At 38.8% G+C, this 72089-nt stretch overlaps 1 protein-coding gene and 1 long non-coding RNA gene across 4 annotated transcripts; both read right to left on the reverse strand.

Annotated features, from left to right (window-relative positions):
- Positions 1-32877: 32877 nt before the first annotated feature.
- LOC104229115 (protein PIN-LIKES 5) lies at positions 32878-47207 on the reverse strand. Of its 3 annotated transcripts, none has more exons than XM_070155977.1 (11): positions 47024-47207; positions 42359-42624; positions 41872-41951; positions 41508-41632; positions 41106-41227; positions 40244-40465; positions 39323-39433; positions 39104-39204; positions 38744-38796; positions 37582-37767; positions 32878-32943 (listed from the first exon to the last, which is right to left on the reverse strand). In XM_070155977.1, the coding sequence occupies exons 2-11, from the start codon at positions 42491-42493 to the stop codon at positions 32915-32917; spliced, it is 1164 nt and encodes a 387-aa protein (XP_070012078.1). In that variant the 5' UTR covers positions 42494-42624; positions 47024-47207; the 3' UTR covers positions 32878-32914. The 3 variants fall into 3 exon arrangements, with proteins under 3 accessions (XP_070012078.1, XP_070012079.1, XP_009779996.1); XM_070155978.1 differs by lacking the exon at positions 32878-32943 and adding an exon at positions 32946-32968; XM_009781694.2 differs by lacking the exon at positions 32878-32943 and adding an exon at positions 37000-37437.
- LOC138876881 (uncharacterized) lies at positions 35264-35625 on the reverse strand. The gene is made up of 2 exons (XR_011402183.1): positions 35552-35625; positions 35264-35443 (listed from the first exon to the last, which is right to left on the reverse strand). It is a non-coding gene; the product is annotated as an uncharacterized lncRNA (long non-coding RNA).
- Positions 47208-72089: the final 24882 nt, after the last annotated feature.

Below are 72089 nucleotides of genomic sequence, written 5' to 3' on the forward strand. Positions count from 1 at the left end.
GGCGCTTGAGCCGTTATCCACCAATACTCGAGTTACCACCGAGTCTTCACATTTGACAGCTAGGTATAGAGCTTTGTTATGCTCCGTACCTTCCACCGGCAGGTCATCATCTGAGAATGTTACCCTGTTCACCTCGAAAATCTTGCTGGCAATGGTTTCCAGGTGGTTTACGGAAATCTCACTGGGTACATGGGCCTCGTTCAGTATCTTTAACAGGGCCCTGCGATGTTCCTCGGAATGGAGGAGTAATGACAATAGTGAGATCTGGGCAGGCGTTTTTCTCAGCTGCTCAACCACAGAATAGTCTTGTACTTTCATCTTCCTCAGGAAGTCTTCAGCCTCTTCTTCTGACACTGGCTTCTTGGTTGCCACTGGGTTGGTTTTTCTTAACTCCACCGGAGCAAAACATCGACCTGATCGAGTCAGCCCTTGCGCTTCACAACTGACTTCTTCCACCTGTTTTCCTTGGTACGTCACCACTGCTTTTTCATATTTCCAGGGCACAGCCCTGCTGTCAAGCATAGGCAGTTGGACCACCGGCTTTATGGTCACCCGTTCTCTACATACCCCTTTCAACATGACTGCCGGTGTGGGCAGGATCCCTGGTATTACCAATTTGCTTGGCTCGGGTTTGCTTGTTATGACGGACGGGTTCTTCCCCCATATTACTACCGGCTTGACGCCTTCTCCCTGCGACTGTACATTTGTTCCTCCACTGGTTAAGACTTCTTTTGGGGCAGCTTGGATCATCATCACTGTTTGTGAGGGTTTTCTTAATTCTCCTCCCTCACACACCAACTCAATCATGTGAGTTTCGTGGTGCGCTGGCAGTGGGTTTTGGTTGATGTTAGGAGCCTCCGGTGTCTGGACCTCGATCTTATTGGTGTCAATAAGATCCTGTATGGCATGCCTTAACTTCCAACACTTCTCGGTATCGTGCCCGAGCATCCCTGAACAGTATTCACAACTGATTGAACGATCCAAATTCTGAGGCGGGGGATTTGGTTCCCGAGTATGGACAGGACTAACCAAACCCAATTGCCGCAGCTTGTGGAACACAGCGGTGTAGGTTTCTCCCAGTTCGGTGAAGGTTCTTTGCTTCCGCAACCTGTCATTTCTGGCATCTGGATTTCCCCGGAAACCTGCCCCTGAAGGATTTCTATATGCCCTTGGTGGAGGGTAAGTGTTTTGTGGTGGTGCATATATGTTCTGGGGAGCCGGTGCGCGCCATTGTGGGCGAACCGGAGGCTGAGTGTATACCTGGGCTTGGTGTACGGAACAATGTGGTTCTCGAGGTGGATAGAAATTTTGTGGTGGGTTGTATGGGTAGTTTGACCTGTGAGGCCTGGGTTGGTTGTAATGTGGCCTGCCAGCCCTGGACCAACTGCCTGCCTCGATCGTGGCAACCTCTTCTTTCTTTCTTCTCAGCGCACCTCCCGTGCCGCTTTGAATAGCCTGGGTTGTGGCCTTAAGCGCCGAATAGTTCAAGATCTTGTCCGACCTCAAACCTTCTTCTATCATGACCCCTATTTTGACCACCTCGTTGAACGATTTTCCAACCGTTGTCACCAAGTGACCAAAGTAGGTTGGATCCAATGTCTGCAAAAAATAGTCCACCATCTCTCCCTCTCTCATGGGAGGATCGACTCTAGCTGCTTGTTCTCTCCAGCGGAACCCGAACTCGCGAAAACTTTCTCCGGGTTTCTTCCCAGTTCTCAATAACGTGAGACGGTCAGGGACTATCTCCAGATTGTACTGGAAATGACCTGCAAAAGCCTGCGCCAGGTCATCCCACGTGTACCACCTGCTGAAATCCTGCCTGGTATACCATTCCAGTGCAGATCCGCTCAGACTTTGGCCGAAATAAGCTATCAAAAGCTCATCCTTGCCTCCTGCCCCTCTCATTTTGCTACAGAATCCCCGCAAATGTGCCATGGGATCACCGTGCCCTTCATATAAATCAAACTTGGGCATCTTGAACCCAGCCGGGAGTTGGACATCTGGGAAAGGGCACAGATCTTTGTATGCCACGCTGACTTGATTGCCCAGCCCGTGCAAGTTCCTGAAGGATTGCTCCAGGCTTTTGAACTTTCTTAACACTTCATCCTGTTCAGGGGCCTTAACCGGCTTCTCAACCTCTGCCGGTATTTCCAAATGGGGATTGTAAGCCTGTGGTTCCGGTGCGTGGAATGTAGGCTCAGGGGGATAGTATTGTGTATCGTGAGCCTGAAACAATGGCTCACTGGTCGTTCGCTGCAAAGGGGCTGATGCAGGTCCCACAAAAATGGGAATATTGGGTGTTGGGAGAGGTTGATGGGGTGGTGGAGCTTGGGAATCATGAGGGCTTCTTTCTTGATGATAGAGGGGATTTGGGCGGCTTGTGGAAGGGCCAGAGTGAGGGTACTCCGGCACGTGTCCCAGTGTCTCAGGGCTCTTTTGCGTTTTGGCCAGGGCTAGCTGCATTGCATGCATCTCTAGTCCCATCCTTTCAATCTTTTCCATTGCCTCTTTTAGCAACTGGCTCATCGGCCTTTCTTCCTCATTACTATTCTCAGAAGTAGTCATGCTTGTTGCTACCGGTCCTTTGGATCTGGTTTGGTATGAATGTGTTGCCAGAATTCTTTAACAACTAACTGTCTGGTATCAGACAACAACAAACTTTGTTAGTGTTAGAGCTTAACAGATTTGATCATAACACATAGAGGATGCAATGCACCTAGGCAGTTAACCGTTTCTACATGCTTTGCTTCAAACCACATGCGTCATCCCGGTTTGTTCATTCGTCTCTTTTTAGAGTATTCTGCGAAACTCTGCGTTTTATTTTATTTACATTTTCTTTTATTTATTTATTAAAAGCGGTCGAATCTTATGGGGATTGCCTACGTATCACGTCCCCGCGTGAATCAGACCAGGCGTAGTTCTGCCTCAAAGCAAAGACACACAGTAATTCTTCTGGAGTCACTTAATTTCATTATCAAAATTTGCTATTACACAGTACTTAAAATAAAAATAGCAGAAGTACAGACTCCACGGTTTTAAACTTGGTTTGATGAAAAGAAAACAACATATGGAAAAAACAACCAAAGCCAAATAAACAGGACTTGACCAAAACTAATTCTCCCATTTAAGGGCCCGCGAGGCATCATTCGGCCTTTCCGCGGCTCTAGGTGTAAGGTCTCTTTGCAGGTTCTTCAACTCGTTCATAATCCGGCGGACGCAGCCCATGATGGAAACAAGGAGGGTCTTCCGAGGTGTTTGCTCACATGCCAAGCATTTCATGTAGATGTAATGCCCTATTTCATCAATCCTTGCTCGGATGTCATCTCTTTCACTGAGCAACTGCCTGATTTGTTGGTTTTTTAACCCCAGTGCCTGAGCATTGTCAGCAAGTTGATCCTGAAACAACTCCATTTGTCTTTCCATGCAGTCCATTGCATCGTAGCACTGTCTTCTGTCGGCCTGGGCGTCTCGTGCTTGTTTGACGATCCGATCATGTAGAGTGGAGCTCGTCTCCCTTAATATTCTGACGCTCATTTCATAATCCCTTATGACCTGTTGCAAATGCTGCTTCCGGGCCATTGCGTACTTTGCCCCTCTGACCTTCATCCTTGTTATGCAAGCTCTTGATTGTTCTAATTCTTCTTGGCCTTGGATGACCTGATTTCTCAAACTTGCTATCAATCTTTCATCAGAGCGACGCTTCTGTCGGTCAACGTTACTCTTACTGGCTTGGCGAAGGCGGGCCTTCAAGGTTTGGTTTTCTTGGGCTAACTTGTTTCTTTCAGCCTGCTCCGAGGCGACTTGTACATTGTTCTCAAATACAAGCCTTTCAACTTGTTGCTTTAGCTTCCCGATTTCGACCCGGTAACCTTTCTCCCTTTTTAACCATCCCCATTGCTCTTGTGAATCATTGGTGAAGTGTTGGACGTGGGCCCTTTTAGCAGGTCTTCGCCGAGTCTGAAACCTTCTTTCGAACCAAGCACCGTACTTTGGGTCTACCTCACCTTTAGCTAGCTCTCGTACCATGGTTTTGGGCTCCAAGAATCTACATTCATGCCACAGTTTTCTAATCTTCCCCTCGGGGAATATGACTCCCGGGCTCAATTCCAAGGCATGCTTGCTCAGATTTTCATCATTAGGGACTACTTGAAACCTGCCCAGTTGTCGTAATACCCGATGAGGGGCATATGGCTGGATGCTGCGAAGCCCCATTAAGAGAACATGACATTCTTCAGCCGACATGTAGATAACCTCAGTATCAGTCAACCAACCAAATGCCCATTCAATTTGGTCAGATGTTGTTGACCTTAGCCGTGTAAACCATTCTTCGACACCTTCAGGAAATCTGGCGCCTGTCATGCGCTTCTTGAATCCGCTGATACAGTTCCTCTCGGTCAACCCGTGGTTCATGTATCCTACTCGGTGATGGAGGTGTTCCTGCATCCATAGCTGAAGTAACAGGTTGCAACCTTGGAAGAACTTGCCTCCTTCTCGGCATATAGTCAGAGCCCGGTAGATTTCGGACAAAATCAAAGGAACCACAGTACTATTGGTTCTTTTGATTGCCACGTCGGCCATCCCTACCAGACCTATCTCTATCTTTTTATCCTTCCTTGGACAGACCATGACTCCCAAGAATGCTGTGATAAAAGCCAAAGTACGTCTTGCTTCCCATTTGTTTCTGTTCCCGCCGTGAGTTAGCCCAAGGTTCGGTTCCTCGAAACCCTGCGGGGTCCCGTACCGCTGATACAAGAAATGGAGATCACAACACCCTCTCGATAAATCGTCATGTTGTACCTTCCGACTAATGCTTAGTAGATCCAGAAACGCATGCGGGGACACTGGCCTTGGCGAAAGCAAATATTGCCCTCTTAACTTCTCATTCAGTCCCGCATATCCGGCAACTTCCTCAAGTGTCGGTGAAAGTTCAAAGTCAACAAAACGGAATACATTGCAGGTGGGGTCCCAAAATGGTATTAGAGCTTCAAGAATATCTGTCCTCGGCTCAACACCCAACAAATTTACAAAACCTCCCAATATTCTTCCTATTACCCCTTTGCTATCGGCTTCCAAGTCATTCCACCACATGTGGAGTTGTAGAGGGACCTCGCTGAGGGCTGAGAATGGTTCATTTTGCTCTGTGTTCATCCTGCACATTTATTAGGGTGACCTTTTAGGTGAAAACAAAAACCTTTATTTTGACTCTAACCAAAATCTTTGGACAAAAACAAAAAAATTTATTTATATACATGTGTATACATATATACATATATGCTTTATGGTATATTCATTTTTGGTAAAAATGGAAAAAGAGTTGGACCCGATGAGGGTTGCCTACGTATCTCACATCCGGTGAGAATCAAACCGACGTAGTTCGGGTGATAAACTAACTGGTCTGTTTATTTCTATTTTTTTTTATATATATATATATAATTTTTTTGTAAAAATTTCCCAACATTCAAAACCGGTCATCATGCATGTTTGAAGCAAATAAATGCACAAGCAGTGAGTAGGATGCATCAGGATGGCCCTTTTCTATTTCAGGTTGCTATTCCTAGACGGACCCAACCCCTGTGTTGAGTCCCCTAAGTCAAATGCACGTGATGCAAATAAACGCTCCTACTAGGGATCCGGCATGTGGCTTTGTTATACTAGGTTCAGAACCTGGGTGTTTGTTCTAGACCTGGCTTACCCGAGCGGACAGCTCGAGCCGAGGGGGGTAGCGTACCGGGAATACAGAAGCTTCACCGGCTTAGCAACTTGTCCGAACCTCGTTCTAAATTAGGATTTGACACTATACAGAAAAGAAGTCATACGAAGTACGCCCTTCTTCATGATTTAGAAGACTCAGAGAGAAGATGGATTTCGGCACAATTTATATACAGTTCACATAGTATCAAAGCGGTAAAAGCAACATTTAGCACATTAGGCTTAAAACATGTAAAAAAAAATCAGATAAAGCCAAATATAACAATTTATCTAAGCTCGAATTTCTAACCCTGAACCAGTGGTTCTGGGTAGATCCCCAGCAGAGTCGCCAGAGCTGTCACACCTCCTTTTTCCGCGCCCGCAGGCGCAGGGGGAGTTTTTCCAATTAAAGGACAATCGAAACGGGATTTGTTTATTTATTTCAGAGTCGCCACTTGGGAGATTTAGGGTGTCCCAAGTCACCAATTTTAATCCCGAATCGAGGAAAATAATGACTCTATATTACAGTCTGCATACCAGAAATCCGGATAAGGAATTCTGTTAACCCGGGAGAAGGTGTTAGGCATTCCCGAGTTCCGTGGTTCTAGCACGGTCGCTCAACTGTTATATTCGGCTTGTTTATCTGATGTTTAATACAATTATGAACCATGTGCAAATTTTATCTTTTAACCACTTTATTAATTATTATTATTAGGAATGTGAACGTCGCTTAAAACATGTCTTTGGACTGCGTCACATGAAATGCACCCACAATCCGGAACATATCTTATTTGACGTTTTGGGATTTGGATTTGGGTCGCATGAAATGCACACCCCAAGTTTTAAGAAAGTAAATTATTAAACACGCGCCTAAAAGACTATCGCGTTATTATTTTAGGAAGGGCCGTGAAATTTGCTAAACGGCCCGTCCCGGAATCTAAGTATTTAATATATACATTTAGAGGGCCCCGCAGATTCTACATTTTTGTTTGTCGAGGCTCGTCTCATTTTTATTTTTAAAGGATAAACCTATAATGACTATATTTCCTATTAAGTTCGTCTCTAAAATAAAAGAAAATCTCTTAATTATTTACATGCTTGCAGATTATTTACAGCAGGATCCGAAACGTTTTTACAGAATAAGGAAACATGACCATGCATACGGACAGCTGATCGAATATTATGGGCCCAAATCCAGCTCATGCGGGATGGGCCAGACCTGGGCCACTGTTTATCCGAGGCGGGTCTGTTTGGTCCGTTTTGACCTGGGCTCGACCTTCATAAGGTTGAGGGGCGCGGACTTGTGCTAATTGTGATAAGGGTGTGGCTTGATAATTATAACGAGGCAGTTTATCAAAAGAGAATGAAAATTAACTAAGGCGGATAGTTTTATTCTTTGACATGCATTAAAAGAGAACGCTAATTGCAAAACACAACTAATTTTTCAAGACATAGCCTAGTATACTGCCAATCCTTTTGTCTGTTAACCTAACCAACATATGATATTAAACCATACTACCTTTTTTGTATTCACTATATGAAAGGACCAAATCCAATACCCAAACAAGATTGTAAACCATTACACACTACATAATCATCTATATAGCAACTACATGTGGACATAGATGTCTTCAAATCTTCCCTTTTGTATTCATGCTCGACTTTCAAATTACATGGACAGTATTAGTTGTGTACCTGGTATAGAGGAACAAAAGAAGAAGGAAAAGGATCAGCTGAATAGTACACAGCAAACAACAGCACAGCAGATTCACAGCAACAACACAGCAACAACACAGCAACAACGATGATGAAGCTCAGCAAAGAGTCGAACAACAAATGGGCAATCCCAGTAAACAGAGTAGGAAATAACAGCCCAGAATGTTGAATGTAACAGCAACAGAAATCCAATGACCACAAGAAAACTTGGCAAACGATAGAAAAAGCAAAGCCACGAAGACAACCTGATCAAACTGGATTCTTACACAGTTTCTTCTAGGCAATACTCATTCACAATGTTCTGAAATTTATTCCTGTTTTTTCCTTTTCCAGTTTTCTTACTCACAGACTCTCTCAAGACTCGAAAATCAACTCCCTTTTCTAATGGAAGGTCTCCTCTTTTATAGCCTAACCTTAACACTTTACAGTCTGTTTTACAACTCAAAATTGCCCCCCCTGTTGCTTTTCCACTCACTTGTTTTAAATAACCAAGCTCCCATGAAATCCCTGACAGCCCCTCTCTCTTTTTGGTTGTTAAAGTGTACTGATCACTTGTTTATTTGTCTAAAGTATGGGCAGTAGGAATATAATCTGACAGCACATGCTGTCCAATTATTTTAATCCCTTAAAGCTAACCATACACATGCTGCCCACGGTCCAAACCAAATGGCATTGTGTTTAAAAACCAAAATCTGAATCTGCCATTATAACCTTTCCCCTAGATGTTCTTTTAATTTAATTTGAACAAAATCAACAGGCAATACAATTCAGTTCCTAATGAGACTCAAATACGATCACAGCAGAAATAAGCAATACGAATCAAGTTGTTACCATTAACGATTGAAACTAATTGACGACATATATCGACTCGACTATATTAATCGTAACACATAACAATCAATCGTTCATATAAACAACACGTATAGAGTCCCGAATGACCTCAGATAAATTTGTTCAAACACTGGGAACTTATATGAATTAAACTCGCTTGACGATTAATCTAATTGATGAACACGTATATCACAGGGTATATTCAGAACACAAACAGAAGACAATTGGCCAAATAAAAGGCCTTTAACAGAGATGGAAGAAATCCGAATGAAAAATAACAAAATAACAAACAAACACAAAGAAATATGCTGACAACTTATTTAGAAATAAAACAAAAGAAAGGAAAACTTACCGAAAATGTTTAAATCAAACAGACCCAAATCTGATTCAACTTCGAACTTTTGAGGCCGAACAAACTTTAATCAGGGTGTTCTCACATGAGAACACTTTGATTAAGGTCTATTAGACCTCAAACCCATGTCCAAACCGGCCGGATTCCCCATGTGCATGTGTTCTAAAGTCTGGATTTTCAGATATGGATTTTTGGGAGTTGTGGGTAGATTCGGACCAAACCAAGCTTGGTTTGGTCACGAGGACGGTCAGGGGGGTGTCTGGTATGAAGATGGGGTGGTTTGGCATAGATCGAGTTTTGTCTCGAATCTTCAAATCCAGATTCGAGACGATAGGAGGTGATTCGAGGTTCGTGGTTAGTGGATTCGTGTTCAGGGTGGTTGGATGCTTTAGGGGTGTGAAGGGGGTGGTCACCGGCGTTCGTGCCGCCGGGTTTTGGCGGAGGGGAAGCTAGGGCGGCTTGCTAGGGTTTGGGGTTTCAGCTTGGGGAAGGAGATGACTGAAGGGGGGGTTCGGATAGGGGGTGCGGGGTAAAGGGTCAAGTTTATATATGGAAGGGGAAGAGAGATTGGAGCCGTTAGATCAAGTGATCTGAACGGCTTAGATCTATTGGTGGGTAACAGGACGGGGTCGTTTGGTATGGGAACGGGGTCGTTTTGGTTTAGGTGAGGGGTTGGGTTAAACCGGCTAAATAGGTCGGGTCATGAGGGAACCAGGGACCGTTGGATCAATGAGGTTGGACGGCTCAGATTCAACTTGCCTGAAACGGCGTCGTTGAGGTGAGTTGGACAACCTGATCTGGACCGTTCCTTTGAATCAGATCAACGGCTTCAAATGGGGACGCCGATACGACGTCGTTTGAGTCCGTGCCTGGGCAGGCTGGGTTTGGACCGGGTCAGATCGTTGGTTTGGGCCTGTTTTTGTCTTATTTTTTGGGCCCAAATTGATTTCAACTTTCTTTTGTTTTCCAATTTAAAATAAAAATAAAAATAAAAATAATTAATAAAACAAATGAAATTAAAACAAATAACAATATGGCATTTCAACATAATTATCATACCAAGTAAGTTAAATCACAACCTAAAACGGACGATGCACATATATTTATATTTTTTGAATTTTCTCTTAACGCCACATATATTTTTTGTATTTTTGTTTGATAAGGACTAGATGCAAAATGGACAGACTCACAAACGACTAACAACACATGTCACGGAAAGATCGAAAAATTGTACAGCGAAATCATTTGTCACTATTTTTATTTTCTTTTGGAGCGATTGCTCGTAAAGCAAAAATCACGTGCTTACAAGGGGTGTGAAAGAAAATAAATAAGGCTCAAAAGGGGTAGCAAAGGATGAAAGTGTTTGGGTAGTGGAACAAAATGCCTTCGTCATTTCAACTTCGAACATGCCAAGTACAAAGTACAACTGAAGGTAATCTAGGAAATCATACATAGTACCTCTTAGCTGCATCAACATTGATAGCCATATCTACACATTTGCCTTCTATGTCTGTTAAATACAAAGCACCATTGGGCAAATTATTGTCACAACGAACGCCCCCTGCTAGTTTGGGGCGAACTTGCCTTTGGCTTCCACCTGATGAGGAAGGATGCATTTCAATACCATCTGGACCACTTCGAATTTCCGAGGACGCACCTTTTTGTTGTATGCTCTTGCCATTCTTTTCTGATACAATTGACCATGACATACTGCAGCCAATCGTTTCTCATCAATCAAACTCAACTGCTCTAACCGGGTTTTGACCCACTCATCATCATCAATTTCAGCTTCTATAACGATCCGAAGGGATGGAATCTCAACTTCTGCAGGTATAACTGCCTCAGTTCCATATACTAGAAAATAAGGAGTTGCACCTACTGAAGTGCGAACAGTAGTGCGATAACCTAGTAAGGCAAAAGGCAGATTTTCATGCCACTGCCTAGAACCTTGAACCATCTTACAAAGTATCTTCTTTATGTTCTTGTTGGAAGCCTCAATAGCTCCATTTTCCTTGGGGCAATACGGAGTGGAGTTCCGATGCATGATCTTGAACTGTTGGCATACCTCTTTCATCAAATGACTATTAAGATTAGCAGCACTGTCTGTGATTATCATCTTGGGAATCCCGAACCGACAAATGATGTTTGAATGAACAAAATCCACCACTGCCTTCTTGGTCACGGACTTGAAAATTACATCTTTGACCCACTTGGTAAAGTAATCAATGGCCACCAGAATAAACCTATGCCCGTTTGACGCTGTCGGCTCAATTGGTCCAATAACATCCATGCCCCAAACAACAAAGGGCCAAGGTGCAGACATTGTCATCTTTTAATGGCACTTCCCATGGCTCAAATTCACCTTTAATTTTACTAACTTTTTCTTATATTCTTGTTTCTATAATTGCTTTGGATGTTGTTGGGGATGTGGGAATCGGGGGGCCCATCCCATTAGTGATTAACATTTGCTCGCATGTTATAGGAATTGGGCTTGGTTTAAATACATAGAACACGACCCCGAGTTGAATTTCTTTTAGTTTTTGTCTTATTACTTATTCTCATTTTGAGCATGTTAGGCCGACTACATTAGGTAGGCAAGCTTAGGACTTCTGATAATTGCGAGGCGAGAGGTCGCTTCCCTTAGTTAAATTTATCCGGGGAATGTCCCGAAGGATTTGTATATATTTTATTCAGGGGTATGCCCCGAAGTGAATGTAAATGGAGGTCAAAAGTAGAAACTTGTAGTATTTTTATATTATTTTCATTTTTCTTTTTCTTTTATTTAGGTGGAGATGACATCGAACCTCTTATGTGTTTATTTTCCTTTTTTTGTGTTTTCTACCTCAATTGAATATTTTAAAAGCCAACTAGAAGAAGTACGCAACCGTACTAGTTACGGGACTTGGGGAGTGCCTAACACCTTCTCCCCGAGTCAAATGAGCCCCCTTGCCCGAATCTCTGGTGCAGACTTAGTTTTGGAGTCTCAAGTATTTTGAAAGGAAAAATTATTTTTAGAAAAAAAAAAATGGTGACCTGACACAGCGAAATCAAATGTCAGGTGACGACTCTGAGTTATTCCTTCTGAACACATTTGGTCACTTTTTAATTAAAAATCTCTTTTCAAGCTTTACTAAATCTTTTTATTAATTTAAGAGAGTTTAGTGAGGTTGTAAAAAAAAGGGGTGCGACATCTCTGGCGACTCTGCTGGGGAGTTGCAGGTTCGAGCTAGTACTTGATGTTGTTGGCTTTTTAGGATTTTTGATTGAGGTTTTTATGTGTTTTATTTGCTTTATTTGATTTTTATTTTGTTTATGTCGTTTTATTTGCTAGTTGCTTATTTGTTTACATTTTTTCCCTTATGTGTTACTGCTTTATAAATTGTCATCATTTGCATAACCCCGAGTCTTCTTTCTGCAACAAGTTTTCTGGAGTACGTTTGAGTGTACACGGCCTTTTTGTGAGTCACCCGTGTCTTTAGGGGGTGGCGTGGGAGCGTGGAGTGGGCGGACAGCTAGAGTAGCCGTCATCGACCACGTGCCGCCCCAAATTGCCTTGTCTAGTGAACCCCAACCGTAGGTCAGCCTTTAGGTCATACTTATGTGCATCATATCATTCAAACCTTGCAGGGTTCGGTCCCGGGCACCGTGTCCCGTTGTAGGAGGCCTACCCAAATTATGTCAAAATGGGCTTATGGCCCAAAAAGAAATCATCCCTATGTGCTACATGTTGCATCTCTTTAGGTGTAAAAGAGTCATTTGGCGGACCAAGGATATTTGAGGGTGAAATATAAAATAAAGTAGGTGATTTTACACTTTCCCATTATTTTCTAAAAATGAAAAAGAAAATCCAAAAAGTTTTACACTTTTCCATTATTTTCCAAAAAGACAAAAAAAATTGAAAATAGAAAATCCAAAATGATTTTACACTTTCCCCATTATTTTCCATAAAATGAAATAGAAAATCCAAAAAAAAAATATTTTACACTTGTCCATTATTTTCCAAAAAAAAATCAAAACAAAATTCAAAAAAAAGGAGAAAAAGAAAATTCAAAAAGATTTTACATCTTTTATCATTTTCCAAAAAATTCAAAAAAAAAGGAGAAAAAGAAAATTCAAAAAGATTTTACATTTTCCACCATTTTCAAAAGGACAAAAAATGGTTTTCCCAAATTAGTTGCATTTTGTTTTTGAGCTTTCCTCCATGTTCGATCTTCCCGAACTACGCGAATCTGATTCTCGTCTTTCGGGAGGGGATACGTAGGTAACCCACATAGGGTCCAGTCTTCCTAGTGTCTTAGGTTCTTGGCTTTGCGGGGTCTTAGCCATATCTTGTATTTCTAGCCACTTTCGGCCACATCGGCCATTCTTGCAAATTGGGGTCATTTTCGCAAAGATGGTTCAATAACCCATTAGGATCTTGATTCCACAACCAGATGTCATATTATTGTAAGGTCCGTCCTTTTCAAGTTTGCATCTTTAGCCACTTTTGGCCATATCGGTTGCTTTTTGTAAAACGGGTCATTTCTGCAAATTAGTTTTTTGGCCATGATTATTAAGAGTTAGAATTCATATAAGCTTTACTGAGGTATTCCCATGTCTTTGAGGTCACCTTTCTTGAGTTTGCATCTTTAGCCACTTTTGGCCCTTCAGGCCATTTTGCAGAAATAGCCCAACCGTCCCCTAGGAAATGTCGTGGTGTCACATAATGTCTTGAGTCATTAACCATGTTTTTCCCATTCAGGTATGGATCCACTCACCAATGCTAGAATATCAATGGTGGTCAAAGTCCCTAGAAGGCTAGTAAAATGATGGAACATGTTCACATTATTGGAGCAACATGATTTGATGGGTAAATTAGGGACTCTTATTTCTTTGATGAACATCGCTCCCCGTACCGACCTTGTAGAAGCAATGTTGACTTTTTGGGACCCACAGGGAATGGTATTCAAGTTTGGGGATCTTGATATGACACCCACCTTAGCTGAGATAGCCGGGTTAACCCCCCTGCCATACCTAGACAAGGATTTGATTTACACAAGGGCTCATTCAAGCACCAAGTTCCTTAAGATCATAGGGATGGATTTGGAAACTCACATGGGATGTCTAGATCAATCTTGGGTACCTTTGGACTTTTTATTCGAGAGGTTTGCTCGTCCTACGGGGTATGAGACCTTCGTAGATGAGTTTTCCAAATCATATGATTCTTGGAAGAAGAGAAGTCCTATGGTCTTCACTATTACATTATTGGGTCTCCTGGTATTTCCTTTGGAGGATAGACATATTAGCACGCGTCTGGGGTCAATAGCCTTTGCACTCTTTCATGATAAACACAGTAGTAAGGTCACCGTGGTTCCGACAATTTTGGCAGAGATCTATCGTGCTTTGACCAGAATTCGAGAAGGTGGGAGGTTCTTTGAGTGAAGCAACTTGTTGCTACAGCTGTGGATGATGGAACACTTACATCCCGCCACCATGTTTGAAAAAGATGTGATTGACCGTTGTCTGAGAGATCGAGTGAAGTGCATCGAGCATATGATGATGTTTGATAAGTTTGCCTTACCACTCGGAGTTCAGGATTGGGTTGATTATTTAGGATCCTTGACTGAAGAGAAGATTTTGTGGTCATACCTATGGATTGATTTGGACGTGATCTTAGCAGGATCTCGTGTGCAAGACTTCTTGGTACTGATTGGACTTTGGTGTACTAGACCATATACCCCTGCTAGAGTGATGCGTCAGTTAGGGAGGCGGCAAGAAGTCCCCTACATTCCTAATTCTCATGACTTCATTAGGGAATTTGACACTATGCCGCATAAGGAGGTCGACATCCAAACCTATTGGCGTCATGCAATGAAGATGGGTAGGGATACTTTAGCTGCTGACCCACATTCACCTGGGTATACCCATGAGTACTTCATATGGCTACAATCTACTCAGCGAGGGGTTAGCAGACGATTGCCCCGACGTGTTAGAGGAGTATTTGACGAGGAGGCCACCTCACAGATATTGCTTAGACAGTTGATGGATCGATTTACCCAGGCAGAGAAGGCCCATGCAGCAGAAAGGGTTGGGGTTCGAGCTACACTTCAGTCACTGAGATCACAATTGGCAGGGTTGGTAGAGAACATAGGACAGCACCGTGAGTACCTTACTAGAGTCAGCCTTCCAGATGCAGGCGCGCATTCCAGGATTCTCATTCCCAGCTTCGAGGTGTCCTTGCAGGGTATAATACAGAGCTTAGATTCGACAGGATTGACAGGGCCATCCGGATCTTCATCGGACCCATCCCAGCCAGGACCGTCGCATTCAGGAGCAGTTTGAGGAGTCATTCTATTTAGATGTTTTGAGATTGCCTTATGTTGTCCTTTACTTTCGTGTCTTGTCTAGGAGTACTGAGTCCTTTAGGTAGTGTCAGAGCCTTTCATAGTGTAGTCGAGTCTGTCATGTTTCTCATTATCATACTTCCCATTGTATTTTAATATCGAAACGTTTTTAAATGAAAAATCCCCAAAAAAGATTTTATTTTTAGTTTATTTTCCATCACTTTTCCAGAACTACGCTTGGTCTGATTTATGAGGGACATTATACGTAGGCAACCTACATCGGGTTCGATCAAATCATTTTTGGTTCAAAAAAAAAGAGAAAAAAGAAGAAAAGAGAGGGAGAGAGAGAGAGAGAGAGATAAAAGAGAAAAAAAGTGATAAGAGGTGTTGGAAAATAAAGAGAAGGAAGGATCAAAATGAGCAAATCAGGATGATGCCATATGACCCTACGACCCTCAAAGCCATTTTAGAACCGTTAATTGTTGCTAGGTGCATTGCACATAATGTGATATTATCACATGATAAATGTCCTAACGCTAACATGGTGGTTTTGTGTTGTTGTCCTCTGTTATCTTTATTTAAATTCAGGAAGGTGGTTAGTTTGTTGGCATACTAGCAAGTCATCCATACAACACCCGATCAAAGCGTAAAATAGTCATCGCTAGCAAGGAAGCAGACACTGGAGTTGTAGACCTGCCAAGGGAGATAGTTGAGTCGGAATCGGAACTGCAAGAGGAGGTCCGAAGGTTGAAGCATCATATGGCGGAAATGTATCAGGCCTGGATTAAGGGACACCCTCCACCCTCGTTCCCCACCAACTACACAGAAAACCCTACTTCCATTCCACCACTCTCTCAATCCCAGATGCCCAATACCATTGATCTTTCCCCACAACATGCACTCGGCTTTACCTCTTACCACAACTACCCCGACACTTCAGCCCAAACTGTTCATGCTCCGCTAGCCAAAACAATCTCATACCCTACTCTGATATCTGCTCCTATTTTTGTACCCCCTTCACAAGCTACCCTCCACCAATCCTCTAGTGAGCTCGCATTCCCCGCTCCAGATGCCCACTACTATGCACCGAAGCCCACCTTCAAAGTCCCAGATCCTTACTCTTACACTCCCCAATTTGAGCCTCATGTTGAAATTGACAAACCACCCAAGAACGCAGAGCAAAAAGAGATGTTTAGGAAGGTACAGAGTCTGGAGCAATCATTGAGAAATATGCAAGGGTTAGGATATCAGGTGAGTGTGGCCTATAAGGATTTGTGTTTGTTCCCCGATATCCAACTGCCTCCCGAGTTCAAGATGACCAAGTTTGACTTGTATGATGGCCATGAGGATACTGTAGCTCATCTGAGGGGTTATTGCAGTAAAATGAGAGGCGCTGGGGGAAAAGACGAATTACTAATGACATACTTCAGCCAAAGTCTGAGTGGAGCAGCTTTAGAATGGTACACCCGCCAGGACGCTAGCAGGTGGTACACCTGGGACGATATGGCTCAGGCCTTCGCCCGATACTTTCAGTACAATATAGACATTGTTCCAGACCGCCTATCTCTGACCAAGGTGGAAAATAAACCCAGTGAAAGCTTTAGAAAATATGGGTTCCGATGGAGGGAGCAAGCTGCACGAGTCAATCCTCCGATGGAAGAAGACGAGATGGTTAAATACTTTCTTCAAGCCCTGGAGCCCACTTATTATGGCCACTTGATCTCAGCCATTGGTAAGTCTTTCAATAATGTGGTGAAGATGGGAGAAATGGTGGAAGAGGGGCTCAAGTCGAGTAAGATCATGAGCTATTCTGCTATAAAAGCAACCACCCAGGCAATCCAGAGTGGTACCAGAAGTTAGCTAGGCAAGAAGAAGAAGGAAGATGCCGCTATGGTTGTCTCCGGATCATGGCATGGCCAGAGGGGTTCACCTCATCAATACACCCATCCTCAACCCCGACCTCAAACCTACGCCCAAGCTCCATATAATCCACCTCAACATTACTTTTCCCCGCAAAACCCCCAATACTCAGCCATGCCATCCCAATACCTTGTTCACTATGCACAGTCATATGCTCAACCCCCTCCTTACCCGCAATGGCGTGCTCCAGCTCCGCAGAATATCTACCCAGCCCTACAAAATACCTATCCACCCCCACAACCCTATCAAAACCCCACTGGTTCAAATTTTTGATCAAGGCTAGAGTATAAGAGAGAGAGGCAGCAGCGGAAACAAGCTTTTACCCCGCTTGGAGAATCCTATGCTAATTTGTTTCAAAGGTTATGGCAGTTGGATGTATTGAGGCCGATTGAGTCAAAGATACCAAATCCCCCTCCAAAGAACCTCGATTATTCCCTAAGATGCGCCTATTGTTCTGATGCTCTAGGGCATGACATAGAGAAGTGTTGGCATTTGAAACGGGCAATCCAGGAGCTCATTGATACAAACAAAATTGTAGCCCAAAGCCCAGATATGCCAAACATCAACCAAAACCCTTTGCCAGCCTATACAGAGACACACATGATTGAAATAGTTCAGAAGGATGGGGAGCCCAAGAAGTCTTCTAAGTCCGTCATGATGATTCGGGCCAGTGAAAGCAATTTGGTCAAAGCTCCAGACTCTACCAAAGCAACGCCCTTGACAGTTGAAGGGGTGACATAAAAGCCGAGATCACTCAATTTGAAACCACCAGTGTTGGTCGTGAAAGGGCTGTCGAAAGATATCGGGGCAAGTCCAGAAAGTTCAAAAGTGGTAGTACCAGGGATCCCAAGTAAGCCTGTCATAGTTGTGAAGGGGGCTCTTATTACCCTTGTCATTATTTAACCAGTAACCCAGCTGCTAGTGGTGGATGCCAAGGCTGTTTCGTGGAATTATAAACAAGTGATAGTGACATACAAAGGAAAAGAAATAGAGGAAGAAGTTAATGAAATTAGAGGATTGACTCGTTCTGGGAGATATTTCACCCCAGAAGAATTAAAGAAAACCAAACCATTCAAGGACAACCAAATTCCAGTAAAGAATTCGGTCACCGAGGAAGAGGCTGAGGAGTTCCTGAAAAAGATGAAAGTGCAGGATTATTGCATTGTAGAGCAGTTAAGAAAAACACCAGCTCAAATTTCTCTTTTGTCTTTGCTGATACATTCAAATGAACACCGCAGGATCTTGATGAAATTTTTGAATGAGGCACATGTTCCTAATAATATCACAATGAATCATTTGGAAAATATAGCTAGCAAGATCTTCGAAGTAAACAGGATCACTTTCTCAGATGATGAACTTCCTATGGAGGGTACAGAACACAACCGAGCTCTTTATCTCACGGTGAAGTGCGAAGATTCTGTTGTCTCAAGGGTTTTGGTTGACAATGGCTCTAGTGCGAATATTTGTCCCTTGTCTACTCTGCAAAAATTGAAGATTGACACCAAAAGAATCCACTTGAACAACGTATGTGTTCGAGGCTTTGATGGGGGAGGTAAAGATTCTGTTGGAGATATAATGCTTGAATTATCGATAGGGCCAGTTGAGTTCACCATGGAATTCCAAGTGTTAGATGTGGCTATTTCCTACAATCTGTTGATGGGCAGGACCTGGATACATGCTGCTAAGGTAGTCCCATCTTCTCTGCACCAAATGGTGAAGTTTAAATGGGACAGGCAAGAAATAGTTGTGCACGGTGACGAGGACTTGTCAGCTTTTAATGATACAATTGTTCCGTTCATCAAAACTGAAGATGATAAGGGACCTTGGCTCTATCAGACTTTCGCAACAATGTCTGTTGAGAAAATTCCTGAAGGAAAATGCATTCCGGGCCCTAAGCTATCCTCCGCGTCTGTCATGGTCGCGAATGAAATGTTAAAGAATGGTTTTGTGTCGGGCAAGGGTTTGGGCTCATCTCTGCAGGGTATTGTGCATCCAGTGCGTTCCAGTGGGAATCCTTGTACCTTTGGTTTGGGATTCATGCCCACAGAGAAGAATGTGAAAAGGGTTAAAAATCTGAAACAAAAGGTATGGTCGCTCCCCAAGCCCATCCCACACATCTCTAAGTCTTTTGTCAGGCCAAGGGCCAAAAAACCTCCAACCTCTTCAATCCCAAAACATGTGGTCGATGTTGATGAAGAGCTGATCAAGAGGTTCCAAAGTCTGTTCGAAGAGGTCAATATGGTAGAAGTTGGTGAAGGCTCTAGTAAAGCAGATGTGCAGCTCGTTGGCCCAAATGTGAAGCTTAGCAATTGGGAAGCTACTCCTCTCCCCACCATGAAGGAGTTTTGGTAGTTTGCTTTGTTTTCCTTTCTGTTATCTGGGTTATTCCAGGGTTGTAATCCAGATTTTTAGTTTTTGCTTGTTTTGATGTTAAAACCCTTCTATCCTTTTATTTTCAATGAAATGCAATTTTCCGTTTTCCGTTATTCTTAATAGTGTTTTATTTTGCTCTTTTTCTTTTATACAGCTCTTTTTATGCTGGTTGCAGTGACGTGACATGCATGAAGAATTTTCAGCCGAGTCGTAAAAGCCAATATAATTCTGAAATAACAATCCAGGAAGTAGAATATGATGAAGAAGCAGCATTTGAGGAAATTAGTAAAGAGCTAAAACAATTTGAAGAAAAACCAAAGCGTAATTTGAGTGAAACTGAAGCAATCAATTTAAGGGACCAGGATGATGTTAGGGAAACCAAGATAAGTGTGCATTTAGAACCGCAAGTTAAGGAGGAAATAATTAAAACACTATTTGAGTACAAAGATGTCTTTGCATGGTCATATGAAGATATACCGGGCCTGAGCACTGATCTGGTAGTTCATAAATTGCCAATTAATCCAGCATTCCCTCCTATCAAGTAAAGTTGCGAAAGTTCAAGACTGATATGAGTGTGAAGATCAAAGAAGAAATCACAAAGCAGCTTACTACAAAGGTAATTCGGGTCACGAGATATCCCACTTGGTTAGCTAATGTTGTGCCAGTACCAAAGAAGGATGGTAAGACCAGGGTATGTGTTGATTACCATGATCTTAACAAAGCAAGTCCAAAGGATGATTTTCCATTGCCGAACATTCACATTCTGATCGATAATTGTGCCAAGCATGAGATTGGGTCTTTTGTGGACTGTTATGCGGGATATTACCAGATCTTGATGGATGAGGAAGATGCAGAAAAGACAGCATTCATCACGCCATGGGGAACATACTGTTATCAGGTAATGCCATTTGGTTTGAAAAATGCTGAGGCAACTTACATGAGGGAGATGACCACCATATTTCATGACATGATACATAGGGAGATCGAGGTTTATGTAGATTATGTGATCATAAAGTCAAAGAAGCAGTATGACCATTTCAAGGACCTGAGGAAGTTTTTCCAAAGGCTCCGTAGGTACAACCTCAAGCTCAATCCAGCAAAATGTGCATTTGGTGTCCTGTCTAGGAAACTGCTGGATTCGTGGCCAGTCGACGCGGTATTGAGTTGGACCCATCGAAGATTAAAGCCATTCAAGAGTTACCGCCGCCAAAAAACAAAACAGAGGTGATGAGTCATTTCTCGCATGGACCCTCTAAAGTATATCTTTCAGAAGCCTATGCCCACGGGAAGACTGTCAAAGTGGCAGATTTTACTTACAGAGTTTGACATCATCTATATGACTCGGACCGCGATGAAATCCCAAGCCTTGGCCGACCACTTGGCCAAGAATCCGGTGGATGATGAATATGAGCCACTGAAGACTTATTTTCCTGATGAAAAGGTCATGTGTGTTGACGAGATTGACCATGATGAAAAGCCAGGTTGGAAACTCTTTTTTGATGGAGCTGTTAACATGAAAGGGGTAGGAATAGGGGTTGTACTTATCTCTAAAATAGGGCAACACTACCCTGTAATGGCCCAGCTTCAATTTTATTGCACCAACAACATGGCTGAGTACGAAGCATGCATTCTGGGTTTGAGGTTAGCTATAGACATGGTAGTCCAGGAAATACTTGTTTTGGGAGATTCAGATTTGTTGGTTCACCAGATTCAAGGAGAATGAGAGATTTGAAACTCATACCGTACCGACAGTGCCTGCATGATCTTTGTCAACGATTCAGGTTGGTTGAATTTAGACATATTCCCAGGATTCATAATGAGATTGTTGATGCCTTGGCTACTCTAGCGTCAATGTTACATCATCCGAACAAGGCTTATGTCGACCCCGTGCATATCCAAGTTCGTGATCAACATGCTTATTGTAATGTGGTGGAAGAGGAAATCGATGGCGAGCCTTGGTTCCACGATATCAAGGAATATATCAGGTCGGGGGTATATCCAGTACATGCTACAGGTGACCAAAAAAGAACCATTCAAAGTCTGGCTAGTGGATTTTTCTTGAGTGGAGGAATCTTGTACAAGAGGACTCCGGATTTAGGACTGCTGAGGTGCATTGATGCTAAAGAAGCTTCAACTATCATGGTCAAAGTGCATTCTGGAGTTTGCGGGCCGCATATGAACGGGTATGTCTGGGAAAAGAAGATACTTTGAGCAAGTTATTATTGGCTCACCATGGAACGGGATTGTATCAGTTTTGTTCGCAAGTGTCATCAATGCCAGGTACACGGTGATTTGATTCATTCTCCCCCATCTGAGTTAACCTCTTAATCCTTAGTTAATCTTTCACTGTGTTAGGTCCCAAAACTAGGTATGAAGACTATATACATGATTCAATAGGCTTACTTACCTTAATCTATTCTCCACATAACTCGGTATAAATATTTTAATATGCATCAAATTACTCCAACCAATTAGTACAACAATCTTCTTAAGACTAAAAGAAAAGTTTTGAAATCAGATGTAGCTAACGAAACCAACATTTAAAGAATGTCTCGATTCTCATAGAGCCTCACTTTTGAACCACCTATCCATTTATCTTAAACAAAACTGCAAAAGATACTATTCTAATTTAAAAAAAAACTAAGAAAAACTTTCTTTGAGGAGGATCTTAAAAAAATCAGAAATATACTTCAAAGCACCTAAATAAATTAAGGATCCGAAAAGAATCAGTTGCCGTCCATTTTCAGTAATATCAGAAGATGTCAATCTAATGTAGAGGTTTAAGGCCAAAATTAATATTTGGAGTCGGACCTAAATTCCTAACGAAGACATGGATCCACATGTTGGGGTCGAAACGTGGAGAAAACTCAACAATATGCAGAATACTCAAGCATGATCCTAATGAACTCAAAATAACTTCTAAAATTAATACTAGTATCTAAGCATCTCCGAGCAAGAAATCAACATCCATTCATAGTTCATATAACTCAAACCCATCCTAAAATAGCTCCTCTAATGCTCAGATTCAAAACACTAATAGCAAGTAAATAAATGAGGGGAGGGAAGAACCTGAAATTAGCTCTTGATTAATCAAAGTTCCGGCAATTACAGAGAAGTTAATAAGTCGCAACTGGAATCAAACTCGAAGCAACAATGAAAATTGATTGAAATCACGAACCGAACCTCGAGCCCGATAGCTTGAAACTCTCACTCGGACACCTCAAGCAATCTCCATGTTTGCAGATCAAAAATTCAAAGTTGAAATTCCGAAATAGAAAAACAGTAAAGAGATATGTATACTTTTTTTTGTGTTATTTTTTCTGGAAATTTGCAAAGAAACGAAAAAGACTTGAAGAATTTCTAAACCCTCGTTTTCCTTTCTTCCTCCTCTCCCAGACTGACCCCCTCCACTATTTCTCCCTCCTCTTTATTTTTTATCTATCCTTTTCTGCTTGAAGAGGAAGTCTCCAGAAATCAGAAAAAGACGTGTGGTCCCTACTAATAAAAATGTCGTATGTTTGTGCTCTCCTTGGTTATAAAAGAAACAAAATTTAAAGATGATGTGTCATATTCTAGAAGGTAAAAGAAGGAATAAATAAGGCAAATAAAAAAATACTAGATGTAATTCACTAGTAAAATCACGTATTAACATTTTAAACTGTTATTTTCCTATCTTTACTTTAACTTTTTCCTTTTCATTCTTTTCCTTTTTTTTCACGTCTTCTTTATTATTATTTTTTTTCTTTCTTTCTTTCTTTTTTCTTCTAAGATTGAATTAAAAATAGCATTATAAATATACTAGTATATTTAAGATAACACAAATTTTAAAAGAAAACATAAAATTACTATATTAATGAAACTTAAGTACTACTCAATATATACTAGAACGTACAAATTTAAAACTAAACTAAGTAAATATTTTATTTTATTTAATTTTCTTCTAATCTTTTTATAAAAATAAAATAAAAGTAAATAGATAAAATACCAATAAGCTAATTTTTTTTTGTTTTTGTAGTTTTCATTTTAAGAGAAGATAAAGCTGAAAGGTAAAAAATAGGCAAATTAACAATATTAAAACTAAAAGAAATATCTAAGCACTGAAATGGTATAAATTTCCAGGAAGGGTCAAAATTACATGTCTACATAGGCATGGTGATGAGTATCTATACGTTGGAATCAAACACGCCCGTGAGTCTTGTATTATAATTGTTATGACTCCGTTGTGGTTTATTGCGCTTACTATGTTATTAGCACCATTGTTCCCTTGCCGGGATGTTTGTTTGATATTAATGATCCCTTGTCGGGATGTTTGTTTTGATAGTATTGTTCCCTTGCCGGGATGTTGTAGAAATATCATTGTTCCCTTGCCGGAAAGTTGTTATATTACTCTGGTTCCCTTGCCGGGATTCCTTGTGATTATTGTTGGCTTGAAATGGGAGCGGGTGGTACGCCTACCACAAGATATAATGAAATGGGAGCGGGTGGTACGCCTACCACAAGATATGATGAAATGGGAGCGGGTGGTACGCCTACCACAAGACATGATGAAATGGGAGTGAGTGGTACACATACCAAAAGATATAATAAAATGGGAGCAGGTGACACGCCTGCCACGAGATACAGGAAATGGGATCGGGTTGCACGCCTGCAATAAGATATGAAAAGAAAGTGAAATCTGCCTTTGTTTTCCTTATTCCTGTTAGTGGTTGGATTTTTGATTCTCTTGTAATTCTCTTGATATTCTGTTTTTACCTGTTATTCTCCCGAAGCATGTTTCCCCCCTCCCATCTTTACTTGTTTATTCCTGCTTTACTTTCTGCTGTATATTACATAACTGCACAGGTTTATTTGGTAGTCTGGTCCTAGCCTCGTCACTACTTCGCCGGGGTTAGGCTAGGCACTTACCAGCACATGGGGTCGGTTGTGCTGATGCTACACACTGCACTTATGTGCAGATACCGGAGCAACACTGGGTCAGCAGCAGTAGCTTGGGAGTCAGCTTTCAGTCCACCGAGATTCCGAGGTAGTCCTGTAGGCGTTCGCAGGACTGACGTCTCTTCTATCAGTTATTTTGTTCTGTTATCATTGTATCCGAGACAGATAGTGTTCATTCTTTCAAACGTTTGTATGTAGTAATCATAGATAGTCCATGAATGTTGTGGCACCAGTTTCTGGGTAGAGGCATATGTTGATTTCCGTATTATTTTGGTTTATTTTGTTTAAGTCTTCTGCTTAATCTCATATTCCGCTATTATTTAAATGATTATCACCTGTTAAAACAAGTTGTTAAAAGGATTAAAACAAAGTAGTAAATAATTTTCAAAATTTTGTGGCTTGCCTAGCTTCTACGAGTAGGTGCCATCACGACTCCCGAGGGTGGGAAATCCGGGTCGTGACACCTTCTTTCTCAAAGATTTCATTACCCACATTCTTTCTCCAAGATTTGATTAGTTCAAGTGTTCAACAATACTTTTAAGCTTTCAATAGTTCTATACTTCTATTGCTCTCTAAAATCTTATCCAAAATCTCAAGAAAGGTTAAATAAGTTCACTATATTATCAATTGAAAAGGAATTATTAGAGAAAATCGATTATAAAAAAAAATTATTAACAACTTTATGTCTCGGAAAGCTAGAAGAATAGACTTCAAACAAAAATATATCTTATAACTTTCTTTTAAAAATTTAGGTCTCATATTAAATTTTGACTTTAGGCCCCGCATGTGCTTGAACCGCCCCGCATGTTAGGACTCTAAAAAGTGTGCCAATTCTGTAAAAGGCAGACTGGGTCTACTCATCTTAAAAACTTTGATTTGTTAAGATACTACTAAACTAGCACATTTCTGACTTTCAGCTAGTTCTTCAAAATGGGCATGTTAATAATTGATAAATCTGACAAAACATCAGCAAATGATAGTAAATTCAATGTGCTTCAACAGAAATAAACATGCTAAATGCTCACTGCACATATTAAACGAGTTTTTCTTAAAGTTCGTTTAGCGTCCTACAATTCGAACTTATAAAATTGATATCGAGTAAAATCCATGACACGTTCTGGAGTTCGTACTTATACAAGTGAAACTGTAGGACAATGTCCTGAAATTCGAGACACGAAGAAAAGAAGAAGAGCATAGGGGAGAAATGTCTTTTCAAGCTTATTTTAATGAAGAACTGGCTATTTTTCGTCTATTTTATGCAAATGTCTGTTATATTATTAACCCGAATAGCAGCCCACCCAATCACTTTAAACTAAAAATAGCCGTTTGAGGTATAATACATGCATAATTTATATATTATATGTATATCATTATGTATAATTTATGTATATGGCTAGAAAAAATAAACAATAAATATGATCGGCTATTTGCGTAAAGATACCACATTTCAACAAGCAAATTTTTACGGGACTAAGGTAGGTGTTGATTAGGGTTTAGTTGTAATGTTTAAGCCCAGGCCCATTAGTACTCATGCAGTGGGTTCTCTCTCTTGGATTCATATGATCATTGCAAACCTCTACATCTGCCTGTATACTTGACTTCAAATGGTGATTCAAAAAAGTGATTGACTGGTAGATAAGAAAAAACAATAGAAGAATAACTAGAAAGCTCAAAAGAGATTTCAATGCGGTAGTTGTGTGTGAACAAAGTCTTACGTGAAAAGCAGAGAAGAAAAATAAGCTAATTATAAGGAGTTGGATACTCTTATGATTATTTGGTTTGAAGACAAGTTATGCTGCAATTAGTTATGCTAGTATTAGTTACACTGGAATTAGTTACGCTGATTGTTTGGTGTTGTATTAATCATGGAATTGTCAATTTACTGTTTTATCCTAAGATAACTTATTTGGGATTACTATTCCACCCTCTGGCAGGTCTAAGTTATCCCAATACTAATTTTAATCCAGGAATAACTTATCCAAATATTAGTAACCAAATAAGGGATAAAATAGTATCAAATTTTTTTCCTAAGATTAATTTTGTTCATCCATCACACCAAACTACCACTTAATGGTGTAAAGTAGGGGTGTACATAGGTCAGGTTGGTTCGGATTTTCTAATTACTAAACCAAACCAATTGTATCGGGTTATTAAAACTAAATACCAAATCAAACCAATAAAAGTCAGATTTTTTACTCTCGGTTTTTCTCGGGTTTTTTCGATTTTTCTCCCATAAAGTCTTCATAGCACAAAACGTGAAATTTGTGCTCCAAATATTTCTTTAATCCTAGTAAGACATAACTATATAAGGCATTTTTCAATAAAATAACATAAATATGAGATGCGTCATGGCATTGTACTAAAATATTCAACAATAAAAATAATAAAATCGTATAAAATAAATATCATTAATAAGCCATAATGAAAACAAATACAATTTAAATTACAACCAATAAGTACTATTATTGACATGACTAACCACTAAAAGAAAAATAAGTTATACATTTTATCTAAACCATAGAAAAACTATAAAACATATATCCAACACTATTTTCATTCATAGTATAATTGAATTGAATGTCTTTTATTAGCATTAGTCTTGATTTGATTTTGGTTTAAAATTTATTTGAGTTACTAACATTTATGAACTATAAAACTTATTGGAGCATCCAAAAATTATTAGTCCAAGCCTGAAATAATACGTTAAAAGATAAAACTATGAAAAAGCTTAAGAAATATTTATAAACTACACTATAATAAATATTTTAATGTACTAAATATATTTAGAATTTCTATACATATAATGTCGGGTTGGTTTGATTTCGATTTGACTTTTTTTAGTTAAAACAAAATATTGTCGGGTTTTTTTTCCAACACCAAACCATAGTCGAGTTCTTTTTCTCTGTTTGACTCGGATTATCGGGTTGGTACGGTTTGTCGGTTTCATTTGTACACCCCTAGTGTAAAGCTTGGGTTTGACCCAAAATGAACAATATCACACCATATCAAAAGTATCTTTGAGCCATATTAGCCCAACACAATCGTGGACCAGAAACATTTAGTAATGAGGATTTACATGGGAATGTCACCAGTTTCAGTCAAAAGGAAAAAAGTGAAAAACAGAATCCTGGAACTGTTGTCTATAGTGAAAATTTGATACTAGTTGATCAAAATAAAGAATTTGAGGTTGATGAATCTGCTGAAATTGATAAAACTGGAACTGCTACTAATACTGAGCAGACTGTTAACAAAATTAGTCGAATGCAAAATAATGAGTCTAAGTCTGATAAACACTTGCAACAACCACCTAGCAACATCAGGGCGAGATCGAGGGAAAAAACCAAAAAACGCAAAAACAGAAAACTTCCCCAGAAGAGAGCCAAAGTCTTGTTCAAACCAATGTACAACTTATCTGATGACTATAGTTGGAGGAAGAAACATAACAAAAAAATAAGCTTGGCCCTTCAAAACATGAACCAGAACAGTGCTGAGGACAATGTTTGTGAAGAGGGAGGTCAAGCTAATGTTTGTGAATTGGGAGATCAACCTAAGGCTTTCAATGAGCAAACTAAGGCAGTCAACGACAAAAACTGAGGCTGTTAATGATCAATTGCCTTCGAGATCTAAGTTAGACAAGCAGGAGCAGAAAGCTTATACCAATGATATTGGAACAAGGGAGAATATGCAGGAGTCCATTCGAGAAAATGAGAACATGTGTGAGAGGGGTGACTATGAAAACAGTCAAATTCAAAAGAGAGCCCTTAACCTAAGTGATTATGTCAATGAATCTACTAGTGTGCCTACTGAAATCCGAAATCTTCCTGGGATTGAGATGGTAGTTAATCTCAATATGGAATCCAACTTAAAACAGGATAGATATGTGACTAGTCAACAAATAGAGGTGACATCGCCTAATAGGATGACAATTATGGTTCCTGAAGATCAAATACAAACTGAGTTAAAGGATGAGTCGTTCCAGATCATATGCTCCAAAGAAAAGAAAAGGAAAAAAGTAAAGAAGAACAAAAACAAAGATACTACACCTCCGAAAGGGGGACACTCATGCTAGCCTGAACTGTTTCCATGATAAATGCCATTTTTTGGAACATTAGGGGCGTGAATACCAAAAAAGCCTTGCCAAGGCTCAAAATATTGATCTCCAGCTATAAGGTGGAACTTGTTGCTATTATGGAGCCTTTTATTAGTACTAATTAAATAGAAAGGTGCAGGAGGTTCCTTGGTTATCAACATTGTATTTCTAATTCAAATGGTCAGATTTAGATCATGTGGCCAGGCAACAACATGACTACTATTCTGAGCAACCATGATCAACAACTTACTATCAAATTGCATTATGGAGATGCCAACAGTGATCTCTACATCACAACAGTATATGCTAAATGCACTCATGAAGAAAGGAGAGAGCTATGGAATAGTCTTGAGTTAACCAATCTTCATGTGAACGGTCCATGGTGCATTGGAGGTGATTTCAACATCATTTTAGATCCGGATGAGAAAAAAGGTGGTAGACCTCACAGAATGAACAAAAGTCTAGAATTCAACAATTGCATGGATAACTGTGGTATGATGGACCTGGGTTTTGTTGGTCCAAAAGACACATGATGTAACAATTGGGAGCCAAGAAGAAGAATATGGAAGAGATTGGATAGAGTGTTTATCAATGATGATTGGTCCCGAATCTTTCAAAATAATTTTGTCAATCATTTGGCTAGAATTGGCTCTGACCATAGACCTATTCTAATTCAATGCAAGGACTCTAACCAGGAGGGTCCTAAATACTTCAAGTTTCTTAATTTTTGGACTAATCAACCAACTTTTTTGCAGGTAGTTGAAGAAGTTTAGAGAAATCATGTCAATGGAAATCCTCTGTGGAGACTTCATCAAAAGCTTAAAATACTGAGCAGAAGACTGACTCAATGGTCCATAGACGACATTGGCAATGTTTTTAACCAAGTGCAATACTGGGAAGATAAAATGAAAGACCTTGAACAAATGGATCTTATGAACAGTAATGATACAACCAGAACTGAACTGAACAAAGGACAAGCTGAGTACATTAGATATATGGGGATGCACGATGACATTCTCAGACAGAAAGCTAGGGTGAACTGGTTTGAAGAAGGAGATGCTAACACTAAATACTTCCATAGCACCATCAGAGGGAGAAGGAGAAGGGTGCAAATTGTTAAAATCAAATATCATAGAGGCCAATGGATTGAGGGGGATGCTAATAGGCAAGGCAGTTGTCCATCACTTTCAACAGTTCTTTAACATCAATCATCACTACAATGATCATGATATCATCAACTGTATTCCTCGATGTGTAACTGATGCAGATAATGAAAGTCTCACTGCCATTCCTGACACAAAGAAGATTAGAGATGTTGTCTTTAACATGGATCCTGACAGTGCAGCAGGGCCGGAGGGTTATAATGGGAAATTCTTTCAATCCTGTTGGGATATCATTAAGGAGGATATCACTGATTTTGTTCAAGCTGTTTTCAATGGCAGGAGGCTCACTAAATGTTTTTCTCATACTTGTTTAGTTCTTATTCCTAAAGTTGACTCCCCTAATAGTTTCTCCGACTTGAGACCTATTAGTTTGAGTAACTTTACTGCCAAGATTATCTCCAAGATCCTTTCCAGAAGGCTGAATCCTATTCTTGGGAAGCTTATATCAGAGAATCAAAGTGGCTTTGTGAAAGGAAGATTGATCGCTGAAAATATCCTTCTAGCTCAGGAGATTGCTCAGGGCGTGAACAAGAAGAACAGAGGAGGCAATGTTATTATAAAACTTGACATGGCAAAAGCTTATGATAGAATTTCCTGGACCTTTCTGATAGCAGTTATGAGGAAATTTGGTTTCTCTGAGAATTGGATTGACATGATCTGGGGACTTCTACAAGATATATGGTACTCTATCATCATCAATGGGGCTAGAACATATTTTTTCACATCTACTCAGGGCCTCAAACAGGGAGATCCCTTATCCCCTTCTTTGTTTATTATTGGAGCTGAGGTTCTTTCTAGATCTCTAAATGCTCTAAATGAATTTATCAGTTTCACTCATTTTAGCATGGATCCGAGAGGTCCGATGATCAATCATTTAGCCTACGTTGATGATATTGTTATATTCTGTGGTGGAAACAACATGACTCTCAAGTTAATCAAAAAGGTTATTGGCATGTATGGAAAGGCTTATGGACAGAAAGTTAACAACGATAAGAGCTTCTTTATCACAGCCCCTCACACCTGCTGTAAGCACGTGATTTTTTCTTCACGGACAAACGCTCCAAAAGAAAACAAAAATAGTGACCAGTGACCTCGCTGTACAAATTTTCAATTTTTCATGACATGTGCTGTTAGTCATTCGTGGTTCGGCCCATTTTGCATTTAATCTTACCGATCAAAATACAAAGTATGTATGTCATGGTAATTAAACCGTAATTCGATCACTAAAAGAAAATCCAAAAAATATATATGCATCTTTTATGCTGGGTTGTGATATGTGTGTGATAATTAGGTTAAATAATTAAATTAATGATGATTTTAATTTCATTTTTTAAAGAAAAACAACAAAAAAGAAAAGGAGTAATGAAGTTGGTTTGGGCCCAAAATGAATTAAAATCAGGCCCAAAACCAGGACACAGGTCCAGTCCAAACATGAGCTGCCCGGGTACGTCCCAAACGACGCCGTATCCGCGTCCCTGTGCTGAGCCGTTGATTTGATTCGAATGAACGGTCCTGATTAGGCCACTCATTCAACCCCAAACGACGTCGTCTTAGGCAATTAATCTGAGCCGTCCAACCCTTTGATCCAACGGACCCAGGCCTTCCCCCTAAACCCGTCAAATTTTGACCCGATCCAGCCTTACCCGGTTTCACCCACTATCAAACCCAAACGACATCGTCTTCCCTAAGTGAATAGATCCTGGCCATAGATCTCATTTGATCCAACGGCCAGGATCTAAACCCCTAGATCGTATATAAGCTTTCTATCGTACCCCACGCCCCCTATTCGAACCCCCTCCACTCATCGTCTTCACCAAACACTGAACCCCCGAAACCCTAGCAGCCGCCCTGATTTCCCTTTCACCAGAACCCGGCGGCATGAACGCCGATGACCACCTCTTGAACACCCTAGGACCACCTCACTGTCCTGAACATGGATCTGCTATCCCTTTGCCTCGAATCACTTTCCTTCATCTCGAATCTTCATTTGAAGATTCGAGTCAAGCTCTGACCTACACCAAACCTCACCATCTTCATACCAGACACTCCCCTGACCCCCCTCGTGACCAAACCAGGCTTGGTTTGGTCCGAATCTACCCACAACTCCTAAAAAACCAGATCTAAAGATCCAAACCCTAGAACACGAATAGCCTTGGAAACCGGCCAGCCTTAACAGGGTTTGAGGTCTAATAGACCTTAATCAAGGTGTTCTCGTGTGAGAACACCCTGATTAAAGTTTGTTCGGCCTCAAATGGTCAAAGTTGAGTCAGACTTGGGTCAATTTTGTTTGGACATTTTTCGGTAAGTTTTTCTTTGCCTTTATGTTTTATTCGAGTGATAATTAAGTTGTTAGCATGCTTTGTTGTGATTGTTTGTTATTGTCCGGTATTTTTCTTAATTTCTTCCATCTCTGTCAAAGACCTTTTATTTGGTCGATTGTTTTCTGTGTATGTTTTGAACGTATCCTGTGATAAACATGTTCGATTAGGATAGTCGTCAAATAAGTTAACTCATATAGGCTCCCAGTGATTGAACAAAAGTTGTCTGAAGTCTTTCGGGACCCTGTACGTGTTGTTTATATGAACGACTGATTATTACCTGTTATATTTAGTATAGTCGACTCGATAAACGTCGTCGATTAGTTTTCTATAACTAATTGATCAAATGAGCTAATAATTTCACATGACTAATTGAACCATGTCACTGACTGAATGCCCGACATTGTTTGAAATGGGTTTGTTTGCATTGCAAAACGACTGAAAAGTTTCAGTCCAGGGCAGTTCTGAATTTGAACTTTCAGAAGTTCAAAATGCCCTGATGCTGCAATGGGTTTAGGGCAGTAATAATCAAGGTTTAACAAGGGTAGTATGGGGTTCTAAAAGAACAGAAAAAGCTTAGTTTAAGTGAGCTGACAAGTAGGGTACTGAATTAGGATTAAATTAATGTCAATGGGGAACAAGACATAAGAGCATGGGAATTAAAATGAATACTTAAATGAACCCATAACTCTTGAACAAAAGGAATAAGCCAGGCGTGGGGAACAAAGTGGCTGGCATCAAGAAGATGCTTAGGCATGTGGTTTAATAGGTATGGGCAGTCTGCAATTGGCAGAATCCAGGGCAGCTTGACTGCACTGGTTTGTTTGGCTTATAAATAAGCTATTTTCAGAACTTAAAAGGGGCTGGACTTTTAGTCTTCAGAAAAAGAGAAAACAAAGAGAAAATTTTCAGAACACTTTAACTAAACACTGTCCAAAACTGCACAAGGAACTAAGTTGGTTGAGCTGTTCTGGCCAATCTTCCTGATTGTCGGAACTGTACTGTGTATTTGCTGAGCTTTGTGGTTATTGGATTTTCTGTTGCTGTTACATTCGATATCTTGGGTTTCCTGCTGTCTCTCTGCTCTGTTTTCTGGGATTGTCTGTCCATTGCTCGATCACTTGTTGAGCTTCATCATTGTGGCTGTTTTGGTTGTTGCTGTGTTGTGTTGTTTACCTGCTGCTGCTGTGCTTGCTGTGTACCACTCAACTGATCCTTTTCCTTCTTCTGTTCTCTATACCAGGTACACAACTAATACACTGTCAATGTAATTGGAAAGTTGAGCATGAATACAAAAGAAAAGACCTGAAGAATGTCTTTTATACATAGATTGTTACATTAAATATCATGTAATGTATAATAATTTTCATTCCTGTTTGGGTATTGGAAGTAGCCTGCATGTCTAGTAGATATCAATGTAGATTAGTTGGATGTTAGTTTATATATGTATGCTGTTAGGTAAAAAATATGCCCAATACAATAGGTTGTATCCCAGACTTGGTTTAATTGTGTAACATATCGTTTAATATATGCCAAGCATGAAATTATCCAAGTTCATCTCCTTTGGATGAATTGCTTTGTTATAATTATTGATCAGCCACACCTTTAGAACAAAGAACACAAGTTTACGGTCTCAACCTCACAGGGGTCGAGCCCAGGTCGAAACAGACCAAGCAGGCCCGCATCGAACAAACAGTGGCCCAGGTCTGGCCCATCCCGCATGAGCTGGATTTGGGCCCGTAATGTTCAATCAGTTGTCCGTGTGCGTAGTCATATTTTCTTATTCTATAAAAGCATTTTGAATCCTGCTATAAATAACCTGCAAGCATGCAATTAACTAGGACTATTTCTGTTTCCAATTAGTAGAGACAAACGCGACAAGAAACGTAGCTGCTATAGGATATCCTTTTAAAATAAGGACGAGATGAGCCTCGCCAAGTAAAAACGCGCAAGCTGCGGGGCCCTCGTCAAATGTATATATCAAAGCATCCAGTTTCCAAGGCAGTCGTTTAGCAAATCTCACGACCCTCCCGGAATAATAACGCGATAGTCGCTTTAGGCGCGCCTTTAATAATTTAATTTTCTTAAACTCGGGTGCACATTTATGTGACCCAAATCCAAATCTCAACGGGATCGAAATACGTCTCTAATCACGGGCACATTGATTGTGGCGTGGCCCGAGATGCATTTCCATGACGTTGTAAATTCCTTTTAATAATAAATGAGACGAGCCTCGACAAACAAAAAATGTAGAAGCTACGGGGCCCTCTAAATGTATATATATTAAAAATTCTTAGAATTCGGGACATGCCGTTTAGCAAATTTTACGGCCTTCCCCAAAATAACAATACGTTAGTTGCTTTAGGCACGTCTTAATAATTTATTTTTCCTAATTCGGGTGCACATTTATGTGACCCAAATCCAAATCTCAACCGAGTCGAGATATGTCAATAACCACGGGTGCATTGATGTAATGTGGTTCGAGATATATTTTCACGACGTGGCAATTCTCGTAAAAAATAATAATAAAAGCGGTCAAGAGTTTAAAACTTGCACATAGGTTTAACATGTATAAAATCAGATAATCAAGCCAAATATAACAGTTGAGCGACCGTGCTAGAACCACGGAACTCGGGAATGCCTAACACCTTCTCCCGGGTTAACAGAATTCCTTATCCGGATTTCTGGTACGCAGACTGTAATACGGAGTCATTCTTTTCCTCGATTCGGGATTAAAATTGGTGACTTGGGACACCCTAAACCTCCCAAGTGGCGACTCTGAAATAAATAAACCAATCCCGTTTCGATTGTCCTTTAATTGGAAAAACTCCCTTGCCCCTCGCGGGGCGGAAAAAGGAGGTGTGACACCTGCGCTGCTAGAATCAATAGAATTAAGAATGCCACAAGCTATATGAATAAGTCTTTCTCTTTCACTTATCAGGGATGCCCCATTTATTTTGGGAGGAAGACTAGCAATCTTTTTTACGGTATGCTTTCTAAGGTGGTCAAGAAACTTAATGGATAACAAGCCAATATGATGTCCTTTGGAGGGAGAATGATCTTGATTAAACATGTCTTACAATCCCTCCCCACATACATCCTTTCGGCTATGAACCCTCCTAAAGGAATTACTAAGCTCATGGAGAAACACTTTGCAAACTTCTTTTGGGGCACAAATGAAGGTAAAAACAAATATCATTGGTCTTCATGGAATAATCTTTGTCTTCCCAAAGATGAGGGAGGAGCCGGTGTCAGAAAAATGGAGGATATCATAGATACACTTAACATTAAAAGATGGTGGAGATTCAGAACTCACCCCTCCCTATGGGCCAACCTTCTCAAGAATAAATATTGCAAAAGAGCCCATCCAGTGAACAAAAAGTCAAATCCCTCTAATTCTCATATTTGGAGAAACATGCTCAAAATCAGAGACAAAGCAGAGGAAAACATTAGATGGGAAATACAAAAAGGTAATTATACCTTTTGGTGGGATAACTGGACAGGTAAAGGTGCATTGGCCAACATATTACAAGGTAGTGGAAGATCCTCTAAAGTACAGGTGAAATACTTCATAATTAATGGAGAATGGAATATTGTCAAACTCAACAATGTTCTTCCCGTGCATATTATGGATAGTGTTGCTCAACTGGATATAGGTGACCCAAATGAGGACGATTTCCCGGTTTGGACTACTTCTAATGATGGGAGATTTTCTTCTAACTCAGCATGGCATTCTATTAGATTCAAGAAACAGAAAAATATCTTCATAAACAAAATCTAGCATAACTCTCTCCCTTTTAAGATGTCCTTTATCTCTTGGAGAATTTTCAAAAATAGGTTACCTTTTGATGATGTTATTTGCAGATTTGGTACTAACATTATTTCCAGATGTTCTTGTTGTTCTTCTGCGCAGGTAGAAACAGTTCAACATGTCTTTAATGGTAGTGAAGCTGCCATCTTCATATGGAACAACATAGGTAATGCATTTGGAATCAAACATCAGCAGGAGCCTATTATTGCTACCTTCAAAAGATGGTGGGAAACAACGGCCAATAATAAAATGCACAATCAAATGCTTCAGATAGCTCCTACAATCATATGCTGGGAACTGTGGAAACAAAGAAATGCATGCAAATATGGAAAACAAAGAAGTTTCAGCTGAACTCGATGCGACACCAAATTACATGGACATTGAAAACGGCTATCTCCAACATGGTACCAGGTGAATACACTCAGATGGAATGGACTTTATTATGTGATAAGGTCGAGAGACTCAGACCATATCAGAAATGGATACAAGTTACATGGGAGTCTCCACTACCCGACACTATCAAAGTTAATACGGATGGAAGCTTTTGCAAAGAAAGTGGTAAGGCAGGCATTGGAGGGGTAGTCAGGAACAGTCAAGGGGACCTTATTGCGGCCTTTTCTATTCATATCAGCTGTGATGATCATACCATGGCAGAGGCTAAAGCAGCAGAGTTTGGAGGGAAATGGTGCAGTCAGAATGGGTACACTAATTTCTCTATCGAACTGGACTCAAAGATCATAATGGATATGCTCACGGATGGAAATCCTAATAACATGAAGATTAAAAAGGTTATAGACAGAGCTCCCTCATCATTAAACAAACTAGAGCTACGATCAGGCACTGTTTCAGAGAGGGGAATCAGGTTGCGAATTGTCTTGCTAAATTGGCTACAACCACAAATCAGAGAAGGTTGTATCACTCACTCCAAGAATTGCCTAGCAATGCAAAAGGGCTCTTTCTCCTCGATAAATGACAACTTCCCAGTATAAGGACAAAGTATGAAAAATCTAATTTCTTTGTTAGTTAATGTTGTTCATAGATCTAAGGAAGGAGGGTGTATATATATGAACCTCCTGTCCTTCTTTTGGGGTGATTGCATCACCATTGTTGTATTTTTGTGAGGTCAAGTCTAGCCCCCCTCTTGCACTTTTTTGAATACAACACAATAAAAAAAAAAATAAAAAAAACATGGGAATGTCACAAATATTCCTCAAGCCTATATCGACCTAAGTTTCAACTAACCTTTCTATGAGATGGAAAGCATACCAGTCAGCTAGGAAATAGAGCATGTGTTTGCTTGGATATTTTCAGTTATTAGTGTAAACAAAATTATGTCAGAAAACTAGTATCTCATTCTTTATTGCTTCCTCACGTAACCTTATGCTCATCGTCATAGGCGAATTTAAGATTTAAACTTTATGATTTCATGCTAAAGCTACTGACTATTGGCCATGAAATAAATAAATGTACAAAGGACAATCAACTAAATACTTTCCTTACATATATAGAACAACATACAAGCACCTTATGAAGGGGGTCATATTACTTGAAAGAATTGAAGCTAAAAACATAGTAGTGAAAAACAAAATAATGAGGGTAAATAAAACAAATAGAATGGTCCCACACACTAGTATTATATCTATTCTGATGGAATATTTCTAATACCTAATTCCATAGGGTATATATTTCACAAATTTTTCCCCAAAGTAGGAATGTAGGATGTGTATCAAGATTACTTTAAAGCACACCACACCATTATATAATATCTTCATATTGTGTCTTCTTGTGACAATCAGGACAAGAGCCACATGAATACAGTGGACCAAATAGTAAGTGCAAATGCTGCAACCAAATAAGTCCACAAGAAAAGGACTGAACACTCTTCTTGTGCTACATCAAATAATTGTGTCATTGTTCCTGCACCAGTATATATATATATATATATATATCGCCATAATCATAATATATCAGTTCATCGTTCTCAACAGTTACCTCGAAAATAAGACAGATAACTTGCTACAACAGGTTAATTTACACGAAATAAGAGCGTTTGAAGCGTACCGATATTCATGGCGGGTGGCAATGTGTATTGAATCATTATCACAAATTTGTAAAGGGGATCTGCTGCAAGGAATCCTAGTTTGTCTGCTACTTTAAGAACTAGAATTCCTACTAGAGGACTGAATATATACCGCACACATACCACTGATATTATGATCATTGGTTTCACTTTTGCCTTCCTTAATCCTGTCAAGTTGGTAATGCAGAAGTTAACTTCAATGTCTCAAAAGAAAAATCTGAGAACTAGGACAACACAATGTAAACTATTTTTATGTTATCATATTGTTCATAAAAGATTGGATTAATAACATAGAAATAAGGCATGTTACAATATGTTAAAATACCTTGGTAATGTAAGAATTAGTTATATTGTTAGTAGTACTAAAGGTGTCAAATGGGCGGGTTGGGTAGATTTTGGGCGGGTCAAAACAGGCTGAGTCAATAAATGGGTCGGTCAAATGACCCGCCCAAAAGTTACTTGGGTTGAGATGGGTTGGTTCAAGATGGACTAAAATTTGGGTCATAACCTAACTCATCCAACTCTTATCAAACTTTAATTAATGTCTATTATTTTCTTATGAACTATTTACTTATGTATAATTTTTTTTTTCTTTTGTTATGGCCATATATGACATATCAAACAAAAAAGAATTATTTTAAAGATATTTTAGCAGCGTTTTGACCAATTTGAACCAAAAATCAGCCAACATTAGATGAGCTAAGATGTTCTGGGTTAAGATTGGCTGAGTTGAACAAATGGGCGAGTCAATGACCGACCCAACCTTGGGCGGGTCAAATGGATCTCAAATTACCACCCCTAGTGTATACAAGTTAAAAAACTAACGAGCTTTAACTTCTATCCACTGGCAGTGTGAAGGATCTTTTATACTGTCAAATCACCTAAAAGAGTAATGTATATCCATAAATGGTTAGATTAGTAACCTAAAAAATAAAACATGTTACTTAATAGAACATGTTAAAAGAATCTGTAAAAATGCTTTATACTTGCATCGTCAGTGTATACAAGTTAAACTCTTAGAGTTATACATATTCTATACTCCTAAGAGATATTCCTATTATATGAGTACCTCATAACAATTGATAGCTAAAAATATCATTACTTTCAGTTAAGCATCAGGACAAGAAATGACATCATTCTAACCTTGGGTGAGGTTTCCTCCTAGTATAAGAGTGATACAAGGAATGGTCCCATCCCTGCATTGAGAGGAAGGTGAGATGTCAATTTCACACAAAACAAGAATATAATGAAGCAAGAATTTGAATATTAGTAACTATTAATCTTATTTAAAATGTAAATCACATTAGGGATTTTACACAAATAGCCTGCCAATTTGTTATTATACCTGGTTATACATATATTACATATGAATTATATATCATAGATTTTTTGGTTATTTTTAGTGGTGGACGGCTATTTAGGTTAATTCTTCATCACAATATGGCCATAATAAAATTATTTGATTTTATCAACTTGAATAAAAGAACGGAGATTGAAACATACCCAAGTAATTTGATTGAGTCTTGGATAACTCTGAGGGGAGCAGCACTACCAATAATCAGGTTTTTCAACCATGTTACTGAACCAAATATAAGTCCTATAATCTGGAATTTTTACCAAAAAATGAAAAAAAAAACAGTAATTATTATTTGTTATTCATCTTTTGTATGAATTCCAAATTAAAAAAAAAAACAAGTGTTGATAATATTAAATGGAACTTACTGCTGCAACTGTTGGAGGTGCCAGTAGTTCCTCCACAATTTTGTGCAAAAATTTACTCCATGATGATACTTCCCCTTCTCTTGGTTCCATGTCTGTTTTTTCACATGCTTTCTGCAAGTTACATTGATTGATGAATCAGAAATATGCCTATTTCTTTTTGTTGTTGTACGATTTCTGAACTTTAATCGCTAAAATAAGGACAGTCCGATGCATAAGGTATCCCATGTTCACTCAGGGTCCGAGGAAAGGCCGCATCCCAAGGGCCGTAATGTAGACAGTTTACCCTAATGCAAGCATTGTTGGTTTGAACCCATGACATATTGGTCACACGAAAACAGCTTTACAATTGTTCCAAGGCTCTCCTTTTGAACTTTAATCACTATGACAATAGAATCACAAAATCATTTTGCTACATATAATTAGTAATTGAATTTCACCCACTATAACAGTATATAAATAAATTTTTGTCACATTATAATTTAACTTTATATAATATAATAGTAAAATGACAAATCACCTTGACAGTAGGTTTTGTCGTTAAAGAGGTTAAAATTTAGTGATTCTATTGTTATAATAAGCAAGAAGGGGAGTCTTGGCGTAACTGGTAAAGTTGATGTCATGTGACCAGGAGGTCACAGGTTCGAGATGTGAAAACACGCTCTTGCATAAATGCAGGATAAGACTATTTACGATAGACCCTTGTGATCCGGCCTATCCCATATGCCTATCGCTTTCTTGAGTTGATATTTAACTTGCACCCGGAGGATTCAATTTTCCTTTCAATTGCTTTAAACAAAAAGTAGTTTTGCAATCTTACTGTTATGGTTGGTAAAGTTTAACGACTTTACTGTTATAGTGGATAAAGTTTAGATATTTTAAAGTTATAAAATTAACCAAAATAAAGAAGGGAGGGAATTTTACAGTTTGATTTTCAGGGTCATATGCAGTTGATTTTGTTGGTGCAATGCTAAGAGCAAGATCATTTTGGTCAACTCCTTCAAGAAGGTGAGATCTTTCATTTGCATCAAAATCATTATTTGGTTTCTTCAAAGCATCTTCCTCAGCTGCTTTTAGTGCTTTAAATTTCACAGATGAGCTTCTTATTAAATGGTATGTGTGGGTCCATATGTAGAAACCACCAACCTGTAAAATCAAGAAAATTAATTGTTAGAATAATTAGAACTTAATTTTTAGACCACAAATTCATGGATGTTGGTCTAAATTTGATGCAGTGAATATATACAAGGACATAGTTCACTAAGCTTTACCGTTATAACAGTAAAATCATAAAACTATTTCATATCGTATTAAAATAAACGAACATTACCCACTACAATATTAAAACCACATAACTTTTTTTTTTATCACATTGAAGTAACTGGCCGATTCAAGTAGCATAATTTAGTTACATTATCGTGACAAAAAATAGTTGCACCACTTTTATTATTATAGTGAAGAAGTTCAGTCACTTTAATAAAAAGGCAGCTCAGTGAACAAAACATTTAGCGTTCGGTTCTAGTGAAAGGCCGCACCCTAAGGGTGTGATGTCGATAGCCTACCGTAATGCAAGTATTAATGGCTGCTCTTACGGCTCGAACCTGTGGCCTATAGGTCATACGGAGACAACTTTACCGTTGCTCCAAGGCTCCCCTTCCGAAGTTAAGTAATGTGATAAAAAAAAATTATTTTATGACTTTATTGTTACACAATGAGAAAAATAAAGTGATCATACGATGAAATTAACAATTTAAAAAAATGTCTCTAGACTTCAATAAGAACTTACTGCCATGGAGAAAGAGGCATATGACAGACCAACAGAAGCACAAATTCCATGATCACCAAATGGGCTACGTTTCTCCTTGCAAATTGCTGGAATTACTATCAAAAGAAGGTTCCCCAAATTACCTGTTTGAAAAGATAAATTATCAGATTAGAAACTGGTAAAATATAAAAGGTGCAGTCTGGTACACAAAGCATCTCGCGTTCACGTAAGTTCGGGGGAAGGGTTGCACCCCAAGGGAGTGTGATATTGTATGCAGCCTACCTTGATACAAATATCAGTGACTGATTTTATGGCTCGAACCCGTCACCTACAGGTCACACGGCAATAACCATTGCTCGAAGGCTTCCCTTCCGAAACTGGGGAGGTAATAAAAAAGTTTCTAATAAAATGATAATTGTGTACCTGCTGAGCATGTAGCAATAATGAGTCCTTCTAAATGTAGATCTGGCTTCAGTATTTTCACAACTAACCATCCAAGAATTCCTCCAACTAGAAAAGTTAGCCCTATATTAATGGGCATAAACCACCTGACAATCCAAAATTAAGAAGTTTAGCTGTAATTTTGCCACTAAATGACTCAAAATCTAGACATTGATCTTGGGCAACAATTCCGCATGCATTAATCTCAAGTAAGTTGAATTGGCTATATGGATTCTCACTATCTATAATTTCTAACACTAGAAGTTCCCTATATTTTCTACGAGCACTTTTCCACAAAGGAATAATATTAATGCTGAATTAAAAGTTCAAATTTGTTAGTACATACCATGAGATTATGTCGTCCAAGGTGACAGTTTTTGCCAAACTTGCAAACATTAAAGAAGGCGTAAATACCACGAACACGATCTACAAAAAAACATATATAAATATATAAAATTAAAAAATAGACGATATCGTAAAATAGGTACTCCGTCTATGTCCCAAGTTATAAGCCATAGCTAGTTCAAATTTCGAGAGACAAATTTCATAATTTTAACCGCAGAATTGGATATAAAATCTTTCATTTTTTTAAAAAATAAAATATATATTTGAAAACTACGTAAAAAATATGATAAACCATAATAATTAACACTTCAAAATATTGAAGAAGCATATGAAAAAATTGTAATTAAAGAAAAACACGTTTAACTCTCGAAATCCAACACAACCACATAAATTGGGACAAAGTGAGTAAATAAGAAGCCAATGCATGTCAATATATCATAAATAATATAAAAGAAAATTAATATTTAAAAAATAAAGAAAATTCTTACTTTATTGAGAGATCTTCGGGCATCAGAGTGAAGAAGCTTGAGATAATCAGTGGCCATTAAAGCACCTAAAATACTTATGAGGAGTACTTGCAATATTGGCATAGATGCCACTTCAAATAATGTCCAAAACCCCATTTTTCTTCTTTTTCTTGATACTCTTTTCTCTAATTAAATCTCAACAAAATTAATTGTATTTAAAAAGAGCTGTAATCCCTTTTGTACAATTTAATACTACTTGTAAACTCTCCTTTTTGTCTCAAGACATCCTGAAAGAGACAGCAACAAGAAAGACCAAGAAAAAGTGAGTTCATATATGGAATGGCTAAAACTTAAAAAGAAAAAAAATAGTATATTTGTAGAATTTAAAGTCAGCAGATTTAGAATGAATGTGATCCACGATCTTATTGTTAGATGTGTACATTTTAATTTTCTCTTTATACATGTATACATAGCTTAAGTAAGAAAACAGATTCAGTTGAATTCATAGAACTCGTCATGGAACTCGTCATAGATCCGTCTATATGTGCCAAGAAGATATATTTAGAACTCTCCTTTCGTGTGTGTGTGTATATATATATATATAAGCGCAAATTCAAATTTATTAGTACCAGTTTTGTGTGTAATTTTTGTTTGTGGTGATTAATAATTTTTTTCTTCACCAAAAAAGACTCAATAGATTCAAAGTAATTGCAGATTTATCGTTCATATACGTATATACATATATATACACAACAACTCCAATCCCCCGTATCCCCTCCACAAGTTGCCATGGAAGACACTATTTAATTATGAGCAGGGACGGAGTTAGAATTCTAACTACGGGTACGGTAAAATGTAATATAGCAATTTTTACCAAAATCTTGTATTTTTGGTAAGAAATTTATTGTATAACTAATTTATCTGTAACAAATAAATTATCTTTTCTAGCTAGAATGAATGTTTACACTGTATAGCCGTCCATCCAAAAAGATAATATATATATATATATATATATAGAGAGAGAGAGAGTTAGTGTATATTTATGTATATAGACTAGCTCATATAAATATTTTTGGCCGAGCGATCAAATATGTAATTTTCTTTTGTCCAAAATCTAGAACTCATAAATTCGACCATTGATCCGCCTCTATTTACCAATTATGCTGGATGGCAGGGGCGGCTCAATATATAGATCTTTTGGCCTGAGGCAAAACCATATTGAGAAACCATTAAATTTATTTTATAAAAGTTTTACACTAGCAATAAAATTTGCTTTCTAAATAACAAATTAATCATTTAAGACAAACAATAGTAAATTTCAAAAAAAGAAGGGGGGGGGGGGAAGAGCACAAAGAATAAAGTGGTGGATTATCGGATGTTGAGGTTGAAAATTTTGATTTGGCTATCATCATAATCAAGAAAAAGAAATAAACATACATAACGTCATAACTTAAGTTTGAACACCAATACTCAGGGGCGGAGCTAGAATTTTTATTAATGGGAGTCAAAATATAAAGAAACAAACTCATCAAGAAGTCAAGGGGTGCCATTATATAGTATATATACATATTTTTTTAAAAATTACCGAGTTAAACAGTGTAATTTTCCGACCAAGGGGTGTCATGGGTACATGTGGCTCCGCCACTGCTAATACTGTCAAAAATGCTTACTCATTCTGATCAATTTAAACGATAATTGTAGTTCATTCTATTAATTAGTAGCACTTATTAGTGAATATCTAAAATTAATTGTAAATAACCTATTATATATGTTGAATTACACTAAAAGAAAATCGGTGCATGAATGCTTTTGTATTCATGCAGTTTCAGAGAAGATTGTAAAAGAAATTCATTATGTTGTCGATATATATCTTAATTCCTATATAAAAAGAATAAAATTAAAAGTGAAAATGAAGCAAATATACTAATTAATGAGTTAGAAAATTATCACAATTTATGAACTTATTGGTATAAAATAACCTCAATCAAATAGCAAAATATATACTATAACACTTTTATTTATAATAATTATTTATATAAATTCTATAGTATATATTAGTCATAATAATAAAAGATTGAGTAAATTTGGGGTCCTCCAGATTTTGGGGGCATGAGGCAATAGGGGAAGCGACAGTAGGAGAGTTCGGTTGGAAACCAATAATGAAGGTGAGGGTCCATACTTATAACTCACAATTATATAAAGACCATACCTGTCTATGTCACGCACTAGAGTAAGACCAACCATCTTTCTTAGGGCCCGTTTGGCCATAAGAATTGTAAAATTTTAAAAAAAGTAATTTTATTTTTCAAGTGAAAATGGTATTTGAAAATTAGAGTTGTATCTGGACATGAATATAATTTTGAGTTGTTTTTGAATTTTTGTGAGTAATCTAAGTGAAAATTTTGAAAAGTAAATTTTTGGAAAAGTGAAAATTTCAAAATTCATCTTCAAGTGAAAAGTGAAATGGCAAAACTCTGATTTAGAGTAAGTGAATTTTTTTTTATGTCCAAACGGGCTCAAAATATCACATGTGCATATGGTCCTAAAGTTCGTCTCGAAATCATCATTTTTAAAAAATATATTTTATTCGAATAAGTATTTGAAAATTGAAATTCTGTTTGAAATGAATTTTTTACTTTAAGGAAATTAAAGCTTTGTTAATGAAACTTATTACTAGGAAATTATTTTCAAACACATTTTGTATTTAACTTAAAAAGTACCAATAGATAAACCTACTAGTACCAAATAATTCATGCCTTAGCCGTCAAATACAACAAGAAACTATAATTGTGAAAATAATTTGTGACGTTAATCAGGCACTAAAGCCAAGCCTCTCCCAAAACAAAGGAGTTAACCCACAGTGACAAGAAAAAGTAACATAGCCAATTCAGCGCGGTGGATCCGAGATTTAAATTTTATGTGTTCAAATTTTAAGATTTTTAGCATTAAACTCATTATATTATTTACGTGTTCAGATATAATATTTGTTGATATTTCAGTAGTTTTTACATATATTTATACTCCTTAACGAAAATTATGAGATATGCTGTTATAAAGAACATATAATATAACGTATTTTTAAAATTGGTTCCAAAAAGCCTTTGACTTTTATAGGTCGACCTCGATTTCTTTTCATCTCTCAAATTCAAATTTTGGTAGGCAGAATTACTTAGCAACTGTAATATTGTCCTTATTTTTTTAAAAAAAAGAATAGCGCAAAAAGACCACCCAAAAGAAGGAAAAACTAGTACAGTCAAATATTTCTATAACAGCCTCGTTTGTTGCGGTATTTTTGGCTGTTATAATGAAATGCTGTTATAAAGAACATATAATATAACGTATTTTTAAGAAATGAAATTAATGGTAATGAAACTTGAAATCAAGATTCAAGATCATAGAAGATTCTTGCCTTTTCCGAAAGTTATGTGATTAATTACAACAAAACAAAGTGAACTTAACTCAAACATAATATTTTTATAGCAAGATGTCATTAATTTAGTATTTCTATTATACAAAAATTAATCTTCTTCATGTGCGGCATACTATGTTAATCTCAAAGAAGACATTAAAAAATAAACATAATTAGTACGTATATTGACAACTCATTTTCATGTGCAAGAGCACTCATTAGGGGAAAAAACAAAGGAACGAAAACTCAACGATTAAAGCTATTTCAAGTAACTTTATAATAGCTTGTTTGCAGAAGCTTCTAAAATTAATTTAATTTTAAAAAGTATTTGTTTTTAAAAGTATTTTCTAAAAAAAAAGTACATTTAGGTGAGAAGTGGTTTGTATTTAAATAATTAATTTAAAAAGTACTTTTGAACAACATTTAATATTTGGCCAAATTTTTAAAAAGTGCTTCTAAGTATATTTATCTTAAAAGTGCTTTTGATGCTACTAACTGCTTCTGCTTCTACTCAAAATTACTTTTTTCCTTCTAAAAGCTTGGTCAAATACTTTAACTTTGAAATATATGCACTTTTGCCCCTCCACGCAAAAAAAAAAAAAAAAAAGCTAAGTAGAACTTAAGTTATATACACTGATACTGTAAAAATTTATATATTTGATTATGAATGAATTTTAATCTATAACAACAGATTATTTTATTTTAGTTAAATATATATTAAAATTTATCATAAAGATTCACATAGTCGGACCTCTCTATAACAACATCCTTATATAACAATACTTCATTAGAAAAGTCAAATTTTTTCGGAACCAAATTTCATATATATTAGGTATCTTAAACAACCCAGTGTAATTCCACAAGTAGGGTTTGGGGAGAGTAATATGTACGCAGACCTCGGGCAGAGAGACTGTTTCCAGGAACATATAACCATTGCTAGAGAAGACTGATAAATCAACAGTGAATTAATACTTAAGAAAATCATAAACATGAAATCATAAATAAATGAGTAAGAGAATGAAATCCATTCTTTTTTAATTCAGAAATAAGTCAGCACTGCAATCTCATTCATAAAAACTTCTTAATTACAGCAAAAAGATAAGTCTAATGCATCAGAATTCATCGTAATTTCACACACTTCACACAATCAACCAACACACACACAAAACAGAAGATAATCAAAGTTAGAGAGATAATTGAATAGAAAAAAATTAACACAGAGGCATTGGCAAAAGAATTAATATAAAAATAAAAGAAAGGTGGCGAAGGAGCAAAACCTGGAATTAAGCATGGGTTTGATGCTGAGGCGGAGCTAGAGTTCTTCCCAAAACTTATATTTGAGTTAAAAAACCTATTTAATAAACTTAAAATATTAAAATTTAAAACTCATAAGCTCACTCGAGAAAGAATAGAGTGAGACTCCAAAAGGTGGGAGAGAAATATTATTGCCAACACTAATCTGACCTTAAATAGGTGCGGTGTTGGGTTCCTGATATACCACGTTTTGCAATTTTATTTTATTTTTTATTTTATTTTTGGGTTTCAGAATGGGAGAGTCCAATAATTTTTTAAACATAAAAAGCTGACTAATTAGTAGATGTGCAATATGGTGGACATTTTTTTTTCCGGGTGAAATTTAAAAATAGCCAGATTTACAATTGATCGTTTAAAAATAGCCTAATTTCAAAAATAATTGAAATTTAGCCACTTTTCATTTAGACATAAATCTGAGCGAAAATACTGTTCAAAACCCGGAAAATACGCCAGTATATTATGCTGGAGTTCAGCATAAGTATACTTGAACTCCAGCATATTATATTGGAGTTCCAGGATAAGTATGTTGGAACTCCAGTATAATATGATGGAGTTCCAGCATAGTACACTAGAACTCCAGCATAATATACTGGAGTTCCAGCAAGTATACCGGTTCAGCATAATATGCTGGAAGTTCATACACAGGTGCACCGAACTCCAGTATATTATGCTGGACCGGTCTCTGTTGCAATAAAATAGTAGCTATTTTTCATTAACTTGGTAAACGCTGGCTATTTTTGAATGACCAATCCAAAAAATGGCTATACCGTGTTATTTTCACTTTTTTTTTTTCTTACACAAAAGCCCACTAATCAGTAGTCGCCTATTAGTAGCGGGGTTTTGAAAAAAATGCAAAATTGGTATTGAGAATCCTTTATACAAAGGGGCTCAATAATTTTTATATATATATATATATATATCAAAAAAATTATTTTTATCCTATTTGAATCGTATAATTTCGGATGAAATGATTCAATTGAATTCTTTTTTAATTCTAGCTTTGCCGTCGGGTAATAGAAATCAAATGAGATCGACGATGATCCTATAATCCAACAAAAAAAGAATTGTGGTAGAATGATAATTATTTTTTTTATTCATAATCAGATATTATGAAGTCGTTTTTGTTAGATTGCATTTTATCCCTAAAGTAAAATTTTTGACACCAAATTACAATTTAGTCAGGGTAGGAATACGGAACACCGGTAGAAACTAAAAAGGATGATCATAAAACCCTGCTAGGCTGGACAATTATTGCGTCCACTTGGGGTCCCTAGCTAATGGCATGTGGGTAGGGAGAACCTTTGTGCCTTGAGAAACACCTAGAATTATTTCTACTTCTAGGTTGTTTTTAAGACGAAGCTAACCTTCAAGACAAATTAATTGCTAATGTAACTGAAAAATAATTAGAGTAAATTATAATTAAGTAAATCAAAATAAACTGAGATGAAATAATTCAAAAGCACTCAAGTTGAAATTAAATGATAACCTCCGATGTACTATTAAAAAAAACATTTCCGTCATCTTTTTGAAAATGTGATTTACTATTTTATTATATATATATTGTTTACTCGTAAAATGGTACAGTTGAATTTATATGTGGTTTCTAGACAAGTGAATTAATTTGATCCTGAAATAATAAAATACAATAACAACAACAACAACAACAACAACAACAACAACAACCACCCAGTAAAATCTCACAGACCTGAAATAATAAAATAATTAAAAAAATATGCAATACTTAGCCTTGTGATGGAGACGAAATAACATAAACACAATAGTTCCGTGCAAAACAATAACGAAATAGAAAAGCAAGAGGATAAAATTGTATTAAGCTTTGGATAGAGTGTAGTATAAGTTTGCCAGAAAATTCGTGTCTATTACAATGATAGCTGAGCTAACTATTTATAGCTATGTCTAGAGAAGGAGGTCTTAGGATCGTGCCCCTCTTTAATTTCAATTATGAGAGCCATTGATGAAGATGTAACGGTGAGCATAAATGCCAAATTCCCTGCAACGAGCAATTGTACTTAATGCCATGGAATATTCCCTATTAAATGCTACTGGGCAAGGAGTATTTATTACATCCTTATGAGCATTATTCTTTCTGGTGACAGGCGGAACAGTTGCCTTCGGTCTTGGACATCCCCCCGTCCAGATTTCATGTCTCCCTTTTTTGGACGACCATGTGACATATCATATTTTAGTCTATACAGATAGTCCCCCTGCTTTCCGGTGACATAACTTTGTGTTTTCCAGGAAGTTGGTAGAAATATTATTTTTGCGGGAATTACTATAACTCCCTCTAAAGGTTTCTGACGGTTGATTGGATGCACGTCTCTCCGCTTTTAATGACCCGAACACGCGTCATCCCACGATTCAGCATAACTTTTACCGATTATCGAGGTAATCAGTGCCATGAATTTAGCCGCCAAAACTTTTGCTTATACGTATCAACTTTCTCCCTTATACTCCATAATTTTCCAAGCTTCCCTTATTCGACTTGCATCTTGCTCTTCATCTTTTCCCCAATTCTCTTCAAGCAAAATCTTTTCCTTATTCCATACAATGGCTTCTTCCTCAAAATGTACCAGTTATTCAAAGAAAAAGAATAAGGCCGAGGACTCTGCTCCTCCAACGGTGGAATCCATTATCCCTAGAAGTCTTGTTACCATAAAAGACTTTAAAGAGAAATTTCCTACTGCTAACCCTCGTACATGGGTTGTCAGTAGGTATCCTTTTTCTATCCGTCCTTCTAGCACTCCTGCTATGAAGGAAGACTGCCGCTGTCATGATTTGGATATTGTTGCTCCTGATCTATCGAGCGAGTGACCCTACCCAAATAGGGTTTTACATACTTTTACACGTATCCCTTTACTTTGGGTGCATTCTCTTTGAATGGAGAGTTTGACTCCATTATTGCAGAGTTTTGCCTTTGCTACCAGGTGTGTTTGGCACAAGTAAGTCCTTATATGTGGAGGACGGTTGTCTGCCTTCGGCGTCTGTGCCAAGAAACAAGAGAGGAACTATCTTTAGCTCATGTGATGAAACTCTATTCTCCCAAGATCTTCCGCAGGGGAATAAAAAACCTCTGCAAGTGTGGCCACCATGCTTTGTTATCTAGCATGGATGATGACAACGACCATGGGTAGATAGAAAGATTCGTTGTATTTGCCACCAGCGACATCGTTCCAGCAACGACTTCACCCTTTACGGAAGCGTGGAACCATACTCGTAATTTTTTTGTTTAATATTTGGTTGATTAGGGATTCTTCCATATCTGTATTGATCCTTCATTCTATACTTGTTTCAGCAACTTGATGGGTTCCGCCTATGGTTGAAGGCTTAGGATAGTGGGTTCAAAAGATCTTGGACGTTACTACGTCCGAGACCCGTACATGGAAAGAGATGTCCATCAAATACGGGTGGAAAGACAAAAATCATGGTAATTCAGTCTAACCTTGTTTAAACTTTTTATGTGAGGAAATTGATTGATCCCTTCTATCTTTTTTTTTGAACTCAGGTCTACCTGCGGGCTCTGTTGCAGTCCTCGAGGAGGACATCTTAGCTGATCCTGCTGATGTGGCGAGGCTGCTTTAGGAGGCGCTTACTCGAACAGGTGTCTTCGAGCCTGCTTCAGACACATGTGTTTTACTACGGAGTCCCCGGTCGAAGAACAAGCAGCCAAAAAGAAGGCATTCTTCCATGTCCGGCGGAAAAAATAAGAGGGTGAAGACTATTGCCCCCGAGTCTTCTCTAGAAGTTGTGATCACTAGACCTCCTCCCGTGCGTCATAGACCGTGATGATCGACGATGATAGAGAAACTAGTGATGATGGAGCTCTCTACATAGAAGGTGGCATTCATCATCAACTCAACAAAATGCTCAATCGTTGAGTTAGTTATACCAACCGAGGGTGACATCTCGGCACTTTGGGGGGAGTGTGATTTAGTAGAAAATGACAACTCCTATTTTATGGCCCCAATTGTTGTGCCTGGTACTACGGGGCTGAGTACCAAGTCTGTACCGCCTTTGGTTGGCGATCATCCAACAACTAACACTGCACTTGATGCAGCCATTTCTCATTCTTCAACTCCATCTGCTTTATCTACATCTTCACCTGTTTTTTCACCAGCAACTGCTACATCATCTCCACCAGTCGCGCCTGGCCATGAAGAAGGTGTTCCTCTTCCCCAGTCCCCAGTTCATGGGATCTTGGGACAAAATTATGCTGCCCTTTTTGAAGATCCACAAAGGAGGAGGAATGTTACTCTTTCGGTCTCTACAGGATGCAACTTACTATCCCGGCTGGTGGAGCTTACTAACTATCTGAAGTCCTTTTGTGAAAGATTGGGAAAAGATTCAGGCACTCTCAGGAGAGTATTTTTTGAACAACGCCATGCACAATGCCGTAGCGGTAGGTTCCTTTCTTCCTTTATTATTTCTTCTATTTTTGTCTAAACATATCCTGAATCTTGCCTTTCCTGCTTTGTAGGCTAACTTTCTTGCTTCTGAAGGCCTTTAGAGGTTGATTCGTGAGAAGGAAGAAATTACTTCCGCACGGGATCAACTTTTAGCACAACGGGAGCAAGTGTCGCTTGCCTCTCGGAACTAAAATCCAAGGCACTGAGGCCGTTGTGTTGGAGGCTTATTTGCAGCAAAACAAGCAAGAGGGGGTAACCTTTAGCCAAGAGATCGCCCCATTGAGGGTTCAATTTGAAGAAGATAAAGCTAAATAGGTTGAAGTCCATAATGTCGTTCTTGCTGCAGCCGATCGTGAGGCTGCTTCCGCTGAAAGATTGAATAATTTGGAGGCAGCCTTGAGTTCCAAAAATGCAAAGCTTGCTGTTGTGGGGGTGAAATATTCCAAGCTGTATGAGAAGTATAGGAAAACTATCGAGCATAATAGGCTATTTAGTTCAACTGTCCGTGACCTTGATGTTAGCCTCGCATCTATTAGATCCGCCCGGGAGAGCCTTTCTGCCGAGGTAACCTGACTCAAAGAAGAACTCAAGCGCCGAAAGGTTTCCCTCATTGTTAAAAAAACTTATGTTATGTACAGCATGAGGAGAAAAACCTTGGAAGAGGCCAAAGCTGGTATCATTCACATTGATGCTGAAATTGCTAAGGCTTGTGAACTTGAGTTAGCTGCTAAAAGTGGTCTCCCAACGAGGTCTGATGCTCCTGAACTTTCTGGTTCCGGTTCCGAGTTTTTGGGAACTGAAGAAGAATCGGAGGATGATGATGCTGAAGGCCAAACTGGTGAAGACAAAAATTTTGAGCCATCGATGGACCCATCTACTGCTCCCGAGGACGCCAACACTTCTCTTCCTCCAGTTTCTGGAGATACTGCAGTTTAGCTTTTCTTTTCTTTTCCAATTCTTGTATCTGTGCCGTTTTGGCATGTTACTGTAAATAAAACATCTTTTTGCTCCAGTATTGGTTGGGTCTTACTTTTGCTTGAATCTTCATGCGAGTTGTTTAATCTTTACATTTTCTCCCTTTTGCTTAAGAGTTTTGCGCAATTTTTTCTGTTTGCGTCTTATTATGTGAAGCCTCGGGTGTACTTTCCCCGAAAGCATTTCAACCCTTTTTGTGAGGGCTGTTATAAGCATTTGCGCATGTTTACTTTTTGCGTCCTTTTATATAAGACTTCGGGTGTATTTTTCCCCGAAGGTATTTTAATTCCGGGCATAAATTCTTCCGAAACCAACCCTTTAACTTGAGGATTTCTATAATAGAGGGCCCTCTTATGTTTACGGTGCTCTTGAAGAGGACGTCTCTTTTCATTACAGAACTAGCATTTGAAGTACTTGTTTAACTTTCAAATGACAAAGTTAATTCATCGTTCAGACAAGAAACAAGATAAAACAAAAGGATTTCATTTCATTTTATTCCTTCTATTTTCAAAAATTACATAAGCATTTGGTATGCTGAAAAGAAATTGCCATTACTTATAGCTAATTTGTACAACTTATTTCTACAGGGCTGTCTGCAGTCCCTGGTCCCAATGATACAATTATGTTTCCAGTTTTTCATTTCCCAACTTGACGTGGCAGTTATTGTTGCCTTATCCTCATATCATTCCGCCCAGTGTTCGAATGAGAAGAATACTAACTGGAACAGTGAAAGTCCTGCACTTTCAAGGATCCCATTAATGAATTGCTAGACAATCTTATACTTGGTAACAAACTTCTCTTCCCCTTAGGAATTTATGTTATCGAGAAAAATACTATCTAACAATCCTTTAAGTATTTTCACTTGTAAACGGTCGAATAACCTTTGTCCTATAGCAAACTTAATTTCCCGGTGGGAATTTTCTATAGAGCCAAAGACTATCTAACTGTTCTGAAGTGGATCTTTGCTTGTGTGCCTTGTTCTTAAAGGTCTTATTGCTGTTGTTGGAGATTTCTTTTGTAGTATGATTTCTGTTGCTGCCTCATTAAAAATCTTTCCAGAAAAACCCAGTTGGGACAAAAACTGAACGAATGGAAAAAGAGTGCAGCACATACTTTCAGTTCGGGTGATGTTCATCAGCAGTAATATCTTTTGAGGTGCACCACATTCCAATTTTTGGGCAACGTTTCTTCATTTTGATGCTCCAATTCATACGAACCTTTCCCGGTGATAGCTGAAATCCGGTAGGGGCCTTCCCATGTTGGACCTAGTATACCTACGTTATACTCTTATGTGTTTTGAGTTACTTTCCTTAGGACCAAGTCTCCTACTTTGAAATAATGGAGGTTGGATCTTCGATTATAATATTACTCCATTCTCTACTTTTGGGCTGCCATTCTTACATGCGCCAAGTCACTACGCTCATCGATGAGCTCCAAGTTGACTAACATTGCTTCGTTGTTTTATTCTTTATCTGCTTGGAAATATCTCAAGGTGGGTTCCCCTACTTCCACTGGGATTAAAGCTTCTGCACTGTATAAAAGGGAAAAGGGATTTTTTCCTGTGCTCGATTTGTCTATTGTTTGGTATGCCCATAAATCTCCAAGTAATTCCTCGGGCCAATTACCTTTAGCCGCTTCCAACCTTTTCTTGAGGTTTTGTATAATAACTTTGTTCGTTGACTTTGCTCGACCATTTGCACTCGGATGATAGGGTGAAGATGTGATCCTCTTTATTTTCAAGTATTCGAGGAACTTTGTGACTTTTACACCGATAAACTGTGGCCCATTATTACATGCTATCTCTTTTGGTATTCTGAACTTACAAATTATATTTTCCCACAAGAAATCCACCATTTTGCGCTCGCCGATCTTCTGATAAGGACCTGTTTTAACCCACTTAGAAAAATAGTCAGTCAAAATTAAAAGAAATCTTAACTTTCCGGGAGCCGGTGGAAGTGGTCTGACGATGTTCATCTTTAACTTCATGAATGGGCACGGGGATAAAACCGAATATAAGGGTTCTGCCGGTCAATGCACTAATGGTGTATAACATTTGTACTTATCACATTTTGTATGAAGTCTTTGGCATCTTGTTCCATGTTGGGCCAATAATATCCTGCCCTTACGAACTTTAGTACTAAGGAATTTGCGCCCGAACGGTTGCCGCATATCCCTTCGTGGACTTCTTGCATGAAGTAATTAGTTTCAGATGCTCCTAAGCATCGAGCCAACGGGCCTTGGAAAGATTTTCTATACAATTGGCCTCTCTTAAAGCTATATCGCACTGCTTTGGCGCGTAGCACCCGAGATGCTTTCAGGTCTTTGGTTAGCTTCTCGTGCTCGAGATAATCGTTGATTTCATTCTCTAGTCCTAGACCAAATTAGTTGTATTTACCTAATAATAACTATCTGTATCCAGGATCGAGTTCATCAGTTGTACCACTATCCTAGATTCCGATCCCTTTATTTCTGTGGATAATCCGAGTTTAACCAATGCGTCTGCTTCTACGTTACCTTCACTCGGGATATGAGTAATCTACCACTCCCGGAATCGCACCAATAGAGCCTGGACCTTCACCATGTATTATTGCATGCGCTCCTTTTTGGTTTTGAAGATCCCGTAGACCTGATTTACCATTAGCTATGAGCCGCATTTGATTTTGATGACCTCAAAATCAAGTCCCTAGGCCAGTTCGAGTCCTGAAACTAAAGCTTCATACTCTAGTTGATTGTTAGTTAAAGGAACCATTCTGATGGCTCACCTAAGGGTTTCCCCCGAAGGCATGATTAATACTATATCAAGCCCGGACGCTTTTATGTTGGAAGCTCCATCCGTAAATAAGGTCTAAACCCCTGATGTTGATTCCAACACCATTACTGCCATTTTGGTTGCCAAAGGTAGCAATCCCGGACTGAAATCGTCCATAAAGTCAGCCAAGACTTGTGACTTAATTGCAACCCTTGGTTTATATTCTATGTCGAACTCACTCATTTCGCTGGCCCATGGATACTAGAGCTAAGGCTAGTTTCTCCAAATATGGTTAGTGAGTTTCTGCTTCCGTTAAAATTTTACTAACATAATAAATGGGAGATTGCATACCTTTGTCCTTACGGACTAAAACCATACTTACTGCAACTTCCGAGACCGTAAGGTAGACTAACAACGCTTTACCTTCTTTTGGTTTTGAAAGTAATGGAGGGCTTGACAAGTACCTTTTCAAATCCCTTAAAGCCTGCTAGCACTACGGGGTCCATTTGAAATTATTTTTCTTTTTAAGCAGTGTGAAGAAACAATGACATTTTTCTGATGATCGAAAAATGGACCGGCTCAAAGCTGCCAATCTCCCCGTGAGCCTTTGGACTTCCTTCACATTCGACAGTTGTTCTGGGATATATTTGATGGCTTTGATCTTGTCGGGGTTTACCTCAATTCCCCTTTGTGATACCAAAAATCCTAGGAACTTCCCGGAGCTAACCTCGAACACACATTTTTGGGGGTTAAGCTTCATGTTATGCTTCATCAGGATATCAAAGGTTTCTTGCATATGCTTAAGCTTATCACCTACATTCAAAGTCTTAACGAGCATATCGTCTATATAAACTTCCATAGTTTTTCTTATTTGCTTTTCGAACATCTTGTTCACGAGCCGCTGGTATGTGGCTCTGGCGTTCTTCAAACCAAAGGGCATCAATTGTAGCAATATATACCGAAATTTGTTATAAAAGAAGTCTTTTCATTATCCTCTAGGTTCATTTTAATTTAGTTGTACCCGGAATAAGCATCGAGAAAACTCATCAATTCTTGCCCAACCATTGCATCAATCATTTGATCGATGTTTGGCAGTGGGAATAAGTCTTTTGGGTTTGCCTTATTAAGATCTTTATAATCTACACACATCCGAAATTCGTTGTTCTTCTTAGGAACTACGACTACATTAGCTAGCCAGTCAGGATACTTTACCTCTTGGATTGACCTGATGTTAAGCAAACGAGTTACCTCATCTTTGACGAATTTATTCCTGACTTCCGTAATAGGGTGTTTCTTTTGTCTTACCGGAGGTATGTTAGGGTCCATACTTAAATAATGTATGGCTACCTCCGTATTCCTGCCTCTGTTCTCTCTTTGTTTTTACTCTCTCTTATTTCTTATTTTCTCTCTTTTGTTTCTCCGCTCTTTTCTTTTCTTTACTCTCTTGTTTTCCCTCTTATTTTCTTTCTCTCTCTTGTTTTTTCCGCTCTTTCTTTCTCTCTTTTATTTGGTTACGGTCGAATCCTATGGAGATTGCCTACGTATCATGACCCCGCATGAATTAGACCAAGCGTAGTTCTTGGGGATAAGTGCAAAATAAAACATTTTTTGGGATTTTCTGTTTTCATAAAAAACAAATGCATCCATTACAAAACTCAAAATTAATAACTTCCAAAAGACTAACATATTTCGACGCAAAGATGGAATACAGACTCTGAAAATAGACATCAACAGCAGAAAATACAGACTCGAAAACCATTTGCCAAAATCTAGCATAAAGAAGATACAAACTCAACATGACTGACAGACGCTAATGAAAGGGAAATGCAGACTCAAACGAACAAATCATGAATACATCAATGCTCCTGGTGCCCGCGGTACATCATTTGGTCTCACCGCGGGCCTATATGCAAGCTCCCTTTGGAGTCGATCCAAGTCGCTCATTATATGTTTGACAAATGTCATTACTGCTGCAAAGAAGGTAGTACGAGTCATATCCTCACAGATATGGCACTTCATAATGATGTAGTCAGCAATGTTTCTAATTCTCTCTCTTATGACGCCTTTTTCTTGTAACAAACGCCCAATTTGTTGGGCCCTGGCTTCCAAAGTTTGCTCAGCCGCATGATTTTGCTCCTGAAGTTGTTGCAAATTTATTTCTAATTGCGCCAATGCTGTATAACAATGTTCCCTTTCAACTTTGAAGTCTTTGGCCTGTTTGATCATTTTGTTTTCCGTGGCGATGACCCTTTTCTTTAACCCTGCGACCTCATCGTCGTACCTTTCTCTCAACTGCTTAACCAGGCATACCCGTTCATATGCGTTTTTAGCCAACTATTTTTGAGCCTTGGCTAGTTCACTTTCTGCTTTGTTCAAATCGAAACTATAGTCACTTACTTTCTGCCTTAGGTTAGCTATGAGCTTTTCATCTCTGTCACTTCGGACTGGATTTTTTGCCGCTACTTTCAATTTCTGAATTTGAGCTCGAAGGGCCTCATTTTCTTTGGCTAGCTTTTTCTTTTCTCCTTCGTCTGCCGCCACTTGCAAGCTATTCTCGAATTGAAGTTCTCTGACTTGCTTTTCCAATTTGCTTATGGTAGCCCTATACTCGTTTTCTTTGGTCAGCTAGTCCCATTGCACCTGAGCTCAGTCGGTGTATTGCTGGACATGGGGTCTCTTTGCGGGGCTGTCAGGCTCATGTTGAACTCGAGATCTTTTACCATACCAAGAAATATAACTGGGCTCCACCTCGCCTCTGGATAGGTCTCGTACTTGAGTGTTAGGCCCTAAGAATCTGCACTGATGCCAAACCCAACGCACTTTTTCTTCTGGGAAGGCCGCTTTTGGCATTAACTCAATGACTTGCTGACTCAGATCTTCATTGTGCGGGATGGTCTGGTATCGGCCTAACTGACGTAAGACTCTGTGCGGAGCATAAGTCTGGATACTCCGCAGACCCATCAACAGCAAAAAACACACCTCAGCCGACATATAGATTACTTCACTAACCGAAAGCCAACCAAATGTCCATTCGATCTTATTTGCGGTCAAAGATCTCAGATGAGCATGCCATGCTTTCGTACCATCTGGAAATTCATAACCCTCTACTCACTTTTCATGTTTTCGATGCACACGAGGCCAGTCATACCGCAATTCAAGTATCCGGGACGGTGGCAAAGATGTTCCTCTAGCTATATTTGTAACAGCATATTGGACCCTTCAAAGAAATTTGCTCCTTCTCGATAACGAGTAAGAGATCGGTAAATTTCTGCCAAGATCAACGGCACTATAGTCCCATTTTCCTTTTTCATCATAAAGTCAGCTATCCCTACTAGCCCCATCTCTATGTTCCCGTCTTTTCTCGGGCAAACCAAAATACCCAGGAATGCCACTATGAAAGCTAATCCTCTCCGAGCTTCCCACTTGTCTTGATTTCCAGCGTGAGTAAGACCGGTATCAGGCATTTCGAAGCCGCGGGGATTCCCGTAACGTTGATACAGAAAGTAGAAGGTACAAAATCCTTTGGCCAAATTTCTGTCTCGGATGTCCCGGCTGATGCTTAACAAGTCCAAAAATTTGTGAAGGGTCACTGTTCTTGGTGCTACCGGGTACTGACTTTTGAGATTCCCTTCGAACCTGGCATAGCGTGCTATCTCTTCCAGCGTAAGAGTTAACTCGAAATCCGCAAAGTGGAACACATTATGTGCTGGGTCCCAAAACGGTATCAAAGCCTCAATCACATCTTTTCTAGGCTTAACCTTCAAAAGCCCAATAAGACCGCCCAATGCTTTTGTCACAACTTTCCTGCTATCATCCCCCAAATCATGCCACCACATATGTAGCTTCAAAGGGATCTCTTCACGGACTGAGAAAGGTTCATTTTGATTTCTGCTCATCCTACACATTTATTAATGTAATTTTAATTAAAAGAAAATTATGACTCATTTTGACTTAAGAGAAAAGACCGTTTTCAAAATTTTCCACAAAACATCCGGCCTTGCCAACACGGCCTTTCAACACTTCCAAATAAAGATCTTAAGGCTGTGTTAGCTAACCGGCCAAAACCTTTGAAAGTGACAAAAAGTGGTTGTTCTTGCAAAAACAACCTTCCAGCGCCCTTTTAGGGACATTCGGTTATTTCTAACGAGAATGGCATCACCCTAATTATTTTCAAATTAAAGTAAAAACATTTCTGGCTATTTTCGCAAAAGGAAGTTGGACCCGATGGGGGTTGCCTACGTATCTCACACCCTATGAGAATCAAACTGGCGTAGTCCGGGCAAATAAGACGAACTATTTTGAAAACAAGAGTCTCTCTTCTTCTTTTTTTATAAATAAAGCCATTTTGAAAACAAAAACATTTTTTCTCTCATTAAAATAAAACAGGCTATTTTGAAAACAAAAGCCTTCTCTTTTCTTTTTGTTTTCTTTTCTTTCCCTTTTCATTTTCTTGAAAATTCAGCAGAGTTTCGACACTATTTGGACATTGGTTTTTTTTTTTTTTCAATCCATTAGGCAAGCGCCTAGGGCTAGTTTTTTATTAAAAATAGAAAAGAAAATACAATAATTAGGAAATTATCATTGTCTTCCTTCAATGAAAGGAAATAGACTTTGCACTCTAATGTAACGTATTATCAAAATTGAGCATAATACTCCAATTGATATCACATTATGCCTACTAAAACTTTGTAGTTGCCAAAACAGCCCAAGTGAGTCCATGTCGACGTTGTATCTCCAGTCCAAAGCGTCCTAGTTCTAGAGTTAAATTTGATTTTCGTGAATAGACCCTTTTCAGAAACTTCACGTCGACTCCACCAATTTGGTAGCTCGGTACTGTAGCATACGGCACTGTAGCATATGGTACTGTAGCAACGTAACTATTGAGGGGGCCAACGTAACTGTAGCATCCGATTCCCACACTTGATCATGTGATGTCCCCTTGAGATTCCCCCACTATTGAGGGGGCCAAGGTCCTTGGCATTTGCACCCAATGTAATGCACATGCCTACAATGTGCTTGTCTGCATTATCAACTTCATTATTTGGTATTTGAACCCATGCTTCACATGATTTTGCTCTTTCTGATACATGAGTTTGTATTTCCAAAAAATAACCAGCATCATGCTAATGTCTTGATGTCCTTTCCATGTGCTACAAACTTTTCCATTGCATTTCCAAAGAATGAACTACGGGCAAATGCATGTCCCATTTTTTTTTTTTGTCGAATCCCCATGCGCATGCCTTCTTTCCCATGTGTATGCCAGTGTGCAAATCCTTTCGAAAACAGGCATGCATCCCTGTTGGAATTTAAACTGTCCTCCCAATTGTTGTAGCTCGTCGACCGAGTAATCTCCAGGACCCAAACATCTTGAAGCATTCATTCATATAGTAATGCTAGAAGCATGCGTGTATTCCATGTCTCTGATTACATCCAGTTTTGTTATCCCAATGCGCATGCCTTCATATTCTCTCAAGCTGTTGGACGTGTGCTTACAAAAAAACTCAAATTTTGCTTCCAACGATGACTCCTCGATCCCATGCATTTCTTCCAGGCGTGCCTGCCTTTGTCGTTCCTTTTGTCTTGATGGAAAACAAGACATTCCCAAGTCATTGCCCATTGGCTTTCTGAAAGCATATGATAATATGCTCGTAATGTCACCTGCACAAGAGAAAAGATAGTTAGAAATACCAACCATTATATCCTCCTCCCTTAGGATTTGAATATATTGGTCGATTAAGTTGACATGGCTCATGCTCTTCCTTTTATCTTTGCTTCTTATCTCCTGTCCACCTTCACCCTTATACTTGGACATTGCATCTTATCTTCGTTAACTAACCTCCTTCCATGTGCATCTAGATGCCAGAATTATTGGCATTCTATTTCTCCATGATCTAAAGCATAATTAGCCAAGTGATCTGCCAGCTTGTTGCGCTCCCTATGAATATGAGTAACTGTGTAATTGCCCCCATTCATTAGTTGCATCATTTCCTCTACCTGCTCAGATATGATCCATGGTGGTTTCCAGATCCCATCCATTATCTTTTTTAATAACATTGAGTCAGTTTGAAGCCATACATGAGAGTATTGTTGAAATCTGCAGAACCTTAGTGCTTCTACCATGGCCTTCGCTTCAGCTACTGTGTTTGTTGTCTCCTCAATCTCCTTCCCTACTGACTTGACTATGTCACCATTTTCATTTCTTATACAAAAACCTATTGAGCTCCTGCCTGGATTTCCCCTCGATGCACATCCGTATTAACTTTTAGCCATCCTGCACTTGGAAATTCCCACATGACTTTGGTAACCTTAAGTTTAGGAGTGAAATTTTCCATCATAACTAATAGATCTTGCCATTTGTGAGGTACCATATCCATCCCAGGCTTTCTCACTTTCACCAATGCTTGGAGATTTGATGAAACTTGATAAATCACCCTGCTAGTTGTCACAGCATCACCATACTTCATACTATCTCTTCTTTTCCAAAGTTCCCAGACTACACATGAGGGGAGTGCTTGCATTATTGGTTTGAGCCTTAAGCACACATTTGCAGTCCAACATTTTGTGATTGCTTGGTGCAATGTTAATCCCTCCACAGCTATTCCTGCCCTCGATAGAAAATACTTCCAAGTTGTCCTTGCAGTTTCTGATCTAAAAAACAAGTGCTGAAGAGATTCCTCGTCAGGCTGTAAACAACACCAACATTTTGATGGCATACAGTAGCCTACCCTTTTCAAGAAATCATCTAAAGGTAGCTTTGCTTTCCACACTTTCCACATGAAAAATGCTATTTTAAAAGGCTGTCCCTTTACCCAAATCATCCTATAAGCTGTTCTTGGTTCGTCTCTTCTTCTCGTATACTCCCATGCTGACTTAACACTGAAATATCCTCTTGTTTCCAGCATCCAACAAGGCATGTCAAGAACCTGCTGAGGTGAAAGTGGTTTGATTTTCTCTAGAATGTGTATTGCTAAGTTTTTAGGAAGCATTTCAAATAGCCTGTCCACATCCCCCTCACCATCTAAGGTAACATCATGTACATTATGTACAGTTTCATCAATGGCAAAGTCCTGAGGAACTAAAAAATATAGTGCCCCAAGACCTGTCCAGTTTTCAAACCAAAATAGTGAGGATCCCCTTTTTGTTTGCCAAAAGATTTGATGTTCAATCAGAGCTCTGCATTCCAACATTTTTCTCCAAATGTGAGACCCCCTTTTCCATGTAACAATTACAGAATTCAATTTTTTACAGTATTTCTGACATACGAAAGAGCTCCATAGGCTTGGTTTTGTTCTGAAATTCCACCACAACTTGCTGAATAATGCCTTTGCTACATCATGCAGTAACCTGAAACCTATTACTCCTTCCTCAATTGGCATGCATAAGGTATTCCATGAAGCCCAATGCCTACTAGTTCCTCCTACAGAGCTGCTCCAGAAAAACTGAGCAAACAATTTGTGCAACCTATTTATCACATAATTTGGAGGGTTTACAGCTGATAATAGATGCATAGGCATGCTTTGCAGTACATGGGATATGAGAACTGCCCTGTCCCCTACTGATAATAACTTACCCTGCCATGATTGCAGTTTGTCCATTACCTTAGTAATTAGGGGCTGATAGTATTCTAGCTTTCTCCTTGCATAAAATATAGGACAACCTAGATATATGATAGGAAAATCATTCCTATGAATGTCTGTGATCCTTTCCACCTTGCTGACCACTTCCATGTTTGTTAAATGATACAGGTACACAGCTGATTTGGTCTTGTTAACAAGCTGCCCAGATGCAGCTTCATATGCATTCAGCACTTGCATAATCAGCATCAGAGATATTTCATCTGAGGATGAGAAAATAATCATGTCATCTGCATACGCCAAATGATTGATCTTTGGACTCCACTTTGGCATCCCAAATCCACAAAAATACAGGTTAGTATGTAGTGCATTGAGACCCCTAGATAATGCTTCTGCTGCCAAATATAAACAAAGTTGGAGATACAGGATCACCTTGTTTTACTCCCCTTGAGGACTTAAAGAACCCATGAGCTTGACCATTGATTAGAATAGAATACCAATTGTTTGAAACTAATCCAAAGACAATCCCTATCAACCTTTCTATGAATCCCATCTTTCTCAGTACCTTGGTTAGGAATAGCCAAGATAATCTATCATAAGCTTTGGTCATATCTATCTTCAGGATGACATTAGGTCCATCCTTAGTTCTAAGCCTAATGTCAGTCACTATCTCCCAAGTTAGAAGGATGTTTTCTACAATATTCCTACCCTTAAAAAAACCTGACTGTTCCTCCGATATCAGACTTGGGAGAAATTTCACTAGTCTTTCATGTACCACCCTCGATATAACCTTATTTGAAAAGTTACTGAGGCTTATTGGTCTTAAATCAGAAAAAAGTGGTAACTTCTTTTTTCTTTGGTAGCAGAACTAGGTTGGTGTGTGTTACACACTTGGGTAGCTCCTGACCATTGAAAAGATCCCTCACCATGTCATACAGGTCATCCCCTATTATGTCCCAACAAGAATGATAGAATTTGCCTGTCATACCATCTGGCCCCCCAGCACTATCACCATTAAGTCCGAGTACTGCCACTTTAACCTCCTCTTTTGTTGGCTGCTTAATCAATTCTGCATTCTGCTCAGTGTTAATCAGATTAGGAACATGCTCTATGATATCAAATGATGAAAGAGTAGCTGCTTCTGTGAACTGTTCCTCGTAGAATTTGATAGCCTCTTCTGCAATTTTTTTGTTCTTCTTCAATCCAGGTTCCTCCACTATTTTGAATTCTGTTAAGCTGAAGTCTTTTCCTCCTACCTCTCACTTGTGCGTGGAAGAACTTAGTGTTCCTATCCCCTTCCTTGAAACAAGTCATGCCTGCCTTTTGTTTCCAATATTTCTCCTCTACTGCAAGACATCTGATCAATTCTGCCTGAACCTTTTGTAGCCTTTACCTGTTCATCCCTGTAGGATTTGATTCAAATTCTGCTTCATGAACTATCACTACCTCCTCCATGCTTGCTATCTTTTGGAAAATATCTCCAAATGTAGCCTTACTCCATAATGAAAGGGCCTTCTTTAATTTTTTTAACTTGTGATTAAAAAAAATATAAGGATTTGCACTGAAATCAGCAGTCCAATTCTCTTTCACCACATCTTTAAAAGTTGCATGTTCCACCCAAAAATTCAAGAACTTAAAAGGGTTTTTTATTGGTGGAGTCTCAATATCACACTTCAGATACATTGGACTATGATCGGAACCAGTCTTTGACAAATGTTGCACCTCTATTCCTGGAAATGTTTGTTGGAACTGAAGATTGGCCAAGCATCTATCTAGCCTTTTGAATATACAGTCTTCCTCTGCTCTCCCATTCCACCATGTAAATATGCTACCTTTAAATCGAAGGTCGAAGAGATTGCAAGTGTTGACACAGTGTCGAAAATCATCAATTTCACTCAATGACACAGGTAACCCACCAAACTTCTCTTCTTCGTCCCATATTACATTGAAATCTCCTCCTACAAGCCATGGTGCATCCATATCCCTTGTCATTGCATATAATGAATCCCATAATTCTATCCTCTCAATTGCATCACATTTAGCATATATCAATGTTAGGACAAACTCCACATACGATTCAGTATGAAACAATCGTAATGTTAATTGTTGCACCATATTGTACATAATAGTTACCTCGAATACCTCATCTATAAAACCCCAGATCTTGTTGGAAACATTTGAAATTGCTTGTGCAAGTCCTATCTTGTTTATGTACTTTTCCAGTTTTTTTGCTTGTTGCTTTGGCTCCATTAATCCTACAAATTCATAGTGATTTTGCATGTGCATTTTTGTCAACCTTTCAAAGGCCTGTTGTGTGGTTACTGACCTTATATTCCAAATGAGAGCATTCATCACTGATTGTTTGATTTAGTTAGTGTTCTCCTTGTGTGCACCCCAGGTTTTGGGGCTGCAAAATTATCTTTTTGTTGCTTCTTCTTACCTTTTGCTGCTGATTTTGACCTTTTCCACTTGCGTAGGTGATAAGTCACCTTTCCTTGCAGCATTCATAAGGTGTTGGGTAGTTGATTCGTGATCCATGTCGTATCCTGATCTACTAGGTTCTTCTCCTTCTTTATTGTCTTCCTTCCCTCCTGATGTAGCTCCAAATGCATTCTTTTTAGGGACCAAGGCCTTCTCTTCTCCTCGTTTTAACAGCTGCAACTGCTTTTTCTCCAATGTAACAGTAACATTTACTATTTCTGTTTTTTGTTTTGGCTGTTTCTCCTTCTCTGTTGTGTTGTGTCCTTATGGGTCTTCTTGTGATTTCTGAAGTTTATCGTCTTCTGTTCCTCCAGGATCTCTTACCTCAGGGCCTCTTCCTTCATAGTTTCTAATTTCTGTGACTTCTGCTATCTGATAATTATTGTTGTGCTCAACAATTTCTGATCTTCCCATTATTAAAAAATTACCAGTTGTATTGTTGTCATTGGCATGGAGCTCTCCATTTACACTTTGCTCATTTACACTTTGCTCATCTTCTTCTTTGTCCTTCTCATTTGGTTCCTCATCAGCTTGTGCTCCTAGTGGTACTTCGTTCTCCTCTGAATCGTATTCCCTTTGTGCATCCCATAGCCTGCCTCCACAGCGTTGCACTCTTTCTTTAAATGTAGACAATTTTGACCCTTCTGCTTGAGAATTTGGAGTTTTATTAAGTTCCTTGTTCACTAATGTATCTTGTGATGGGATTTCCTGGAATTATGTATTGATCTTCACTATTCCATCTCCTGTTTTATCCTTGAAACTTCTTTCTACCCATTGTGCAGTATTGTTTTTTACTTTTGATGCCTCATTTCTATTGACTAGACCATTAGTCGAACCAATCCCCGATGAGTTAAGATGAAAAGCTTGTGCTGCTGGATTTATATTTCCCTCATTATTGACCATATGTTTTGGTTTTTGCTTTGTAGATGCTTGGTTATGAACTGCTGGACTGTTTGTTGCTGCATTAGCTGCCACCATTGCCAATTGATTAACAGGTTCTTCCTCTTCATCCATCCCTTGTAATATTGCAAACTTGTTAGCTACTTGAACATGATCATTATCTTCATTGTCTACTGCCACCAATTCCTTACCACTATTGCTTTGTGCTTCTGCTTGTCTATCTACAGTGTTTGTACCCTCCTTGTTCTTATTGTTTTCAAGTTGCTTAGCTGGTGCCATCTCCATTCCATTATTATTGAGACTAGTATTTTGATTTACTACATTTCTAACTTTGTTGTCCTTCACTTCCTTCCATTGCTCTTTTGCTGTAACATTCACATTACCCACGACCTTTCCACTAGATAAAATTATTATAGGCTGTGAGTTCCCTATGTCCTGCTTCTTAGCTGTATCTGCTTGGTTAGCATTCTCCTTCTCCACATATAGTTCAGGGTGTATCCTCCAACATTCAAATTGATCATGCCTTTGAAGTTTACAATGTCTGCAATATTTAGGCAGCATGTCATATTGAATTCTCACCCATTCAGTTCTTGTTGTTCCATTATCTTCATTGAATATGTCCATCCTCACCTTTTTAGGCAAATCTGCAAGTAGATCAACTAGTACCTTCACCCTAGCACAACTAGGTCTAGTTTTATTAATTGTTTCCATGTCTAGATGCATAGGTTTACCAACTGCTGTAGCTAGAGAAAATAGACATTCCTTCACAAAAAAGGTTGGCAATAGACCTGGGAATGAAATCCAAGCTATTGCCTTGGGTGTTTCTTCATCTGCTCTAAACTTTGAGTCGTAAATCAATGGCCTAAGCTGATATTGATAGTCATCCCTGTCCTTTATGTAATGAGTTTTTGATGAGAAATGAAGATAGTCCTGCCTTAACGTCATTCTAATCAAAATGTGCCTATCCCTTAGAAATCCAATGTTACACTCACCTTTAATTCCGCATTGAATTGGTATTAGCTTACGTAGTTGTTGAATTTCTGGGCTGCCATAAGAACATTTACCAACTATTGCATATTGTAATCCTTCGATGATATCCATCCTTTCTACTTTTGCTTCTGTGAACTGAATAACATGCTCTCCATTCAATATTGTAGGTGGACGAATGGGAATTGGATCAACTTCCTGTTGCTTATGCATTGCAGCATTTAAAGTGCAAGGTTTCAAAATTTTGGAGTAATCCATCAGTTGTTTGTTGTTATTTGTGTTCCCTGATGTTTGTGCAATGTTTGGAGGAGGTTGGGTAGGCAGCGCAGCCATAAATAGTGGCTGGCCACCTGCATGTGTGTTCATTACAGTTGTAATTCTTTAGCACTTTAATTACATGACAAAGGTGCCGCAGCTTTGCAAGAAAACGATGCTACTGTAATTCGAATTAGCTTCACGTTACTTACTGCTTATGGCTGTGAATCCAATTTCACAGTCCAAATTGTAAAAAACAGTAATTTCGATTTAAAATGAAGCTTAGAATTCAAACCAATCTTAGAAGAGAAGAGAACACTTTCACGTTATCAAAACAAGCTGTTGTGCTGAAAAGTAGCGCTGGAATTAGCTGAATCGCTAAAATTGAATGAAGAACACTATCTGCTACAGTAACTCGTGAAAATGAAATTAAGATCTAAAAAAATTGACTATAGATCTGGAGTTGAAACCAATTGGGTATTATTCGTAAGGAATTTATGTATCTTTTGACACCAAGTTTGGTTAGTTCCACCACCGGATGCCGGAGTTATGACCGGAAAATGATGACAAAATTACTATTCCTTCTCTTCCTAGAGAGAAGGCAGAGAGAATAGCAAGGGGGTTGTGGTTGATGGAGGACATTGGTTTTTCAGAACAGGCGATTAACTCTTTTTACCCCTCATACTGCTATTTCTCTTTCCTCGACTTTTTCCAATATTCATAAGCCAGTCAACATGCAAGTCCGAAGCAAATAAATGCACAAGTAGCAACTAGGATGCATCAGGATGGTCTTTTTGTTTCGGGTGCACCTGTCCTAGACAGACCCAACCCCTGTGTTGAGTCTCAAAAGTCAAAATGCACATGATGTAAACAAACGTTCCTACTAGGGATCCGGGATGAGGTCTTGTTATACTAGGTTTAAAACCTAGGGTTTATTGTTCTAGACCTGGCTTACCCGAGCGGACAGCTCGAGCCGGGGGGGGGGGGCAGCGTACCGGGAATACAGAAGCTTCACCGGCTTTGCAACTTGTCCGAACCTCGTTCTAAATTTGGAATATGACTCTAACAGAAAAGAAGTCACATGAAGTGCACACTTCTTCATGATTTAGAGGACTCAGAGAGAAGGGGGATTTCGCAACAATTTATATACAGTTCACGGGATATCAAAGCGGTAAAAGTAATCTATTAGCACATAAGGCCCAAATAATGTAACAAAATCAGATAATGGATAAAGCCAACTATAACAATTATTCTAAGCTCGAATTCTTGAACCCTGAACCAAAGATTCTGGGTTCGGTCCCCAGTAGAGTCGCCAGAGCTGTCACACCTCCTTTTTACCTACACCACGTAAAGGGCTATAATATAAAGGAGTTTTTCTAGTTAAAGGACAATCGAAATGGAATTTATTGTTAAAAGATTCAGAGTCGCTACTTGGGAGATTTATGGTGTCCCAAGTCACTGGTTGAATCCCGAATCGAGGAAAATATGACTCTGTTTAACAGCCCGCGAACCGAAAATCCGGGTAAGTAATTCTGTTAACCCGGGAGAAGGTGTTAGGCATTCCCGAGTTCTGTGGTTCTAGCACGGTTGCTCGACTGTTATAATTGGCTTAATTATCTGATTTTAAGCAATTATGAACCTATGTGCAGATTTTAAACCCTTAACCACTTTTAATTATTTTTTAAAGAAGATTGAACGTCGTTTAAAACAAGTCTTTGGATCGCGCCACATGAAATGCACCCGCAATCCTAAACATATTTTATTCAACGTTTTAAGATTGATTTGGGTCACATGAAATGCGCACCCGAGTTTAAGAAAGTAAAATTATTAAATAACGCTCCCTAAAGCAACTACGCGTTTTTAACTTTATGAGGGCCATGGAAAATTCGCTAAATGGCACGCCTCGAATTCTAAGGATTAAAATATAATCGGTTACACGAAGGCCATGCAATTGTCATTTCATTTGGGATGGCACACCTTAACTAATTAATGAGCGTAGGTAATTGATTAAAGGACATAAGGGAGGTCTACTCATTTTTTAGCCAATGTTTGAGTTAAACTTTAATACCTAATGAGCTAGCAATAGACAAAACCGATGCTAGATTGTTGAAGGGCTTGGACATGGCCGTAGCCCAACGACTGGCCGCCCAGCACGAGAGACAATTGGGCTCAATCCTGAAGCCCAGATCGATAATCTAATTGCAGAAGGTGAAATCAATCACAACTGGGCCAACGTTGACAGCCCAATTTCAAGATCTGAAACTAATACTTGAAGTAAAATACATTGTTATGGAGATTTAGAATTTGAACAAACACTAATGACCTTAAGCCAATGCAAAACACATTCCGGATGCTAACATACATGCTGAAATGAAGTTACAATTCCTGATTATCAACAGCTCACATGCAGGTCGTTTCATCATTGAAAGCCACCAATTCGAATTTCCAGCAAGAAGAAAACACTTTAAAGTTTCAGAAAGACTTCATTTATTACTAATCAACAATTTAAAGTCACCAATGGACTTGGAGCTGCCTAACTCTAAACCTTGAAAAGAAAACAAACACAGGCTGATTCACTTAAATCAAGTAAGAGATTTTCCTGTATTGTAACATAACATACTTCATGCTCAAAGAACAGCCAATCTTATGCATCTTAAAGTCAGAATTACTACTAATCAACATTGAAACTAAACAGGGGCTTTAATTGAGTATTACAACCATTCAAATCAGCTATCAAAATACAGTAACATGCAATGAATTTGTTCAAACGCCTAAACCAAAATCTGGACGAGGTAAATAACCACAAGTTAATTAACAAGGCTCACATGAGTACAGAACCTAATAATCAGAAATAGACTACCATAAAACATGGTATCATCAACATTCCCATTTCCATTTCAACATGTCATTTGAGGTCGAATGAGTACCTGAGAACAAGGGGAAAGCAAGAAGGAGTAAGGATCAGTAGGCAGCAGTGACAGAACAGAGTCCCAAATTCAAACAGTAGGACAGTGAAACCAGCTCAAGAATAACCAATGAAAGAGTAACCTTGACCCAGAACTCAACCCCAGACTTTAAAAGAAGAACAAGTTCAAACCATCTCATACACCCATTGAACCAAAGATTGCCTTAAGCAAGTTGGAATTCAAACAAAATCAGAAATGTATTCAATGGAACAGTGACTTTTTTTCAAATTTTAGCTATTCTCTTTTTCTGAGTTTCTTAGTTCTCTCCCCTCTGCCTTGAATGGCAAGGAAAAGATGCCTTTATAGGCAAGCAAATAGGGCAGACCTAAGGAAATGTTTTTTGCCATTCAGTCCTTTTTTAATTTTGCTTTTTGCTAACTAATCCTTACCTGATTTTCCTTTTTTGCTGAATTACCCTTAACGTGATTAACCAATTACCAAAACAGCCCCCACCCCAGATTCCTAGAAGCTTCCCCTTCTTGTTACAAAAGATTCCCCTTCCTCCATTTCCTAAACTACCCCCGAATGCCCTATTAATTTACTCTAGGAAACCAACTGGGTCAGACTGGCCCGATACTTAAACCAAATTTTGGGCTAAATTCTGACCCAATGACCCAAATCAACCCCTTTGGGGTGAGGTTTGCAATGGCTTCAAAGCCCAAACTAAATCAAATCAGTCAACAAACAGAAGGCAAACACTTGAAAGATTTCAATAATTAAAACCTATACTAGTCAACTGATCATTATACGCAAATAAGAAAGAAATTAGCCAAATCATTAAAATACCCCTAATTTAACTAGGCGACTAAACGAGAGATATGAATAAGAGAAGGACAATGAACGGAAGACCAATTCAAACTCGAAAGATTAATCGAGTTTCAGCCGAACTAGACTAAGCTAAAGAAAAAGGGGAAGGAGGAAGAGAACAAGACATCAAAAAAAAAGAAGAGAAGGCAAGAGAAGAAAGGAGCTTACCGATTCAGATTCGAAATCCATCGGAGATAAAAAGCCCTAACAAAGCTAAGGTCAATCGTTTGAATCCGAACTTCAAGACTCGACGAACAGTGCTTTAGGATCATGCATGTACTAGGTCCGATAAAGAAATGATTTCTGGACTTCAGGGGTCGATCTCAGATTTAGGATTCGAGCAGCTCCGGCAAGGTTCGAGGGAAACGGAGTGAGGATTTGACATGAGGGGGTCATGGTGGCTATGTGGTGTTAATTTGGGGTTGATTGGAAGCGTTAGGGTTTTGGTCATTCCTTTTGATTCAAGATTCGAGAGGTTGGGTTAGGATTTGAGGGCGGGGATTTGGAGGCTTGGAAAGAGAAGGAGGAGGGGAATCTATGGTGTTAATCTGACAGCAATTGGACCGACACCGCCGGTGGAGACAATTTCCGGAGGGCGGTTCAGGGCGGAGGCGACGAGGGATTTTCTGGGGTGTGTTGGGACGATGAGACCGGGAGGGTAGGGTAGCGTTTGGACATATATATATTAAATCTTCCCCCAGTTCTAATCCATTGGATCAGGCAATATCAATGGCCCAGATCAATCTTAATGAAACGGCATCGTATGGTACTAGGGGGAAACCGACCGGGTCAAAACATGGGTTTGGGCCGGGTATTGGATGATTATTATTTAGGCTGGGAGGGTTGGATTGGGTTTGAGCCCAGATTTAGGTCTTCTTATTTCTTTCCTTTTCTTTTTCAATTTCAAAATT

This window comes from Nicotiana sylvestris, chromosome 9, assembly GCF_000393655.2.
Source record: "Nicotiana sylvestris chromosome 9, ASM39365v2, whole genome shotgun sequence".
Lineage (NCBI taxonomy): Eukaryota > Viridiplantae > Streptophyta > Magnoliopsida > Solanales > Solanaceae > Nicotiana > Nicotiana sylvestris.

What these genes read in the sequence shown, in the direction of transcription:
- LOC104229115 (XM_009781694.2), bottom strand. Translation starts at nt 42,493, where the DNA reads ATGGGGTTTTGGACATTATTTGAAGTGGCATCTATGCCAATATTGCAA. An exon ending in TATTGCTACATGCTCAGCAG is followed by an intron (nt 41,228 to 41,507) that starts GTACACAATTAT and finishes CTTTTCAAACAG; the next exon opens with GTAATTTGGGGAACCTTCTT. An exon ending in CACCTCCAACAGTTGCAGCA is followed by an intron (nt 39,205 to 39,322) that starts GTAAGTTCCATT and finishes TAAAAATTCCAG; the next exon opens with ATTATAGGACTTATATTTGG.